We start from the raw sequence: 72,089 nt of genomic DNA, 5'->3' as shown, positions 1-72,089 counted from the left end.
ACTGTTAGTGACAGGAGGTTTCTTCTGGGGTGATGAAGTGTTCAGGCAATAGATGGTGGTGAGGGCTGCACAACTGTGAGTGTGCAGAAGACTGCTGAGCTCTGTCTCTGGGAGTGCCTGTTGTTGGGGCGGCTTTATTTTGTTCTCATCGTGCAATGAGAAGACTCATCTGCTGCTGTGGCCGTTCTACTCCCGTGAGTGGTTAGGGTCAGAGACTTTGTAGAGTCATGTTTCTTTTTTTTTTTTGCCCCTTGCTGAGTGTAGGCAAAAAAGGTTTAAGCCTGAGAAAGTGCTCCATCTGCAGAAATGTCTTTCAGTTTTGCATGGTGTAAAAATCTTGAGAGCTTTTTAATCGTTGAAGACAGCCTGTGGGGGGAAACAGCCCGTGAATCCTGGGTGAGTCCCGGAAGAGCTGCGCTTCCCTCCCTGACACGGGTGGGGATTTCACCCCCGTTCAGGCAGTGAAGGGCCCAGACCCGAGAGCGGAGTTGACAGTCGTGAATATTTACGTGAATCCGCTGCTTCATCTTGGATATTAATTTCAAGCTGAGTCAGTTTGTGGCGGCAGCCTCATCCTACATCAGGAATTTATAGTATCTGCTCTTTGAGGTGAAGACCTGACAGACTTGACTATTTAACAGTCTCCCTTGAATTGATATCTCAGATTACTTTGTCAAAAGCAAAACAGCAGAAATACAGACGTCCTTTAATGCCAATGTGACCTGGAAAGGGTTTAGTCTCTGTGCCTCAGTGGCCTTATCTGCGGGTGGGGATGATGATAACAGTGCTTCCCTCAGAGGGGCTGGTGAGGGGAGAGTTAGAAGCACACATGGAGGACTTACATGAGATGCTCATGAATGACCGAATTTAGTGCTCTCAGCCTGGTCAGGCCTCAGGAGCAGAGATGTCAGAACAGAGCAGTCCTAGCGGGAGCTCGATCCGTGTTGGCAGGTGTTACGATCAGTATCACCTCTCTGGGTTATCAGGTAGTTTTAAGACTTGGTAATATGAATTCATGAATAATGTTAGAAGACTAGACATCTCAGATCCTGTTTACATAGTTCTCAAGATTTCCTCTGAGAAATGGATGTTTTCTCCCCATCTTAAATCTGAGATGAGTCTCTAAAAAATTCTGTATTCCTCCATCTTTTTGCTTTAATTCTCCATTTCTTAAAAAAGAAAGTTTTTAAATGAAGTTTATGGGGACTGAACTGAGGGCCTCATGCATGCTAAGCACATACTCTCCCAAATGAGGTATAATCTCCCAAATGATTTTTTTTTTAATTTACTTTCTTAGTATTCAGAGGTTAGAGGCCTCTAATTATTTTTCTGGAGACTTGTCCATGAACCTGTAAATCTATAATTATTGGACAAAACTTGGTTTATTAAAAACATCAATAGAACATTCTGCAATCCATCCAAAAGGAAATGCTGATTGAATTAAAATGTTTCTCCTTTAAGGTGATTTCTCCTTTTTGGTCTAGCTTAATTTATTAACAGCCATCCTCATCATCATAATGACCAAACTCGCTCTGAGTGGACACCTATCTAACACTAAAATGCTTTCCTCATGTTTTACTTCATAGCAGGTGTTTGAGGGTAGGTATCAGTGTCTCCTTTTTTGCAGCTGAGGGATTGAGAGATGGAGCAGCTTGTCCTAAATCACACCCAGCTGGCGGTGGCTAGCTCGGTGCTGGAACCCAGGCTGCACAGGATGCATTCTTAATTGCTCCTCTAATCAGCCTCCCGTTGAGTGGTTACCCGAACCCCTGTGACTCCATAAATGGCCGATTTTAGTGATCTCAGCCTTATGAGGACTTCAAAGGAGAGACACCAGTGAGAATGTTGTACAGAGTGTCATAAATTAAAATTGTACATTTTCACAAATGTTTAATTCTCTGGTAATTACTTAAAAAGTTAATTTTTTTAATTTAGTGGTCTGTTAGCACAAAAAACAAAACATTAAAAACAATTATAGTGCCAAAGAGAAGTGGGCTTTGAAAGTCCAACCACTGTTAATGATGTTACTTGTTTTTCTCTAGTGGCCCTTATTGACAGAAATACTTACAAAGACTGAATTGGTTTTATGTAGTCTTAATATGGAAGAAAAGATTGTCAGTGAATATTATAAGTAAAATCTTTACTCTTTTCTTTCCTGATGGTGAATATGTAAGTTGTTTTCATGGCTTAAGTACATTTCCTTATTTGTGAAATTTGAGTAATATCGTTTAACTTGTCTGACTGTGAGAGTTAGACGCCTTGTATACAAAGAACCCAAGAGGTGCTTAATAAAAATGTGCTGTCAGAATGACAGATATTTTAGAAGGATCAACTCTGAATACTAAAGAGTGTCGCTTATTTCTGATGCATATTCAATATTTATAATATTTATATATATGATATATTTGAATATGGTTTAAAGTAACAAGGATTCATTTTTTTTTTTTTAGTGTAGTATGAAGTTTTAATGAAATCTGTATCATACTAGTGAGACAGGGACTAGTTAAATTGCCTTAATCAGACGACCTTGAATATTATTTACACAGAATATGTATTGTTACAACTCAGAATTCATGTTGCCGTGTAACCATCCACACAGATATTTAAATTCGTGGGATTCTGACCAGATTCATTAAGTTTAGTAAAATCCACATTGATCATTTTCAGGGAGTAAGCTTCTCTCTTTTGTGATTAAGCAAAATTTTGATTTTTTTTCCTGCACTCTTAACAGGTTTAAAATATCAAAACATTGATTTAACAAGTCACTTTTTTAATAGAATAAAGCTCATGCTGTTTTATTATGTAAATAAATGTTTTTGTACTTCATCAATCTTGTATGATATCCTGGCTCTTTGAGAATTATTTTGCAAGATACTTAGATAACCTTCTGTTGGAAAAATACAAACGTGACTTTTATGAATATAGGCCTAGTACAGATCTGTTGGTTTATGCTACAGTGCAAGACATGAGGCCTGGGAGAGCTTTGCTGCCGATTGCAGGACAGAAATCATGTCTCAGTTTCCCCTCCTGTAAAATGATGTGGCTGGACTGGATTCTTTCCTCTTCTAAGATGAGTTTCCATGAACCTATGACTTTTGTTTATATTCAGGAGTATTAGCAATATCAGATAAAATACTGAATACCCTTCCCTTCCCCCGAAGCAAAGTGCAGTATGTGCTACATAAGCTTTTAGTTATCTGTTTCTCTTTTCTGATCCTACAGTCAATTTTTGTGTTGCATCTTTCCCGGCAACCTGGAAGGTCATTTTAGCCATAGGTGGCGCTGTTGCACCTTCTAACAGTCTTAATATTCCTTTTGCAAAAGAAGGCTTAACAAATGTTATTTTGTTTTGATTCCGTTGCTTAGTGCTTCAGAATAGCACAATGTCCATTATGTCTGTCTACCTGGAAAAATTATTCTGCTTATGTCTTAGACTTATTCTGTCATCTCGCTGTGAACTTTTCAGACTTGCTGTGAAAACAATGGCAAAATCGGTCTTTTCTTCCAGTGTTAGAAGTCAGTGAGCCGGGATTTTATAAAAAAGCTAGAAGCGGCCTCTGGAGCACCTTAAAGCTGAAAAGTGTATTGAGTTCCCTGAGTATTGACTCCGCCGCTGTGTGTTAATTGGTGGTAGGAGGTTTGGTACATATACGAAGGGGTGTAGATTTTTGAGTTGGGTTTGCGTGCACCTGCTGCCACTGAGCCACGTGAGCCTGAGTCAGTTTGCTCTGAGTATTTCCCTCGTCTGTGAGATGGGGACATTCATATCTGCTTTGTAGAATTGTGAGAATTAGAAATTATGTAAAGTGTTTACCACAGTGGGTATGTCAAGAGGGCTCATAAACTTTAGCTGCTTTTTTGTGTGAAGCCATCATTTGAGAGTCTTTGGCAATTACTAAGAAACAGGAAAATAAGAAAAGCTGGTTTTATGCTGAAAGATATTTGAGGAGGTTCCTTAGTTCCTATACCCATAATTAAGCATCAGCAGAGTCAGAACTGTTACACAGTCGCCCTGAACCAACGTTAAGCCACAGAATTCTTTGTTACTTCATATATTTTGGGGCTTAAAGGGATCCAATACTTATACACATGTTGTCTCCAGCAGCCAACTGAGAGATGACACAAAAGAGTAGGCAGGCGATAAATGTCTTACTTGTTACTGATGAAGCCACGTTCTCCATGAACTTCAGGGCTGTGGGAAAATGCGTGTCATGATACTGTGTCCCAGAATTAGAGACTCACCCTGTCCCATGTAGCTCTGTGACATAGCGAGCCTTCCCTTGAGAGGACCTGCCCGTTCATGCACAAGGCTGTCCTGCCATGGAGCCGAGCATCCCAAGTGCTTCCCAATGGTGATCAACACTGGAGGGAAAGGAAGGGTTTCAAATGCCCTGCTTGTCTCCCCGGACTCACACCTCACTCTGTTAGTGTGAGGAGGGCTAGCTGTTGGCCAGGGGCCAGGGGTGTGAATGGAGAAGCACTCTCCATGGCCCAGAGGAGTGGTTAGGAGGCATTCCCTCCCTCGGTTTAAACAGGTGGTGGGATGGAAGAGAAGGGTCCTCCCCAAGAGTTTATAAAAGGAGATATAAGGATTTTCTTTGGGACTTAGACTAGCCAGGAAACACATAAGATGATTAGAAGGGAGACTTGTAAATCACTTTGATATTAAGTTGACATTTGTTGAACACCCAAAATGTGCTACATTCTTTTCTGAGAGTTTTACAGAAATGAATCCTTCAATCTTCTCAACAAGCGAGTAAGGAAGGTTTGATTGTTATCCCAGTTTTACAGTGTGGAAATTGAGGCACACAGAGGGTAAGTTGGCCAAAATCACAGAAATAATAAGTGGCAGAGCTGGTATTTAAACCCTGGCTTACTGGTTTGAGGCTCCCAGAGATGGGCTTTGGGTGTTTAGAGTTATCTGCATCCCTGAATCTTTGTACCTCTGTGCATATGTTAGCCCAGAAAGGACAGGGAAAGGAGAGTTACACAGATGCTCATAGTCATGTCTTGGCCACTGTCCACAGAGAGTGCATCGTGATTAGCGTTATTTGTTTTCCAGGCAGTAGATCAGTTCTTATAACAGAAATTTACTCCATTGAGTTAATCTAGAAACCCTTCCTGCTCTGTTTCTGTCCATGCTTGCCATGTGACTGCCTCCCCGTGATTAGGCCATTGAGAAAATGTACTCATGGTTGAACTCTGATATTTCAGTCTGGTTCATAGTTTCACGTCTTCTGTTACATTAATAAGTTAAGTTTCTGGTTTTCTTTCATCAGTGTGTCATGAGTTTGGTTAATGTGAAACAAGTCCATGGGAGCCCAGGGGTGATGACGGTATAATTTCTGAGCACGTTGTGGCACTTCTACCCTTGCAGACCTGGCGGGAGTATGTCCGCCTTCCTCACTGATTTCCCCCAACAGCAGGGTCCTCTCCCACCCCCGCATGTGAGGCTGGGAGCTCTCTGAGTAGGCCAGTCAGAGGCCAAGTCCACCAATCAGAAAATGATGAAGTACCTGGAAGTGGTTTTAATAGAAGAAAAGGGTTTCCAGATAGTCCAATGGGCTGTTCGAGTCCGTTTGGTGAAAAGCTGTCCAGTGTCTGTGGTTGAGGTGCTTCTTTGCTGTTGAAAAGCCTGGATTAGATGAAGGGATTTTAAAAAGCAGAAAGGAGTGATTTCAGGTGGTACGTCCACACCGGTGAGAAGTGATGGATGACCACCTGTGTGAGGCATAGACAGGGTCTTACAAACTTCTTAAAATAACTTTAAAAGCTCTTCCATCTGAGTGCATTTCATATGGGGTCCAGTTCATCACTGGTCACCCTGAGAGGGCAAATAATTGATGATGGCAGAAAGGACACGGAGGCATCAAAAAGGTCTCAGTCATTTTCCCTTTTTAAAGGATGTGGCAAAGTGTAATATATTTGAGCTGGTTTTTCACTGAACAATTTTTAGTGTTTTCTGGGACTCCCCAATGCCCCAAGGTTCCATGCAGCTGGGTGTCCCCTCAGAGCAGGTCTGTCAGAGCTTGCCCTGGGTTGACGTGGTGTCACGGGGAGCAGGACGGTCAGAGTCCCCGGATTTTCCGAGCTCCGTCTCCTCATCCTCAGTGCCGGGTTTCTCATCCGTGTCTACTTAGGGTTGTTGAGAATCACACGTGATGGTTCAGGTGTGATTTGTGATTGTCTCTGTGATTGGCATATAGTCAATATTTGAAAGAAACACTTTTTTTTAGTATAATTGTAGCACATAGATTGCAGTGCTTTTTAGTCTGCTTTTTTTTATATAACTTTATTCTTATTTTTAAATATGCACTTATATTTATTTATTTTTTTGGAGGTACTGGGGACTGAATCCAGGACATTGTTCATGCTAAGCAGGTGCTCTACAACTGAGTAATACACACCCTCCTTGTCTGCACTTGAAAATAAATATTTCAATACACAAAATAGCTCTTAAACACCATCATGGGACCTAGTCACTGTATAGAGAGTTGAACACGTATGCTTTTTCAATAAGAATAAATGTTGTTGAGACATACATTTCTGAATCTGTTAATGTGCTTAAAAACGATCATAGGTAGTGATAAACACGAATCTTTGATCCAGTACTTCTTAGGGTCTGTTTTGCCATCAAGTGAAATTACATTCTACAGAGAAAGCTAATTGGATCTCTTTGATATTTGGATGGTTTAGCAGATGATCAAGGCTTTCAAAAGCTGACAGATTTGTATTTTAAACTAACTACAAAGTTATCTTCTAGAAGTTGGAATTCCTAAACTTGTGAAGTGCCCAGTAATCCAGGGGGTATGTGTCTGTGTCTGTGTGAACGTTTGTGTGTGTGATTTCAGGAATCTAGAAATAAGTTTCATATGGACTTCTGATACCTTTCTCCTACAGTTCAAGGTATAGGCATATATTTACACAAATAAATTGATATTCTTTTGTCATTTTGCATATTGGTGGGAATAAGAGTTTCTCATACTTGTTTCAGAAGGGTTGGGGAGCATGAGCTCAGAAAACGGGAGGAGAAAGAGGCAGGGAGGCACTTCACACTTTGTGCAGGATATGAGAAACAGTAGCTGTTTTTTTCTCTTTTCTTCTAAAGCAAACTGGCACTGAATTGTAACCTACTATTACCCAGAATTGCTTTTCTGATCAGATACAAGTGCCTCAGATTTTTCAAGGCAACATGAATGATGAAATGTGTTTTAGCAGTTATCATTAAAAGTAGTTTTATTTTTCAAGTAAAAGGCTATAGCCTGTTCTTCCAGCGGTACATGAAGTCCTCATTGTTCTATGTACATGATCAATGTGCTTAGTTTCTTTGTTTTTTTTTTTTTTTTTTTTAAGTGCTTGTTTCATTGTGGTGTGAATGAATGTTTAAAATTTCTGGATTTTGATCTTTAGAACATGCTGATTTATCAGAGCTGTTAAAAACCTGATTGTTCTTTGGTCCTTATTTGTTGGGGCACCCTATTGATTTCTGTTGTCTGTTAAAGCGGGAAATGCTTCCTCTAGCCTGCAGATCATTAAGTGAATGGTTTGCAGTGTGCCTTTAAAGTTATTTGAATGCATTGAGCATGTTTGTCCAGTGAATTCTGTATTAACTCATTCTATTGACTTTGCTTTGGTTCTGTGGCTTTTGCTCCTCTCCACAAGAATTTGAATTCTCTGTTGCATTTTGTATACGTGTTCTTAACAGGGGGAAGAAATTTTGCATTTTTTACAGAGGTGGCTTTTCCTATCCCCTCTGAATGCCTTCTATAATTGATACAATAGTAATCTGTTATTGCAGTGCATAATTCTTTCATAAACTATTTTTTGGCATAATCAGAATCAATGACAAAGTATGATAATAAAAAATATGAAAAACTTCCTTCCTTTGAAGAATAGAAATCAGGTGGTCAGGCTCACGCATGCTTTGTGCCTGACACACTTACTCTCATGTCATTGTGTATCATGATTCGGAGATGGAGTTGCTCCAGGTTTATAGATTTTTGTTTTAACATTTGTGTTGAATTCTTTCTCCAGGCTGATGTTTCCTGTTGGTTTTGTGGAAAGAGTAGAAGGGAAACAAATCCTTTGTTTTGTTTTCAGGAGGCCTGAGTTGATGAGAAAAGGGTTGAGGGTGGGCTGAGGAAAAGAGTGACACTCCCTCTCCTCCCGGCTGAAATTGATAAACAAAGAAATCAATTAAGTGTATCGGTATTTGACCAATAGAAGTTAGAGAGCCCAAAATGGCTAGATATGCCCAATGGAAATTACTGAATTCACCTGCAGAATTATGTGCTTTACCAAGTAGAAGCAACTTAGAGCAATCAGAAAAATCAGTAATATGATGAGATATAAAAGGAATATTATATCTTTTATTTCTGAAACTTTTCTACGGTAAGTTGTGTAGAGCTAAAATTCAGTTTCAAGCACCAGGAGTTAAGAGTGTGGGTAGTTCTGTAGGATCGTTATTCACGGATGTGCCTAGACCCTGCTAGAGTGGCTGAAGATGGCAGGAAACGACCCAGAGGCAGGATTTGTCATCCTAGGGTGTCCTCCATAATGGTTTCATGTGGGACCCCATGATTGGTTTAACAAATTGTAACACACTCCAGCCTCCTGTGAACTTTAAGAAGAAAAATATATGCTTAAAAACTGCTTTGCAAGCAAGTGCCTGTACATCCTCACTCCAGTCTCCTTGCCTTAAAAAGCAGAGACAATGCTTTGCTTGCATAGTTGAGCTTTTAGATAGCACTCTGCTGGTTGCAAAGCAAGGAACGAGGCCCTCAGCTATAAACGCTGAGTTTGTGTGCTGTTAGATAGTCTATGATCCACAGAACAAGGACCTGGCTGGTCTGGTGGTCTGCTTTGTAATTCACATGTCTAAAAATGTATCTTGCTCCCCTCACCCCATGACTTCCCTAAAGATACACTAATCCATTGTACTCATTGTGTATTCTACAATCTCTGCTTCATACTGTCTTTCCCGAAGTTCCTATTACTATCACACAACTGTTAATGAATTTTTCCTTTGATTATACACAATAAATAAGGGTGCAATTGAGAGGCTCGTGGAGTTGGCTCCCTACTCCCTCTCGATTTATTGACTTTTTCCACAGAGACTTGAATAATCATTCCATGTCGGTAAGACTTCTGCCATCCAACCCACAGTTCCAGGTGAGAAGGATGCAGGTTTATCTCTCCTACCCGATGGAGAGAGAGGAGAGAATTGAGATATGCTCCCCCATGGTCCCTTCCTGTCCCACGGCCACTGCAGTTCACCTGCAGCCTTCTGGCCTCTGCTCAGAGGGCCTCTGTCCCAGGACTGACTGCAGCTTTTTCTTCCCTTGTCAACATTTCCTGTGCCTTTCAGAATTTGGTCTCTTCTCTGCAATTCAACCCTGGCAGATGTGATGGTGGTCAGCGTGCTGGTGGGCAGTCCTTTGGGGACTCCCAGGAGACATGCTGATTCTCCTGAGTCTCTCAATCGGGGTTACAGAACAGTCGAGCACCGAAGGAAGCCCATTCACGTGAGGTCAACAGAGCATTTTATCACTTTCATTTTATTTTTAAATTTTCAGTGGAGAAATTATTTGTAGCAAACTGTTCCAGATATTCGGCCGCCTGCTTTCCTCACCACCATTTCCTTGTTGGCTCTGGTGCTTGTTTTAAGAACCAGGTTTCTTCTCTGGTCATTTGTAGCAGCTGGGCTTGCCGAATCCTTGATCTGCATTTGAAGCAGAATGCTTCTTCCTGATGTGAAACAGATTTTCCTATTTCTGAATATTTCGTGTACACTCAGCAACTGTTTCAAGTGAAATGCTCTTGTCCAATTTCGGTTAACTCACATTTGCTGATCTCCTACTTTCATGCTGAGGGCAGTTTCTTCTTCCTCTAATAAAAGTTAGCAATTTGCATTTACTAGGGAAGGTACTGGCCCGAGGTGCTTTTTTTCTTACCAGTTTTAATACAATTCACCCATTTAAATATACAGTCGTTTTTACTCTATGCCCAGAATTGTGCATCCCATTTAATCTTAGAATATTTTCATTCCCCCAACAGGAAGCCCCGTATGCATAAGCAGTCATTCCCATCTTCACCATCCTCCCCCAGCCCCAAGGAGCCACTCTTCTCTCTCTTTGGATTTGCCTGTGCTGGACATTTCATTTAAATCGAGTAACTTCATATAAGTGGAACCGTCTATTGTGACTGACTTATTTCACACTGAGTAACGTTATCAAAGTTTGTCCACGTTGTGGCCTGGGTCAGTACTCTATGCTTTGCTATTGCTGAATAATATTCCACTGTATGGCTGGGCCCCACTGTTTACCCATTCATCAGGTGATAGGCAATTGGGTTGTTTCTGCTTTTTGGCTGTGATGAGTAGTGTCGCCATGAATATTCCTGTAGGAGTTTTTATGTGGATATTTGTTTTCAGTTCTCTTACGTCTGTGCCCAGACAGCAGAGTTGCTGGGTCATTCAGAAACCAAATGTTCAACTCTCTGAGGACCTGCCAGGCTGTTTTCCAAAGTGGCCATGCTGTGTTACGTCCTCACCAGCAAGGGCTGCGCGCTCCGCTTCCTCTGTGTCATTATTAGTGCTTGTTACGCTTTTTTTTTTATTATAACCTATTGTTGTGAGTGTGAAGCGGTTTCTCCTGTTGATTTTGACTTGATTTCCCTTACAGCTAAAGATATTGAACATCGTTTCTTTGTGCTTATTGGCCATTTGTATATTTTCCTTGAAAAATACCATTTCAGATCCTTTATTCACCTTTTAATTGAGTTGCCTTTTTATTGTTGAGTTGTAGGAGGTACTTTTTTTTTTTTATAGATACAAATTCCTTATCAGATAAATGATTTGAAAAAAATTTCTCCTGTGTGTTGTTTTTTCACTTTCTGGATGGTGCCCTTTGAAGCGAAGTTTTAAATTTTGATGAACTCCAATTTATCTCTGTTTTCTTTGTTCCTTGTGCTTTTGGGGTATTATTTAAAATCTGAGGTATTTTATTTAAAATTTTATATATAAAATAACTTAATTAGTAGGACCGTTCTAGGAGATGGGTGCGGTTGTTGTCCCCAGTGTATGGATAGAAGACTGAGATGCAGAAAATTTCTCTGAAATATCAGTTTCACAGCTACCTAGTGCTGTGGGAGTTCAGGCACTCATGTTCGTCCCAAACATCTGTGATCCTCACCACCATGCTCCACTACTGCCTGGAATCGTTAATGAAAACGTCTTTCCTTTTTTGATTCCTTGTTAGTTTGTTTTCTTATTGGGGACCTCATCTCCTCATTTTCCTTTCGGATATCAGTGTAGATTTATTTTAGGTCTCATGTAGGCAGAAGCATTTCTATCAGTTAACTTCTTTATTACTCACTCTCCAGTGATGATTGTTGCTAGTTGACCTAATCAAGTCATGCTTAAGTCTTTCCTTCTCATGACACTAAAAACAGTCATGACTTACAGAATGCTAAAAGCAGAAAGTACTTGATTGATTTTATTTTGCTACCCAATCAAACCAATCAAATAAAAACCCGCTGTTGACACAGATTATAAGCCCTCCAGGATAGGGTCACTGTCTTCCTTGTGTTTCATTTATTTGGTCACAGTGTCTGGATAGTGCCTTGCTGTTCAGCAGTTTTGTTAGGAAACGGTGCTCGTGAATCATTGTAAGGACAGAATTTTGACAACAGACTGAGTTGTTCATTTCACGAGGGAAAAGATAATATAGAAATACTGCTCAGATCTATTTTAAAATTAAGCTTGGAATTTTGAGAACAATTCAAGGAACCATACGAAGATTTTTCACTAATTTTAGATCTATCTTAAACACATTATGGTTACATAGCAGAGTAACTTATCAAGTAGATTTGACAAGAGGAGTGTATTATTGATTTTTTGTTTTAGTTGAAATATTCTATCTGGGATAAAGTAATCAGTGCCTATAAATGAACAAATATGTTTGTATTTCTATGCAACATGGGAGCAGACTTCATATGTTTCTATATAATATATATGACTGTGTGTTTTAATCTGTCTGTCAGTGTTTTTATAGTTTTTCAGCAATGTTGTAACATTAGAATTCTAAGAATTTCACTCCCGATACTACTGCAGTTTGTACTGTGTATCCTGTCTTATGTATGGGATTCCACTGTCCCCTAAGTGAGGAATTTCCTCTCCTATTGAGTTAGAAGCAGATTTAAAGGAACTGTGATTTCTAGGCATTTGCTCTCCATGTGTTTGCACTTGGGTGTCAATCACAATTTTCCCTTTCTTGAGTTTTCATTGTTCAATTAGAATTTTTGAAAATAACTATTAATATGTTTCACTAGTCTCCCTAGAAACTTGATGTTTTTGTGCTTTTCAGTTTTCAATTTATGAAAATTGTAAATGCACACTTGTTTTTAAGTAGTCCTTTTTCACTAGATATTTGTTTACCTCTTTATAGTTAAAATAATTTTTTTCCCAATGAATGAATCACTGTGCATGTTTTACAAGATACCTTACTTTTTATTTTTCTTATTCTAACAGGTATATTCATTGTAGAGAATTTTGAAAATAAGGATAAACCCAGTAATAACTTAAAAATGGCCTCTAATCTCACCTGGAGATACACTTGTAAGGTTTGAAATTGAGAATTACAAGTCCTCCAATTTTTTTCTTTTTTTCAAGTACGTTTTGGTTACTGAGTCCCTCGAATTCCCATATGAATAGTAGCAGCAGCTAGTCGGTTACTGCAGAGGAGCCCGCTGGGATTGTGATCGAGACCACATTGAGTATACAGATCGCTCTGGGGAGCACTGCCATCCCAAGAGCGCTGTCATCTGATCCAGGAATGTGCGTGGTGTGTCTGTCCAGGTATTTAGGTCTTCTTTAATTTTTTTCAACAATGCGTAGAGTTTACATAGTATTATTTTACCTTATTTTTTTGCCTTTATACAGAGTACAAGTGTGCAAGGTACCAGGATCAGAATTGTATTATAGCCCCGCCACTTGCTGCCACCAAGGACGCTGCACTCTTGCTTTGCCCTGTGTAAAATCTTGCACAAAATAGGACCTAAGTAACTCTCTCTTGAATGAATGATTATATGATAGCTGGATGATGCTGGAGAGTCCTTGTGATGATGTCTTTTTCCCAGACTTTCCCCTCTTCTTAACTATGCCTTTTGTCTTCCTTTCCTCCAGCCTGGGTTTCAGCCTGCCTGTGGCATTGATTTTCCCTGAGTGTGGACTCTTCCTTTAACTAGTTCATGATAATGTTTCATGCGGGCTATGAAAGCTTGCTAGATGCCAAGAAATAGCAAATTCACTGCATGCTAGTATTTTTAGTCTGTGGTATTATATTATCCATTGAAATTAAATCAGGCTGACCCCCTGAGCCCTCCCGTGAGCTCTTTTCTCCTTCCTACGGGTGATACTTCTCTGGTTGCTGTCGGTGCCCTTCCCCCAGACTTGGTTTTGTAGATGAGTAAGTCACCATCAGTGGAGCTCTCTCTTTAAAGATGAAGAGAACATTTGCTCCTTCTCCCTGGTTGGGGACTGGATCAGATGAGGTAACAGATAAAGAATGGAGCCCCATCTCATTCTGACCCCCGCTCTTTCCGTTCCTTTCTCAAGGGGAAAAGAGTACAATTCAAAAATATAAAGATTGTGAGCTAATGAGATAGACAAGACAACCGAACATTTGTTAAATATCCTTTCATGCCGGAAACAAATGTATTATACACACAAAAGGCACACAAATCACGGTAGTACTGCGGTTACAAACGTGGGTCCGAGTTCGAGTCCTGCTCTGGAGTGACCAGTCCTGTGAGATGGAGAACTGTTAGGTCGGCTTAGCCTCTCCCAGACTTGTTTTCTGTCCTGCAGAGATGGGGCTCGCTAGGCGTCCCTCTCCCGTAGAGGTGCTGTGGGGTGTAAATGGCGCACGTGGGCAGCCCGAGCACAGCTGCTCATTCCTCGTAAGGGCAGGATAGCATCGCTTTTGCGGTGACAGCTTTATGACCGTCCCGTGTAGACTCTTAGTGCTCCGAAGGGATGCCTTGTGGTTTGGAGATGGGATTCTCACTTCTGTAAATACCCAAGGATTGTGTTATTGGGCCGTGCTGATTTGAATCTATTCTTTAGAAAGTACATATTGTAGATATATTTTTCAAGCATGCATGCTTTTTTCTTTTATTATTTATAGTTCTACCCTCTCATCTCTTGGTGTGACTTTTCATGGAATCCAGGAAACTGTCCTAAGACACCTGCCTCTTCACACTTCTCCGTGGTGGTTTTCTTCCCTGACTAGAAGAGGGTTCTGCATAGGAAATTTTCTTTGTTCCCCTTTTCTTGGAGTCACTCTGTCTCCCCAACACTCACCTGTACATCTGTCCATTTCTCTACCTACTGATTCTTCTGACTTGTTCCAAAAAGCATTTCAGGCAGCTTACAGAAGAACAGATACCAAATAAACAGGTGAGAAAATGGGGCCAAGTTCAGACAGTGAGGCTAGGAGGCGAGCCTGTGTGAGAGTTGCAGGCGTGAGACACACGCCTCAGCCCTGTGACTTATAAGATCGACAGCAACAGTGTGCCTGAGGCTCCCAGCAGACACAGGGAAACAGGGTTTGTGGGAGATGCTCACTGGCTGTGAAATAAATAAGTGGCTTAGGAGAAGCCCAGCCTTTCCAGCTACTAAGGCTTAGGAGAATATTTTGAGTTTCTTCCAAAATCAGAGTATTGCATCTTTTCTTTTTTCAGAGTTCTATGTATAGTTGGTTACATTCTATAGCTGGAAATTTCTCCAAAACTGCTTCCCACGTGAGTCCCATGGCTCGGGAATGGGGTGGCTCTGCTCGTTGAGGGGGGAAGGCCAGAAACAGAAAATGACAGCCTCAAAGGAGCCTGGGATTTGTCAGTTATGTTTTGTCAGTTCTGTAGATTTCAGAAAACGCTTTCACCGTTTCTCTCCATCTGAGGTGGCAGCGTGCTCTCTTAGCAGCATCAGGAGCTCAGGGCCACGGGATGGTGGGGGCTGACTGCACTGCTATCAAACAGCTGTGCCAGTCACTGCAGGCGTGGTGATTTTACATAGTACATTTCATGTTCTTTAATAGGTTTCAACAGGTAGTTAATTAACTGAGTTAATTAACTTTTAAGAAATATGATGCTTTGTTGAAAAGACAGTTATAGGCAGAATATAAGTTGTGAACACTTTAAAAACGGTTTCATTACTGAAATTTTAGTAGGGAAGATTTAGTTTATCTTATTTACACCTCTCTTCAAAAGTAACAAAGAAACAAGACAGAAAAAGCAGAGGATGATTTCTGTTCTTCCTCTCGGCTTGCAGGTGCCCTCACCTCCAGTGGCATCCATCCAGACACCAGCACTGACACTGGCCGTGCTCAGAACTGCCTCAGCCCTGAAGACACAACTGACAAATAGAAGGGGGCTACGCCCTATGACAGCAGGTGCTCTCACTTTGTGGGTCGTTATGTAACTGCGCGGTGTTATTCAGGATCGTCCGTTCTACACTGTGTGACGCTGCTGCCGTGTCTCCTAGTTATTTCTGTAAGTACTAGTGTAATTTTTTCAATGTGTGGTACTAGACATCTAAAAATGCTTTTTTTCAGATGAAAAATAATGTGTATTTAATATAATAAGTCTGAAAAAAGGGACAAAAGTGTCTATCCTGGTCCCACTACTCAGAGATAATAATTAACACTTTAACATCTATTTTCTGTTCTTTTCATCAGTGTGTATTACATCTGTCGTATAAACCAGCGAGCACTCTGTGCCTGTTTACTGTGTGGAGACCTCCATTTTCCATTCGGCTTATTACACGTTTTTCTACAGTATTCTCTCTCCCCTGGCATGATTTTTAATGACCAGTATAGCATTCTGTCTTGTGGAGGCATCGTCCATTTTACTTCGGACTTAAATAAACTTTTAAATTCCAAGTATATTTAACTGAAATACTGAAAAGAGAACTGTGGTGGTACCGAAAGGCCCCTACATCCCTTCCCCTTTTTTTCCTGAGAGTAAAAACTGCTGACAATGTGGTGTATATATTTCATGACCTTTATGCCTGTCATATATATATACACATACATACATACATGTATATGAGAAATCTATGTATATGTGTGTGTATATATGCTTTATTGAAAAATAAGGCCATACTATATGTTTTGTGCAGCTCGGTTTATTCACCGAGGTGTATATCATAGACGTCCTTCCACTCCAGACTCACCCGGTCCTTTCAGATAGAGTAGAGGGGTCTCCTGATGTGCAGTAGATTTGGTCTCTTGTGTAAGGACACCTTTGCTGGGAGAGTACTGTGGACAAGGCCTTGGACCACGCCAAAACGCCTGCCCCTCAGTGCCCACAGCTCGCCTTGATTTACCGCATCATTTTCTTGATGGTGGATACTTAAGTTTTCTCCATTTTCCACTGTCAGAAAGGGTGTTTGACTGGCGTCCTTCTTGTACAAACATTCCTGTGATCTTGTATGAGTATTCCTTTAGTTAAGGTTTCTGGAAATTTAGTCCCTGGATATGACACTTACATACATCACAGGCTCCTTTCAAGTGACTCTAGAAATTCCTTCTCCTGCGGGGAATGAAAAGATGTAGAATAACTTATGTAACCAATTCTCTATCGCTGGATATGATTTCACTTCAGCTTTTCTTCCCACCATTGTAAAAAGTGCTGTGTAAATGCTCTGATGAGTACAACTTTTTGAACTGATTTTTTTTCTAAACGAAACGATTCCTAAAATGGAGTTCAGTCTGTGTGTACACACATTTTTCAGAGTTTACATATCCATTGACACGTCGTCCTCCAAAAAGATCGCTCAGTTTGTTCTCTCAAAGATGGACACTACCTAGAATAATTTTTAAAAACATTTGCCAATATGATGAGCAAAATTGCTTTTTCATTGTTTTAGTTTGCACTTGATGACCAGTGAGGTATTGAGCATTTTTCACTCATTAGCCATCTGACTTTTAAAAGGTGAATGATCCCTTTTGTCCTTTGCACACATTTAAGTGAGGGAGCTTCTTGTTGCTTTGTGACAGCTCTTTGTATGTTATGAACATTAACCCCTTGTCTTCATTAACATGTATCACAGAGCTTTTACTTGTCATTTCTTGCCTTTCATTTTGTTCAGTAGGTTTATTTTTGTTGTGGCCGAAAATAATCTTAAGACAGTAAATGTCTTCTTTTTGGGTTTTATCCTTGATAGTATTCTTAGAAATACTTTCTTATAATGGTATATATCTCCTCTGTAGGATTTTTTAATCTCTATGATGGAGATGATAATACTACTTGTTATAGTGACGAGAAGTTGAATTACTATGAGCAAAGAGTTGTATTTGCTGTTATTAGTACTTTCTAATATTTACATCACTATCTGTAATTTTTCTTGTGGTCATTATGACTGGAATAGAATTTGTTTTTTCCAGGTGATTCTCTGATTGTCCCAAGACAATTATTGAATTCATACTTTGCTCTTTGATTTGAAATCCCACCTGTACAAAATATTTATGTACACTAGAGTCTCTTTTTGAGCTCATGGTTTATTTCTGTCAGTCTTACTTTCTTACTCCAGTGCTATATCTTACATATTGTAAAAATTTATTTAATATATGACAGTGCGATTTTTTTATTCTTTTTTCCATCCCCAATTTTCTTGTCTAGTATTATGACTTTATTATTCCTGAAGAGTTCCAAAATATTTTGCTCAAGTTAAAAAAAAAACAGATAAGAGCTGTCATGGGATTTTTAAGTAAGTTTTGAATTATCTTTAGGAGAACGTTCATCTTTACAAAACTGCTTTCCTCCATACAATATGTTGATGTCTCTGCATTCACACTTCTTACTTTACCCCTCAGTACAGTCCTGTGTTTCTCCATGTACAACATGGGCATTGTTTTTGAGTTTATTCCAGATTATTGTTGATGTTTTTGTTAATTTTGCAAGTGAGAATTTTTGCTATTATATTTTTTAACTGTTAAAACTGACACCTAGGAAGGCAGATTCAATTTGTAAATACTCACTTTGTAACTTGTCATTTAAAATTGTAAGTATTAAGTACTTGTTACAGAATACTTTCTTTTCTGTTTTTAAAAATTTGTTTCCAAGATTCTCAAAATGGTCATAGCTAAGTAGTATAGGTGGGGAGACAGATGGAGAGAGGTAGTGTGGCTCATGTACAAACTGTGAGCACTTTCATGGCTGCCTTTATGCTGGAAAAGCCACTGAAGAGCCCAGGTAAGACCAGGGGTGGCTTTGTACGCACTTGAAAGCCAGCTTTCCTGTCTGTATGGAGAAGCCTGGTGAGTGAGGCAGGTATATGATCAAGGTCGAATGGAGGTTATTGGCTGCACAGAGCACTGTGTCTGTGAGAACAGGAGACCATCGCCATGGGAAATGCTTGGTGCCAGGAACAATGCAGGGAGCTGGGAAGCCTGTCTGTTAAGGATTTTCCAGCCCTGGGAGTGGGAAGATCAGACTCTCCATTCAGATCTGAGTTTGAATTCATCCTCTTTAGTTTACTGGTCCTCTGACTTTTCTCAAGTTATACATCCTCTTTGAACTCCTGTTTTCTTGTCTCTCAAAACAGGAGAATTACGGCCTGCTGCTAGAGTGTTTGATCAGGGTAAATAATTTGTGTCTATAAGATGCCATGTACAGTCACAATCTCAGTGAGAAATGGGCTGTCGCCTCTTCTGCAACTCAGTGCTTGACGAGACATGGGGGAAAGTCAGTCCCTAATTTGTGTGTGATGCAAGTAGGAACAAAATTAAAGTCTTGCCTTTCCCTAGTAGTATTCTTACTCCTTTGCTTCATTTACTTCTTTCCTCCTTTCCTTTCCCCTTTCCCCTCCTCCATCAAAAGATCCTGGGACTCTCTCAGAACACTAGATTCAAGTTACTTTAAAGTTTGGCTCATCCTCATGAAATGAAAGTAACATAAAAAAATCTGTACACATCCCAGAATGCATTGTATTTGATTTACACACACACACACGTGCACACAAACACACACACAATCAGGCTACCTCCCACTTGCAGAGGGAGAAGGAACACTTTTTCTGAGTTTTCATTCACTGAGCGTGAGAACAAAGTCTCTTACGCAGACTTTCACCAGCCTTCGTGCATGGTGTTTTTAATTGGATTTCTGCTTTTTGGCCATAGATATAGTATCCTAATAGAAGAGAGAAAGTGAAGACATAGACATTCAGCTGAGATATTGGTGTCATCATATTTGAGTTGGAAATGGCTTAAGACAGCATAGAGTCATAACTTTTTATGGGTGAGAATCCATGATGGTGTAACTTGGACAAGAACCTGGGTCTTCTGCCATCTTGTCCATGTGGGTGAAGAGGCAACTGGGTGGGGGATGGCAGGGATCTTTCTTGCTTGAGTTCCATGGTCTTGCTAGTTTTCATTGCTCAGCTGCCTTTAGTTTATGTCCATGAGGCCTCTCATGGGAAGGTCACTCTGTCCTGATAGATTGTTTCTTATCAGCAAAAAGCTCTGGACCCACTCATATTTCCCAGAGTTTTCTGCTGACCTGCTGACACTTTATATAAATGAGACCTAAGAAACTACTGAATATAAAATCCTTATTGTTATCGTTTGCCCTCGAGTTCCATAGGAATGGGGTGCTGTCTCAGGCTGTCTAAAGCTAGATCTGAACAAAGATAGGGTGATAGGCTGTGCTGCTGGACCTCCACAGTCGAAGGGGATTTCCACCTTAGTTTTTAGAATCAGGCAGATGAGTTCAAATATTGCCTTTACCAGTAATTATCTTTGTGACTTGGGGGAGAAACTGTGCTTTTTTGTGTCCAATTTTCTTTGTAAATAAGTTCAGTATTTATTTTAAGGTTTCTGTTTTAGAATTGAATGAGCTAATTCCCTCATTTATACCTAAAATAGTGATCGCGTGGTTCTATGCTGGTGCCTTGGAGGTTGATTACTCTGGGACTCGGCAGTGAGAATGGGGGTGGTGGACCCCTGGATAATAGAGCTTATATTCCAGAATATGCTTGTAAAAGACTGGATGTGCAGTGGATTTTTAGTAAATATCCACTCCTTTCCTACTCTGCTTTGATTGTGTATATATCTTTATACTAATATATGAACAATTTTTATTGAAATTTTAATATCTTTGTAGTATTTACAATATGTAGCTATAAAAAATAGGTGAAATAAAATGATTTGACTTTTATTTTCTTTTCAATAAGCAAAACAAAATAAAATAGAAAAGAACAAAGTTTTGAAGGAGTAGAAATAATTTTATTTCCATGGAATCAATTCCGTATAATAGGTTTTTTGGTCGTGTTGTTAAACAGCATATAAAATTGATTGGTTGTGACATACTGGAAATGAGGAAACAGTGGAGACATACTACCTCTAATGCAGTCATTTATTTACCAAGTCCAAACTTGTTCTGCTTGCTGCATGACAGGCCAATAAATCGGGAGATGAGCTTTTGGAGTAAGGAATAGTGACTTTATTTGAAAAGCTGGCAGACTCAAAAGATGGCATACTGATATCCAGGAGAACTCTCTTCCCCAAGTCAGAATTCAGTCTCCTTTTATACTAAAAAGTGGTGGGGGTGTGGTTGGTTGTTGCAAACTTCTTGCTGTACGAATTGATTTCCTTGGAATCCTTTGTTCTTGCAGCTGTCCATGTGGGTCAAATCATGGCACCCCTGTAAAACCTCAAAAAAACAAAGTTTATTCTTTATTTTGCAACTTGCCATCTCTACATAAGTGTAGAAGAGCTAACATCCTTAAAGATCAGAGCCCGCAGAATAGGCCCTCCTGGATATTTCAGGCTAAAGGCAACTTTCTTTTACAAAAGGTGCAGAGATAACAAGTCTTAGCCTAGAAAACAGGGTACAGGTTTAAAGACAAACGAACACATCTAACATGGAGTCAAATTTGTTCTTTTCTATTACAATTTCTTTTTCCACCTCATAGATAATTTTAGTAAGAAACATGAGCAATTTTTTTACTTTTGCTTCTTAATAACGGATAAGTGGCCCAACTACAGTTTTGTGAACAGGGATGCTGTGCGGGCATAGGGGTCACAGCAAATTCTTGTTGGGGGTGGTCGACCCTGCAAAATGTCTGATGCCCTGTGAGTGTTGGTGAGAGTCCCCCTAACCAGGGGCTCTCTTCAGGAACCACCATGTGGGCATTGACCTCTGGAGACTTCTTTTTCAGCTGTAGGAAATTTTTTTAGATGCTGTGATGAAAAAATCACTCCAGCTGGGGATAATCAGGGAATAAAGGAAGGAGAAAAGGGCTTGGAGTAGTGTAGAAGAGAAGGACAGAAGATCAGGGAGCCTGGGGGCTTGGGGGCGGGGCCTCGGGAGAGAGAGTAGCAGAGGTGGGGAGGGGCCCGGTTCCAGAACCAGCTCCTGCACCTTTCCCTGCACCCAAGCCTCACAGCTTTTAATTGGGCCCAAGACTCTTTCCTGTCTGGATGTCACCCTGGGCAGAACGTTGAGAATCGAAGGTAAGTGGTGGGCAGCACTCACCTAGGGGGTCACTGAGGACTTTGGTCAAGTCCACAGTGCCTTTTCTTGTCATGTGTCTTCACCTGTTCTTTATCTCAGGATCTGAGAAGCAGGAGCAAGGAACTCAGGGAGAGATCCAGGAAGACATCTGACTCTGTTAAGAGACGACAGTCACAGCGACACGGGGAGCGAGGACACTTGCAGCAAAGTAAAATGACTTCACAACTATTGCATCAGAGCTGCAGGTGTGAGAGAGCCTAAGCCTGTCTCAGAGTGCAGGGGACAAGAGGAAAGGAATGGTAAAATTAACACTGACAATTGAAATTTTGTTAAATAGCCTGCTAATATTAATTGTATCAAATGAATGTATGCAGGTGTATTTCTATGATCATTTATAGGTACACACAACCCCACCAGCCCCTCTTTCTCCCATCGGGGATGGGCTTTCTCAAGCACAGTGCCCCTCCTGGTTGAGTGGGCCACGCTGCGGGTCCTCGCCTGGGGCCAGGCTGCTGCAGGACACTGAGTCCCCGAGGCACGGCCTGGGAGACATGACAGGAACATCTTTGCTCATAACTGAGAGCCTCCGTTTCCCCCTGCAGTGTAAGAATGCCGGTGACTCAGTTAGAAGCATGCATCCAACCCGTCCTTCCGTGTCATCACCATCTAGAATCGGTGCCTGAATCTTCTGAATTTCTCCAGAATGTGGTTTAAAATCACCTTCGACAATTGAGTGTGTGTCCTCTTACAAGTGGAGGAATTGCTGCCGTTTCCCTGGAACTTACTCACCACTAGTCCATCTGATTTTTCTGTGCTAGGATTCAGTATGGCATGCTAAAAATTCTGCAGTCAGATCTTGAAACACTGATGAAGAGGATTATTTATTTTATTTCTTTATATGATAGTGTTTTACTTTCAAAATTCAGAGTTTTCGGTTCTTTCAAAAAATTTTTGGGGGGTTGGAGAAACAACTTTGCTCTTACCATCTCTATGACCTGTTGCTTTGTGCCTCTCACCTGTCTTCTGTCACTTGTGAGGTGGTTCCATTTGTGACCCTGTCAGGGTTGTTCATGTTATAAAACATATAGTCTGTTAAAGTACAGTCCCTTTTACTCCGAAGACATTCCACAAATACTCCTTAAATCTGGGTGTGGTTTTAAGAAGACAGAATCATTAGAACATGTACTTGCAGGTTGCTAGTGCAAAATCCCCAAATCAATAGTCTAGCTCAACATCTAAAATCTATCTTATCTACCTTGGGTTTGCATGGATAAGTGAAGCAGTTTGCTAAGAACTCAAGACCAGGGTTAGAATACAGGCTGGTGTAGCTCAGCAGGTCCTCCCAAGCTGATGCTGTGCCAGAGGGAGGGGCCGAGGGGAGAGGGCGTGTCCTGCCCTCCCTGAGCTGACAATTTGATGGCAAAGATCTTTACCAGGTGAAGAACTGGGAGTTTCTTCTAAGAAGAGTGGGTTTGAAAAGAGTTCTAAAACCGCGGGAGTGACACAATCTCTTTTGTCTCAAGTACGTGAGAGCGGCTGTGGGGACACTTGGGAGACTCGTGAGTCCAGGTGTGCAGTGTTGGTGGCTTCCACTTGAGCGGTGGGACGGTCAGTGGGTAAAAGCGAACAGATTGAAGGCATGTTTAGATGGTAAAAATGAAAGGATGAATGCTGTCTGTGAAGGTAGGATGGAGGAAGGCCCAGGTTTCTGGGTGGATTAATGAGGTAAGTGGTGGTCCTGCTGTGCTGTGAGGAGGGAAAGCTGCAGAGGGAGCTCTGGGGGAAAACTGATGAGTTCAGCTGTGGGTGAAGTGAAAGGCTGTTAGATGTGTGGACTGGGAGATCTGGTGAGAGCAGGTACTGAGTAGGAGGAGGGGAGAGAGACCTTCAAATCATTTTGTCTTGTGAACATACAAATAAGTATGAGTAATGACACACAACACCTCTATATTCTGGATTAAAACCCAGTAACATTTTTCTATATTGACTGCAGAGGTTCTTAATTATTTTTTAATAGAAATAAAAAAATAGAAACAAAATAGTGAAGTTAATGAACATCTTAGAGTTGATGTGTGTCCTTGTATGTATTTTGATACCTCATCTGTTTATAAACATAATCTACAAAAAGTTAGCTTGTTTAGCATAAGAGTTAAACAGAGGGACGTGAAACACACTGTTGGGGGTTGAGGCTGATCACCTTGGGCAAACTATGTCGCCTCTCTGTCCCTTAGTTGCTTCTTCTGTGACTGCCTCCAGGCCCCTCATCACAGCTGATTTCCTAGACTAGATGTTGGGAGGGAGGCTGCTGAAGGGGCTAAGAAGTGGTAACTGCTTGGGATACTGAAGAGAGAGACAAAAACAGATTAAAGCCGAGAAACTGAGTACAAATACCCTCAAAAAAGGAAAAAAAAATCACACAGTGTTTTGAGCCACTTAGCGTAAGGGAAACAAAATCACGTGGACCCAATTTTCTTGAGCATATGAGTATAGTGTGTGGAAGGGTGTCATCAGAAAAGTGTTGAGAAAAGGCCTTTTGGTTTCCCTTGACATTTGCAGTAAGGATGGGAGCAGAAGCGAAAACCCCCTGTTCACTGTGGAAGGTGCTCTTTTTTGCAAAACTGACCAAAGGTTGGAGACAAGTCATCAGCGGTGCTGGCAAATGAAGAGACTTCTGGATTGGGTGGGGCACTTGCTGTGACTTCCAGGTGGCCTGCTGGCTGGGGGCTGTGAGGTGGGCAGTAGGTTTGCAGGGTGACCCGTGCATAATTCCTGGCTCTGAGGCTGCTGGTCTGACTAGCAGACCTGAGCACCCGCAGACCTAATGGGGCAGCTCGGGATGTGGCCTGGGACACCTGCCATTCTGAGGGCAAGAAGAGGGCTCCCCTGAGGGGGTGTCCCTGCGGAGAGTGGAAAAGTCCTCCTGCAGGGGAAGAAGTGCCTCTGAGCAGGGGGAAGGATGCACAGGCAAGACCAGCCTGAGCATGGAGGTTTTGGGAAGCCGGAAGTCATAAAGTGGCCCAAGCAGCCTTGTTCCTGCGAGATTGGAAGGAAAAGATGCTGAAAAGGCAGGCTAGGGTCAGACCGTGTTGTGGGTTATGAGTGACAGTAAAGGACTGGTCAGGCAGGCACGAGAGAACCCTGTGGGAGTCCCAGCTGGGGCATCACGCCAGAGGGAGGAGCAGAGGTATGGACTTTGCCACTTATTAGCTGTGTGACTTTGAGCAATATCACCCCACCCCTCTCTATATATATCTTCATCTGTAAAGTGACACAGCTCGTGTCATCAGAAGGCTTAGTTTAGCTCTAATCCTTTTGTCCAGTCCTTTCAGTGCTGCCCTGCAAGGTTCTGCAGCAGCTGCTCTTACCCTGAGAAGGGAGGGCGTAGAGGGACTTTGTAGTGCCCGAGGGCAGGAAGGGGTTGCTTTAAAAGCAGACATGTAGCCGCCTGCAGCTGCAGGCCTGCAGGCAGTTTGGTTGATGGTCCTGGAGAGGACTTTGGAGGCCATAGCATCATCTTAAAACTTGTTTTCCCTTGGGGACCGGATTTGCCTTTGCAGATTAATGTTGAAGATTTGGGCTTCTGGCAAAGCTGTTTTCAGAGATGAGTATATACATAACATATAGTATAAAATAAAATGCTTTTATTTAATCTGTGGGACTTTGTAGCTGTTTGGAGCAGTTCTGTTGGCCTGGTCACCCCGGAGGACACTAGGGGTCAGCAGAGCGTGCGGGAGGGCAGGCCGACCGCTGTGCTTCTGCGGGGGGTTCTCCCCAGCATGGAGCTCTGTTAAGTTGAATCTTCTCTGAGTTTGGTTGCCAAGCGTGCAGACAGCAAATTAATGAGTTCTGGTGGGATTGTATAATGACAGGAAGAAAGAGGAAACCGTAGTTTTTCGGGACTAGAACATGCTTTTGTTTCCTGACAGTGTGTTCCATTACAGAATTGATGAGTTGTGTCTATTCTGGGACTTCATTGAAATAATCGTTCAGCCTAAAATTTAAGAGTTATGTTTTATTTGGCGGGAGGGCTCGAGCCTGGATGACAGCCTCTCAGATCTCTGAGGGACTGCTCCCAAGAGGTAGGGGAGGAGCTTGGATAAATAGGAGCTTTACAACAAAGACCAGGTACTTGGAACAATAAAAGATTGCTTGTTATCTAAAGAAAGCCAGATATCTCAAGTTCAAGTATTTAGTGCTTTTCTATGTATGGGATGAAGCAAACATATGGGTTATTGAATTCATTCCTTTGGCAAGCACCTAGCTATCTAGGGAGAGTATCCTGTCCTTTCTTATTCTGAGTCTGCTCAGAGGGCACCACTGTGAGTGGCTGAAAGGCTGGGTTTCAGGCATATCCTCGCTGGGGTGTGGCAGCAGCTGCTGAGGGCTTGGTCTCAGCATTCTTTGTTTACTGACATGGTTGCAGTATTTTCACTCACATTGTAGTATTTTCATTCACAGTGCTCCCCCTTGGTCCTAAATTCGACCTATATTTTGAGAGACATTTCATGACCAATTTTGTCCCACGGTGCTAGGATGGCTCATTCCTATTTCAGGTGAAGAATTTTCTGAGCTGCCATTCAAGGTGTTAGGTTTTTTTTATCAGGGCTTGTTGATACTAAAAGTTTTCTGGATCGCCTGTCTTACTAGTCTATTATGATCCAGGAAATGTTTGCCCTTCGTTGCTCATTCCCATACCTAGAATCACACTATTACATTTATTTTATGCAGGGTTAAAAATTTTATCTATTTCTTCAGGATGTTTAGCCATCATCAATCTTGTAGGCCTAGTTACACGTTGGGAAATGTAACAGACAACAATTTAATAAAATAGAGATCATATAACTAATATAGCTAGTAACGTTTTAAAGTCACGAGTAAGAATTTAATAGTAGAGAAGTTGTATATTTGGGTTAAAATTTTGCTTGTATTTCTGATTGAGTTTGAGTGATCTTATGAGAAAGTTCATATTTATGGTCAGGCTCCGAGCAGGTATTAATTGGCCAGGTGAGTTCTCCCACGTTGTAAGATCAACAGTGGCCTAAACAGAACTATAAATTATTTTTAGAATAACGTTTCTGAGGGCTATCAAGTTAGAGCCTTGGAGTAGGGAAACCCACCAAGGTAACACAGAAGTACTAGACATAGGTAATTTACCATAAACTTAACAATTGGAGTAGTTCATAATCAAAGGTAGGAGAAATTGTCAAAGTAATTGGTATACAAGCCTGGTCCGTTGTCTTGGGTCAGCTGTCGAGCTCAGATGTCGTCTTCTTCTCATCCTGGCCTGGTAGCTTTTTCACCATTTTGGCATTGTTTTCAGGTGAGCAAGTGCTCTATAGGCCAGTGCACGGAAGTGGCTGTTTCTGATAGGAAATGAATCCTAAATTCCGTTTCCTTCAGCTTTTGTGTGTATGGTCTAATTAAGAGTACTTGATAAAAGGTCTTTCCATTCAGGTTGGAGACAGTTCTTTAAGTCATGCATGTTCCAGTATGTATAATCCCCTGGCTTAGGTCATGGAGCATTGGAAATTTACACAAGGATAGATTAATGAGCTTCGGAAACAAACCTAGAGTATCCTTTTCATAATTAAATTAAACTGTACAGCAATATGACATAAAAGCAAGGAATGATCTGGGAAGTGTCTTAGTAAATATAGACCTCAATTAACAAAACTAGAACTTAATATCCAGTAAAATATAATATTTTTTCTCTCTAAAATTACCCTCATTTTTCTCAAATAAAGCCAAATCAAGATTAATTTCTTTACAAGTCAAGTCTGATTATTTGATCATATAGGCTTTTTTAAATTGGCTGTGTTGGAACTTTTAATAAGGAGTCTCAGGGTAGAATGTTAATAAGATTTGCTAAGGCCTGGAAAGCCACGTCAATGGCTTGTCATTGATTTCTGCCTTACAGATTTAGGTAAATTCTTTTCTCTTTAAAATTCTTAAAATAGCTTTAGATTCTTATATCTGTTAGGAGATGATCTTCCTCATTTGTCTGATTGAGCCATTGGGGACCTAAGAGTTTTTAGTCTCTTGAAGGATCAGATAGGGAGAAAAGATAACTGTATCAAGTCTGCTTACATAGGTATAATTTATCAAATTTCTGTGATTTATAACTAGCTTAAAAGGAAGAGTTTATGTCTGGGAAACAGGTTAAAAGCCAGTAGTAGTTCAAACAACATCAAAAATTATAACCATATTCATCAGTTTACTTAGTCCCACATAACTAATTCTTTTAATCAGAGTTTTCATTAGATATTTAAAATTTCTTACCCAGTTTATTTCAGTGCTATAGTTTGAAATTTATTAGAAATCAGTAAATCTCCTTGAAGAGAAAGCATTTTCAAAATCATTAGATGAAAACAATTAAAAGTCTATAAAAGACAAAGATTTAAAAGCATGCTTAAACACAGTTATAGTATAATCGATAAAGAAACCTGGTCACTATACCCAGAATTATCACTGGTTACATTTCAGATATACCAGAATTTTAGGGAGACCATATAATTTCTAGAATATCTATATTAATAATATTTTCTCATACAATATAACCTTAGAAGATTTATTATTCATTTCACAATATCATGTTATTTAACATGCCAATTGAAACTTACTGTTTTAAAATCTCTCTTTGGGATGTTTCAGGGGCCATCTGTAACTTCCCAAACTTAACTGGAGATTAAAAGAACTTTAATTAGAAATTGATATCTGGGGATCTTTTTAAAAGATTTCAGAACACTTGGTCAGATAAACATATAGGTCACTGTAAAGCAGTACTTATTCATTAACAAGGAAATACGTCAAAGGTAAAGGCAGAACAGATCAGTTAAGTGGTATAAGAAGGTTTACAATCTGTTGCTGAAGGTGGATTAACATTTCAAAAAACATGTTTCCTCTTAACAGCGAGAAAACCAAATCTAGTCTTGTACCAACTTACTTCTAAGATTCATTTACTTTGCCCAAGTTGATTCTAAATTTAGCCAATTCCGACAACGTACGAAACTCTTTCCTTAGGGTACCTCTTCCACAAGCCTTCCACAGCTTTCTATTCTCATATTAGTGTGTCCCTTATTTTCTCTTCCATTCAGAAATAACCAGCTTCAGGACAAACTCACTATTTTTCATTAACAAAATATAATTCCATTCTTATATCTTCCTTTACACATTTATCTTACTTTCCTAGGATACTGAGATCATTCCCTTAAAAATAGAGTCTATTTCAGGGTGGCACCAACCATTTATTAATATATCTAAACGCCTTTAGTTTCTCTGTAAGAGTAAGTTAAATGTTAAGTAATTCATATTTCAATCTTATTTTATCTGAAAATGGCATAGCTATTAAATAAAATCCTATCATTTAACTTAATTTAGCACAACTCTAGAATTTAAAGATACCAAACATTTAGAGATTATGTTAAGCATACATTTTAAAAATATATTTTAAAAATTTACCCAAAGCTCTCATCTCATTTGCATTTAATTTACTTAAAATTTTACCACACCACATTACTGTTATTTTTTTCTTGACAAATATTCATCAGATATAACAATATCTTATTTGACTTTCATTAAACCTAGGTACAGTAAAGGTATTATACTTAATATTGATGACTTTAAAGATGTCTATATTAATTAGAACATACTTAAACTAAACAATATCAAATATTATCTTAATATTGAATTTTTCCAGTTCACGTGATGCTGAAAGTCAATTTGTTCAGTTTTTACTTTAAAAATACTTAATTTGTAAGCTCTTATTTTTTACGTCAATTAAGCAGAGCTCTTTGACTTTGATTTTTTTTTTTTAGCTGTATAAATATCTCACATCTGTAATGTGTACGCAGGTTTATAAACAGACAAAAGCTAGAGATCTCATAGCTTCACTTTAAAAGTTACTTATAAGATAGGTATAATAATAGTTCTAGTAGGCTGAATTTGCTTGCTCAAATCACTAAGGCTTACTATTTATGAAACAGATATTTAAGATTTCTTGACAAAGTCTGAAGGACCCGTCAGAGTTCTGAGTTCTAAAATGCCAAAAATTTCTTGGCCCTAAGTTTTATCTCATTGAGCTAATTAGGCTCAGTCCTAGGTCACTGTTTCTGTATATTTACATTTCTGGTCTGCAAGACAAAGACACACGCTTCCAGTTCCCCAGAGAACTGCTCTGTCACCCAGACCCAATTGTATCTCCTTAATTGGCATTTTTTTATCAATCAGGAGAGCTGTAAACAAAGAATTCAATGTTTTAAAACTTTAAGGTTTACTTTATCATGTCTTCCAAAGCTTGCATAAGGTATTTAGTGATGTCTCTTTTCCTTGAGTTATAAGTTAAACCCAGGGTAAACCTCTTATTATATTTTTTTATTAGCCACTGTATATTAGTTTTTAGTTCTACGTTATATTGGATGGCTCATGTAACTCTATTGGTTTCCTTTACTTTGTTCAATTAATATTTTCTGAGGGACAGATATGTGCCCAGCCTTATAATACCAAGAAGGGGAAGCGTTTTTCCATTGAAACAGATCTATCCCACAACATAATTAAACAAAAGGTTTATATAAAGACCATTTAAATATACCAATTTTATAAACATTTATCTCAAATTTTTTAAATCTTATACCTTTAATTTTTATATTTATTAGGTTTAATCAATAATTTTTATTTCTAGAAGGATTGCCAGAATCTTTTTTGTTGTTGTTGTTCATTGTATCTAATTTTATAGAAAAGTCTCTAGGATGCCCAAGTTTCAGCCAAAGTGCTTAGGTCCTACTCAATTTTTAATTTGATTAATTGGTCTGTTGTCCCAATTATTAATCAAGTATATCAGTCTATATATACATATATTTTAAACTGTGGCAAATAAAATGGACTTGTTTGAACTTTAATGTTGGGGGACAGTAGGTGATCTCTTTGGCCCTTTTTTTTTAACTTTACTAGTGTAGTATCAAAACCTTGTATCTATTCCAAAAATGTCCATTTTATTTATCTCATTCAAAATAACCATATAAAAATATTTATCCATTTGGGATAAGCCCTTATCTTTTTTTTTCCGACATTTTTACAATCCTTTTTCCAGTTATTCAACTTAATTACCAATAATTATTCTAAGTTTTTATTAACATCTCTAGAACCATTTATTGGAAAGGAAAAACACAAATGTAGCTTTTCAAAACAGTTTTATTTTTTAACTAAGTTCTTAGGTTAACAATTAGATATATTTTTCTATCTTTAAACTTGATTTTAATAGGTACCAATTAAACAGCTGTTTATAATGAGATCTCTTTCAACTTTCACAAATTTAAAAGTTTTTCCAAATTAAAGGATCCATCATATGGCCATCAATTTATATATATATATATAGTGATTTTAAACCAATAAGATGAAGAGGCTTTTCCACATGAGAGTGGGGGTGTTGCCTAAATAAAATTCAAAGCTTTACTCTCCAAAAGCTAAAGGCCTTTGTGGTCCAGGCTGATGCAACACAGTTTAAGATGGCAAAATATCTGAAAATTGGTACAAACAAAGAATTGCTTAGAATCCAATTTATTTACGTGGCCACCATATGTACGCAATACTTGTACCTTTTGTATGGCAGAGTCCAAGGTTTCCTTTAAAAAGAAAGTAAACATACTTATACATACATAAACACACTTAAAAGACCCAGAGAAAGATAAAACGTTTACATTTCAAGGACACAGGAAGAGAAATCCAAGTTCCCCCTAAAGTGGATTTTGTTTTTATAAGTTCAGAATTCCAAAAAATGTTTCTATCAGGCCTGATTATTTACTTTCAGATTGAGATTTTCTTTTCTAATTCCCAATTAATGTTGTAAGTTTTGTAGGTACATAAACATGGCTGGGGTATTAATTGGAGGCTGGCAATCTGTCATTTCTTTTTCTTTTCTTTTCTTTTCTTTTTTTTTTATTTTTTTTGAAAGTTCTATTCCCCATTGTAAGGTCGGGTTCTCAGAATAAATTTGCTAGTAAGATTTCCCGCAGGGACAACTCTATGGCATGAAGTCTTTGTCTCTACCACTACTGCAAGATTCTCTGTCACCCGAGAAAGCTGTTACCAGCCAGGAGGATGGTCCCATTTTTGGAGTTGAAAGGTTCCTCATAAGAGTTTTACATTTATCCTGAAAAATTCAATGGATGTAACCAAATTGAGGAAAACATTAGACCAGCCTCTTACCTAACCACTCAGTCCTGAACCCAGTGTTTTCAACTTGGACCCACTCAGGACGTCTCCACTGGGTGAGTATTTTCCTAATAGGTTTCCACCAGCCCACTTCTGACGTCTCTTCAATGTGGGTATTTCCCGTTACCTTTCAACGAGGTCCCACCCAGTATGTCTCCACTGGGTGGGTAATTCCCCCCAGTCTCCTTCAACTGGAGGGCCAGGTACCTGGAAACACCGCCAAATAAAACTCAGGATTATCAACCAATATATGAGATCCGAGAACCAGGAGAGACTCACCCAAATTCATCTGGACTCCCCGAGGAGGCGGATGGTCACAAAGGGCCACTGCTGGTACAAAGGCCCCAGTTACTCGGAGAGTTCAGGTGGAGAAAGTCTGCTCTGGGTCCCTTCATGGTGTCCAAAAGAGTTGACTGAAATACATGTGCCACCTAAAATTTAAGAGTTATGTTTTATTTGTGGGAGGACTCGAGCCGGGATGACAGCCTCTCAGATCTCTCTGAGGGACTGCTCCCAAGAGGTTTGGGATGAGCTAGGATATATAGGAGCTTTACAACAAAGACAAGGTTGTTGGAACAATAAAAGATTGCTTGTTATCTAAAGAAAGCCAGGTATCTCAAGTTCAAGAATTTAGTGCTTTTCTATATATGGGAGGAAGAAAATATTTTGGACTCACTGAATTCATTCTTTAGACAAGCACCTAGCTATCTAGGGCCAGTATCCTGTCCTTTCTTATTCTGAGTCTGCTCAGAGGGCACCATTGTGAGTTGCTGCAGCAGCTGGGCTGCAGGCCTTTCCTCGCTGGGGGGTGGCAGCAGCCGCTAATGACTTGGTTTCAGCATTCTTTGTTTACTGACATGGTTGCAGTATTTTCATTCAAATTGTAGTATTTTCGTTCATGGACTGATTATGGATAATCTGCAACCTTGGAAAGCAGCCGAGATGGAATTACTGCAGGTACCTTCTACTTTAATAAGCCGTGTGCAAACATAAACATGGAGGAAGCATACATTTGGATTTGGTGGTGTAGGGAAGGGTTTCTGCACATTACAGGAGAAGGCAATGCAGAATTCCTTAAGTCCACCATTCTTTTCTGTAGTGGTTTCTGAGAACAGTTTATGGTAATTAACCAACATTGACAAACGGTGGCACACATTGCATTTAAGAGCTGGCCGACTGCACACTTAGGTATTGGACAGGTGGAATTCATAGGCAAGTGATCAGGTGGCTGGGAGAGAGTTGGAGACAAGGCCTGGGCCCAGAATCCGGTTTAAATCGCCATTTCCTCACCATAAGGCCTTGGAATAGAATGTAACCTCTCTTAACCTGTTGGTGAATCTGTGAAATGGGCATGATATTATTCGTTTCTTCCTGGGATTGTTGTAAGTTCTGAAGAGTATTGTAGCACACATGAAGCACTTAACACACTGGCATTTAGCAGTGTTCACTGTGTGCGGCCGCCCCGCTTCGCGTGTGTCAGAGCCGTAAAGGCGGCATTTGTCTGTTGAGGATGCACTGGTAGCCCCTTGGCTAGGTTATGAATTTGGTGATTTCCTTTAATCCTTGTAACTCTGTGTGCCATGGGCATTTATTTTCATGGACAGATGAGGAATCTCAGGGTAAAGAAGACTGTAATTTGCCCAAAGTCAGATCATAATTTTGGGTGTAGTGGCCTCGGTTCAGCATGTGCCCCAGGGCCTTCTGCCCTCTCCGTTCAGCACCAGAGCCAGATGTGGGGTCAGCTGTTTCCCAGCCCAGAATATCTGGCAGGCCGCAAGACACACTGGCCCTGCGCTGCTTGAGCAAAAACTCCGGGGGGAGGCAGTTATAAAAGGGATAAACATAAAAACAGATGACAGCAAACTGTGATCAGCTCTGAGAAGGAAAGGAACACACCTCGCAGTGCAGAGCTGCGAGCTTTCCCATCAGTGCTGCTCTGGGGACGTTCATATCGGCTAAACAATCTCTGCTGCTGCACCAAGGCAGGAAGGCAGGGAGCGTGTGGCCAGGTAGACAGGGCCTTGTTATCATACTCATTCCCCATTAAGCTGCAGCTGTCACGGGCACTTACCTAGTAAACAGTTGTCGGCAATAATCATCACGCACTTTTCTTGGTAGTTTTATTGGCCCCACCTTTGAGATGAGGTCATTGAAGCTGGGGAGTTTGCTGCATGCCCGTGATCACCTTGGAAATTCCCCCACTGGTCTATCAACCTAGACTGGTGTGGCTGTCATGTCCCAGCCCTGTGAATGGCATCGTGTTGCTTCTCCCAAGTGGCCCAAATGACTGACATTGATATTCTTAATTCGTAGGAAAAGGTATGTGACAATAGGTGAAAAAGGTAGTAAGAAATTGTTTGGAAAACTAGAACAAAATCCAATTCTTCCCCAGCTGGGGAAGCGCACCCAGTGTCACCCACCCTACTCACTGCCTGTCACCTCCTCCTTGCTGACTCCACGTTCAGAAGCCACTCTGAGCCTTCGAAGAACATTTTGCCTCATGACACAATTGAATAGGACCTGCGAACCCTCTGTCCCTGGTTAACCCTCTCTTCAAAGCCATTTAAATTTTTTGCAGGCTACTCCACTCAGATGTAAGAAAAGACTCTTTAAACTTCTTGATGCAGCTCCTTAATGAAGATCTTGTGAAGGAAACCTAGTCAAAACCTGGGAGGTATGCACACAGTGACTGCAAACTCAGCACTTTGTGATGTTCAGTATCAGATTCGTGGGTGACTCAGGAAAGGCTTTTATAAGGTAACAAGGGGAAAGTGAATGGACGCAGGATGTGTGAGACTGAAACATCTCGGTCCCAGCCAGCAAGGCACCTGCGTTCAGGATGGTGGGTGGGGAGTGCAGAGTTGTCACAAAGAAAGAAGTGGTGGGATGGGAGGGAGGACAGTTAGGTACTTTACTGGGGAGGGAAACAGTGGGTTGAACATTTCCTGGTTGAACAAGAGGACTGTGACATGATGTGCTTGTATTTTGGAGAGAAGGGTTTTGTGGGGACAGGCCTAGGGAGAACGCTGTCTGGCTGGGGAGTCAGCACAACAGGGAAACACAGAGAACTGGGCAGACCCCAGGGCCCCTGCTGGGGAAGAGGCTGCCCGTCAATTCGAGCCCTGGGGGCTGCTTCTGTCCCTTAGCTGGGGCCTCAGAGCTCCCTTCACAACCAAGTCCTGTTGATACAAGAAAAAAAAAAAACGTGACGCATGAGAAGGGCTGTGTCTCAGGCTTTGGATGAGCCCCTGGGATGTGCCCCACCAGATTTTGTTCCTTGGCTTCATGCAGTAAAGAATTCAAGAGCAAGCCAGTGTTGAGTAAAGGTATATTTATTCAGAGAGATACATTGAAAGGCAAGAGAAACTTCACGAGTTGTGGGGGTTTGATGCTCAGATTAAAAGTAGGTACACACTCCACATAGTGTGGGCCTTCTCTGAAGAGGGAGAGAGAGTGGTGACCCCGAGGTGGTGTTGTGTTGCTCTTTTTTCTTGGGCTTGGTGGTTTCATATGCTAATAAGTAGAAGGATCAGCCTTAGGGCAAGGGGTTTGTATTCCCAGAGAGTTGACCATTTCCCACCCTTTGACCTTTTGTGGCTAGCCTTGGGACTGCCATGGTGCCTGGGGCATGTTATTCACCATGTTACTATTACAGTGGGTGCATAATGAAGCTCAAGATCTGCTAGAAGTTAAATCTCTTCATCCTGTGCCTCAAGGCCTATTGGGGGTTGAATCCTTCAGCATTATGATGTTAATTGTTGTGGCCTTCCTTGAATGGATGTGCTCTGCCCCCTTCCATCCTATCTCACTGTGATGACACAGAGAGAACAAAGGCCGGGCCCTGCCTGTGCTCCTGCATTTAACAGCGGGAGGTGAGGTGTGGACTTATGATGACTCTGAGTGGTGAGAAGGATGTTTCAGATTTTCCCACGTGAGACATGGGGACCTGCCAGCAGCCACTGCAGAACTATCTCAAGGGCATCGTCGCTTGTGTTGTTATGGAAACAACAGGCCAGCCAAGAAACAAGCACCACACAGAGGGTTGGAGTACTGAGATTTATTACCCCGGCGGGCTCAGAGGGGCTTCTGTTCCGAAGCTCTGAGCACCTCCAAGACCTGCACGTGAGGTTTTATAGGTTTAATTACAAGTATGGGGCTATTAGCCAATAAGGCTCCAACAACAAAAAGCAAGGAATCAGTACACTGAAGCTTATCAATTTGGAACAGATCACATTACTGATAATTGTTGACATCGGATTTACGAGTTAGCCCAGCAAAACTTAGATCAGTAAACGGACACTTATCACACTTAGATTTGTGACTTAGCTTGTTAGCCCAGCTGGGCTTTTCCTTCACAGTGTCACTCATCTTTTCTGTTTTTCTTTTTTTTTTTTAAGTATTTAATCCAAATTTAATATCAGGATTCTTTGGGAAAGAAATTTCTCTTTTTCTTTTCTTTGGGGCTCTTTGGGGGGGTAGGTAATTAGGTGTATTTATCTGTTAGTGGAGGCCCTGGTGTTCGAACCCAGGACCCTGTGCACGCTAAGCACACGCTGTACCGCCCTCCCCATCATCTTTTTCTTTTTGCTTTATCTGTCAAGAATCTTACACCTGAATTTCTAGTCGGCCTTTAACACTTGCCCTGACTTCATGGAATCCATTTTTATGACTTTACCTCCCACTGGTTTCATTTAAGTATTGAATCTCCATTTTCTCTTCACTCTCAGTTTTGCCTTTTTGTTGTTATGGTTGTTAAGCTGTGTTTAAAAAAATTGTTTAATTTCTCTTTTAGCAGGAGGCTAAAAGTAAATAAATATGTAAACAAACAGCACACTTAAATGCTTTTATACATTCTAAGCTGTTTAGTAGTTACTTAAAAACTGAATTGAATATTAAAGTGATAACATTTTTAAATTATTTTTTAATTTTTTACAAAGATATAGCTGATTTAAAATATGATATATTTCAGGTGTACAATAGATGCTCCATTTATAGTTACTGTAAAACATTGGCTGTATTCCCTGCGTTGTAAGATACATCCCTGTAGCGTGTTTACATTATATGTTGCAGTTTGTATAAGAAAGTTGGGTAACGCAGAGTCTGGGATGTGGCTGTGTCTGACCCAGGTTCACGCTCACCCTGCCTGTCAGAGCTCAGGCCCTCACTCCTGTATGCAGGACAGCGAGTGGAGGTAGCTCTCATCAGCGCTGGTACCAACCTCTGAGTGGCAGTGAAAGCAGTGACTGTGTGTGGACGTGCAAAGTGTTGTTTCAAGAGCTTTCCATGCATTTTTGCATTTAATAATTAAAGCCCTCCTGTGAGGAAGCGTTTTATGATTTTAATGAATAAAACTTTTTTTTGATATTGATAGACTTCAAACCTCCGGAAAATTTACAGGAATAGTACAATAAACACTCAGATACAGTTCACCTTAAAGGGCACTATTTGGCCTTTTGTGTCTGGCATATTTTAGCATAAAGTTTGAAGGTTCATCCATGTTGTAGCCTGAATCAGTACTTTATTCTTTTAGTTTGATAATATCCTTTTTGTTTTTTTTCGTTTTTGGTCTATTTAAAAACATTTTCATTGAAGTCTAGTCAGTTTATAATGTGTCAGTTTCTTTTGTACAGCACAACACTTCAGTTAAAGAAGAACATACCTGTATTCATTTTCATATTCTTTTTAAACATAAGTTACTATAAGATAATAAATATATTCTCCTGTGCTATACAGTATAAACTTGCTGTTTATTCTATACATGCTCTGTATCTGCAAATCTTGAACTCCCAATATATTCCTTCCCACACCCTCTCCTCTCTGGTAACCATAGTTTGGTTTCTATGTCTCTGTGTCTGTTTCTGTTCTGTAGATAAGTTTATCTTTTTGTTTCTTTGCTTTATTTTTTGTTTTTTGCTTTTTTGTTTGTTTGTTTGTTTTAGATTCCACATGTGAGCGATCTCATATGGTATTTTTCTTTCTCTTTCGGGCTTACTTCACTTAGAATGACATTCTCCAGGTCCATTCATGTTGCTGCAAATGGCATTATTTTATTATTTTTTTATGGGTGAATAGTAATCTATTGTACAAATAAACTACAAACTCTTTATCCAGTCATCTGTCAGTGGACATTTAGGTTGTTTCCATGTCTTGCTATTGTAAATAGTGCTGCTCTGAATGTTGGGGTGTAGGTGTCTTTTCGAATTATGGATCCTTCTGGATATACGCCCAGGAGTGGGATTGCTGGGTCATATGAGAGGTCAATTTTTAGTCTTTTGAGGAACCTCTATACTGTTTTCCACAATGGCTCCAACAAACTTCATTACCACCACAGTGTAGGAGGGTTCCAAATTCCCCGCAGCCTCTCCAGCATTTACTGTCTGTGAACTTCTGAATGATGGCTATTCTGACTGGTGAGAGTTGATACTTGATTGCAGTTTTGATTTGCATTTCTCTGATAATGATATTGAGCATTTTTTCATGTGCCTATTGGTCAATTGTATGTCTTCATTGGAGAAAGGTTTCTTTAGGACTTCTGACCATTTTTGGATTGAATTGTTTGTTTTTCTTTCTTATGAAGTGTAAAAGCTGTTTACATATTCTGGGAATTAAGCCCTTGTCAGTCTCATTTATTGCAAAAATTTTCTACCATTCCATAGATTGTCTTTTTGTTTTGCTTATTGTTTCCTTTTCTGTGCTAAAGCTTGCAAGTTTAATTAAATCCCACTTGTATATTTTTGCTTGTATTTCTATTGCTTGAGTAGACTGCTCTAGGAAAACATTGTTGAGATGTATGTCAGATGTTTTGCCTATGTTTTCTTCTAAGAGGTTTATAGTGTCTTGACTACATGTTTAAGTCTTTAAGCCATTTTGAATTCATTTTTGTGTATGCTGTGAGGGAGTAGTCTAACTTCATTCATTTACATGCAGCTGTCCAGTATTCCCTACATCATTTGCTGAAGAGGCTGTCTTTACTCCATTGTATGTTCTCACCTCCTTTGTCAAAGATTCAATGACCAAAAATTTGTAGGCCTATTCTTGGTAATTTTGTTTATCCATTCATTGATGGATGGATATTGTTTGTAACCTTTGGCTACTCTGAATGATACTGCCATGAATATTGATGTGCAAGTTTTTGTGAGAATATGTTTTCATTCTGTTGGCTGTACAGTTGGCCCGCCATATCTGTAGTTTCCACTTCATGGATCCAGATGGCTGGTTGTAAAGGGACTCGAACATCCTTGGATTATGGTATCCAGGGTGGGGGGTTCCTGAAACGAACCCCCTGAGGATACTGAGGGATGACTCTATATGTAGGAGTGGAATTGCTGAGCCATATATTTCTAACCTTTTGAGGAAACACCAGGCTTTTCCAAAGAAGCTGCACCATTGCTCCTTTCCAACGGCTGCATATTGAGGGTTCCCATTTCTCTGCCTCCTGACCGACACTTGTTATTGTCCATGTTTTGATTATAACCATCCTAGTGAGTGTAAAATCAGATATCATTTTGATTTTGATTTCGCAAGTGATGCTGAGCATCTTTTCATATGCTTATTGGCCAATTGTGTATCTATTTAAATACTTGACATATTTAAAAATTGGGTCGATTTTCTTTGTATTGGTCAGTTGTAAGCATTTGTTTTATATCCTGGTTACTAGTCTCTTATTAGATATATGCTTTGCAAAATTTTTCTCCTATTCAGCAGATTGTCGTTTCACTTTACTTTTTTTAAACATTAAAACAATTTCTTTCTAGGGGAGGTAATTAGATTTATTCATTTTATTTTTCTTGCTAAGCACGCACTCTATCACTTGAGCTACCACCTTCCCCTTTCATTTCACTTTCTTGATGATGTCCTTTGTAACAAATGGTTTTAATTTTGATGAAGTCCATTTTATCTTTCTTGTTTTTCACTTGTGCTCTTGGTATTGTATCTAGGAAGCCATAGCCTATCCTAGGACCACAAAGATTTAAACTATGTCTTCTTTTAGAAAATTTATACATTTAGTTTTTACATTTCTGTCTGTGATCCATTTTGAATTAATATTTTATTTGTTATATAAAATACGGGGGTCCAGATTCCAGAATCATTCTTTTGCCTTCAGATACCCAGGTGTGTCTGCACCATTTGTTGAATAGACTATTCTTTCAATGGAGTGTTGTTGGCACATTTCTGGAAAAATGACTGTATATGTAAGTTTCCCCCCTGGATTTTTTATTGTGTCTCATAGATTTTTGCATTCAAACTTATGCCAGTACCTTAATGACTTGAGTACTATAGATTTGTAGTAACCTTTGAGTGAGTCCTCCAAATTTGCTCTTCTTTTTCAAGATTGTTTTGGCTGACCTGGGCCCCTTGCACTTCCATATGAATTTTGGCATCAGTTTTTCAATTTTTGCAAAGAAGTCAGCTGGAATTTTGATAGGGACTCCATTAAATTTGTAGATCACTTTCGGGAGTCTTAACATTTTTAACAATATTGTCTACCATTCCATGAACATGGGATGCCTTCCATATATGTAGATCTTTTAATTTTTTTTGGTGATACTTCAAAATGTTCAATGTGCAAATCTTGTAAAATTTTGTTAAATGTATCTCTCATTTCATTTTTAATGCTGTTGTAATTTGAAAGGCTGAGCTTCCTAAGGGTGGGACTATATATCAATTTATTTATTTCTAGGATTCCTACACAGCAAATACCCTAGATTTATATTTGCTACATAAATCTATCCACAATTCTTCCCACCCCCGTGTCATAAGAAACCAAGACCCAGGTTAAGCTACCTGAACACCTATGTGGAAGTGAGAAGTGAGACCCTTGGGTGGGGCTTTGTGCAGATTATAATGAAAGCTTATTCATTATGGCTTCATCTTAATTTCTTTTAAACAATCCTCTCAGTGTATATAGTCAGATACATTAAGAACATGACCTTTTGATGTGCAGAGGAGCTAAGACTATAATTTTCAAATAATTTCTAGTGAGAGTGTTGTACTTGAAACCTAATTTGAATCAATCTTTGAAGATTTATGTTTCAGGAGCTTTGACTATATAATACCTGTCTTTATTCAATAACTACAACTAAATGCTCAAACAACATGTAAGAGTTTGAGCAAACTGCCCCTGCCCCATAGTGCTGGTTGGCTGCAGCTGTAACTGGAGTCAAGGCTTACCTATCCCAGTACGCTTGGGCGGATCTGCTCAATGGGGTTCGTCCAATAGTTTGTCAGTAGTCTTTTGGACAAAGCCATAAAACATTGATTTAAGGTTGCTGGAATGGAATCTATTTTATTAATATTAACTAAGCACATATTGAGTGCTTACTGTATGTTGGGAATTGTCCCTCAGCTTCATATCAATATTATTTTCCTTAAAACCTCTCATATTTCCTTGTTATTCATACATTGCAGATAAGGAGACTGAGGATTGGGTCTTCTCTCTTTTGGGGGGAGCTCATTATCAATGATGGGAATTTGTAAGGAAAAAGATATTGATTCACCCTGAGAAAATATTTTTCCGAGAGTCAGCAATGAATAGGGTGACCACTGAAGAGGGTGATCATTGTTCGATTGAGACGATCCCCGGGTTGTAGGGAGTCAGCATCCCTGTCCTGGACACGGCACGTGTAGCGCTGTGTGGTGGGTGAGGCGGCGCGGCCACGCAGGGAACGCGGATACCGGGCCATTGGGCTTTGCTCAGGCCCGGTGGGGCTTTCTCCTAAGGGAAGTGGAACGTCATTGTCAGATTTTAAGTAGGGGAGAAGGGTGCTCTCGTAGATCACTTTTGTCTTGTAGAATGCTTAGAAACATTTAGAAGGCTCGGCAGGAGGTGATGTGATAAGTCACAGTAGGGTGTTTTTGAGGTGTAGCAGTGTTCAATTTTCAAGTGATTTTCAGTCCCATGTTTGTGTCTCAGTAGCCGTGTCACTTTGGATGACACACTCAAGGAAGTGAAACAATTTATCTTATTAATTGAAGCAGTGATATACCGACTTCCCAGGACTGCTGTGGAGATCCAGTGAGATAACGTGTTCATAGTGTGCAGTGTGGTCCCCATCACAGAGTCAGTGCTGAGGGAGTGCCAGTGAGAACCTGGTAGGTGAGGTGTGGGTGGTGTGACTCGTTGACTGAGGAAATTGGGCCCTGAAGGAGGGGTCCAGTCACATCTGTGAGTGATGGGACTGAGCTGGGAGAGGCAGACAGACCTTGACCCCAACAAGGGGCCCTGGGCAGGACGGCTATGGGAGGAGCACCATGAAGTCAGCTCTTTGCAGGTGGAGTTGGAGGTGCTCTTGGAACATCTAAGTGCAGTGCCACAATCACAGAGGAGGTCTAGGCCCGGGCTGTGCATTTTCCTATAATCTCAATCCCTGAGGACGCCGAGGTATTGATCATTGAACGTGAAGACATACTTACAGGACAAGTGAATAGTTGTATCATCTCTGTCATCAAAGCTCACGTCTCTTTATTCATCACTCACTTTGCTAATTGGGTACTTACAGAGCTCACTTCACCGTCCTCACCTGGGCTCAGGCTCCACAGAAAAGATCTTATGAGTCTCCCTCTCTTCCAGAAGAAAACACATTTAGCTGGTAGACTTCTCTACTTCGCCAGACTTAGAATTTTAGTTTGTTGATTTAATTCTGCTTTCTGTTGGCCGTCTCCTGACAGGAGAGACATTTTACCTCATAGTCAGGTTTCAATTAGTTGTTACAGAGAATTGCTGATCTGATCCATAGTGTATGTTTTCTATTAACTTTGTAGAGTACTTATCATTTTTCTGTCTTTGCCCTTTAATTTTGTTTCCTCTTCAATGTTCTATCCTATTTGGGGCCTTATTTTATTTTTTAATTCAAAAATGTCTGTTAGCAGTTAAGAAAACAAAAGCAAATAAAAAATGCACATGATAGCTAGATTTAGAATATATCTAGTGTGTTTTCTGTCTCCGCAATGGAGGGTTCTAGAAACTCTTGAAAACCTTCATTATATAAGTTCCTTAAAATGCTGATTAAGAAATAAGACCTTCCTTCCTCATCTTTCAAGCTGCACAGCTAATTGTGAAGAAAGTGAGGGGAAATCCTCAGAAGCCAAGTCAACCAGAAAGCAGGGATTCTGGTAGATACGCGAGCCTTAGAAGCCATGGGGGGCCAGTTGGCTCCTGAACTGAGTTTCAGTTGCCTTGACAGGAGGTCAGGAGATAAGCCCCAGGCCTCTCACACTGGGAGTTGGATGGCTGTTCTTATGTAAGGCCAAGCACATCCTGAGAATCCTTCTTTATAAAAGGGTGAATTAGAATGAAAATTAAAAAAGCATTCCTCAAGGCAAGGAAGTAAGGAAAGTTAATTTTTTTGGAAGCGGGGAAAAATAATATATCCAATGTATGAATTTAGTTTAAATCTGTTCTGGCATGAGAGTGACAACAAGCTCCTGGCAGAAAATCACAGCTCCTCCCGGAAAGAGAAGTTGTGTTTTGAATGAATCAATGGGCAGCCATTCCGAAAAATGTCTCCAGAGTCTACTGGATCAAGATACTGAACCCAAACTCCTCCCTTCCATGGTCTCATTTAAATAACCAGAAAGGTTTTAAAGGAAAGAAGCCATAATCATAGTTCTACTTATTGACATTAACATATGCTAAGAATTCAGAGGTGACTATGGAGTTGTCTCCTCTTTTATGGACCTTACTTTCTATTTGACATAGTTGGGGAACTTGGTGGAGGGTGGTGTTAGTCTGTTGCAATTAGCCAGGAGAGGAGATTAAGAAAACAGTGAAGGGTGGGTGACATTTTTAGCTAAGGACAGTCCTGTTCAGTTGGTTTGTAATTGCAGACTCGTTGAGTTGTCACTGGAGGGAATTGATCTTATGGAATTTGGACTTAACTCAGGCCTCTTCAGAATGGACAAGTGAACCTGGAGAAAGACAGTCAAATCTGTGCAGACATTAAAGTCCACGTGAACGTGCTCCATCCCTGAGCCAAAGATAGGACAAGTAGGCAGCACTTCTTGAGGACAGAGGAGTGGTTTTTAAGGTTCTCCCAGAATGAATCCCAGGGAACCGGATGGCCAGTTGTCAAACTATGACTTTGCTCTTTGGACGGTGTACCCACCTAGGGTATTGGCCGTTTATAGGCTTCCATTTCTCGTTAATACATGTCAGGTGATGAGGACGTGGGCACAAGCGTTTGACACCTTGTCGAGGCGCATTTGAATACCTGCCTAGAAGCGCGGTCGCAGCTGCGGCTGCGTCATACATCTTGCCGCCAATCCCGCTCCCCGGCTCCGTGATCACGGCAGAGTGGTTCCTTGTTGAGCTGTCCGTCTCCTCTGTGACATCGTAACCAAACAAAAGACTGGAGCGTATTAGCTTGGCTTTGTTCTTTTCCATCCTTCCCTTCGAATGATGATGACTGATAGTGGACCTAGTTAGGTTTGCAGATGATTTACAAGTAGTGCTGTCAGTACAAACCTTGTAATCCCCGCTGTGTGATCTAGAGAAGAAAGTGACATTCTTTCCAAATTGTTTTGACGCACTTATGTGGGAAAATGATGTACGTTTGAATATGTATTTCCTCTCTGAATCATCATGGCTAGAGATGAATATTTGTAGACATGGAATGAGTTTTCTGTATTTGAACTGTACGGTCCCCTAAATTCTCCTCAGCTTTTTAAAGTCATCACTGGAGTGCTACCTCCAGAGTGCCCCAAAGCATCCACCACTGCATGTTCTTCGGACGTTGTGAGTTTCAATGTTGGAGAAGGCTGCTGGATGGTGAGGCATTCTCTGGCACATCTCTGGCTGGCTGACGTGAGCTTAGCAACCAAGACTTGGCAGAAAGTATCTAACCATGGTCACGTCCATTTCTGGGACACTCATGGAGGATTTTACACCTATGCTAGTGGCATACGTTATTTCATTTAGTTTTCCCAACAATCATAATTAGATTTTATCACCTGTATTAAAAAGGAAACTGTAAAAGAGAGTGACGTGCAGACTTTCGACTGGAACACGGGTCTTTCTGATCGCTGTCTCGGTTCCCTCCCCGGCCTATCCTTCCAAATGGCCAGGAGACTCTTCCTCAGTCTTGAGTTTCCCGCTGATGTTACCACTCTCTTTGATTCTGGAGAGGAAAACAAGTCTAAACTTACTTTCCATTGGAAATGGAATGGAGAGTTAATGTTGGAAGCCGGGAGAGTCTGTCCTGTGATGAAGCGGTCCCCGAGCCACTTCCACTGGAATGTCACATCACTGTCTGGGCCCCTTGCTCAGCCTGTGCACAGGTGATAAGCCAGATGTGCCGAGCAGTCCTCACGGACAGGGCAGTGGGTTGGAAATGAGTTTGGGGATTTGGTTTCATTATATATGTTCCTGAGGGTCTTGGCCTGGCACTTCGAATCGGAGCATTCCCGGTCACACAGACTCGCTCTGGGTCCGTGCAGACCTGACGTGGCCTCAGCCTGAGGCTCAGGGCCCGTGGTGATGAGGAGCATTTTAGTCCATGGTCTGCCGGATGCTCTGACACTTCTGGGCTGTGGGACTTTGTCCAGGATGATAATAATTCCTCCCCGAGTTTCAGATTTCCTTGCCTGTGAGCCGGGGTAGTAATAGTTTCTGAAATGATTGTAATGATTCAGTAAGGGGCGCAGCGTGTGCTGGCAGGTAGCTGGTGTTTAAGGAGCAGAAGTCGCAGTCACACTGTCAGCCTCTCACTGTGTGCTCTGTGCTTTGAGAGGTTGTGTGTTTGGTGAAAGTCCCGCCCAAATACTAGGGCCTAGATGAACTGTTGTTCCTTTACTTTCCCTTCCTTTTCCTCTTTCCCTTCTCTGTGTCCCATGTTTAGGTAGCAGATTCCTCTATTTCAGGGAATACGGGCCTTTCTAGTAAAAGGACAGGCGGAACGCGGAAAGATGGGGCCCGTCTGAACAGCGCTGTTTCCCTGCATTTCTGCATCCGGTCCCATCAGTGCACGAAGTCAGCCTTCCTCTTCCTTCCTGTGTCATTGGGTCTCTGTTTTAAGGGAAAAGTTTTTAAGGGTCTTTTTCCACTTACATGTTTCGTTCAGATGCTTGTTGCTTTTCTCCCTGTGCTTCAGCGTTCCGAGGAGAGAATTCAGCAGTGCAGCATCCTCTCCGAGCTCTATGAGTTGATCGGCTGCCACCGCAAGTCCGCCTTCTTAAAGCGGGTGGCCCCCGTGCAGCGCGCGGCCCCCGGCATCATGGAGCCTGGCGGGAAGAGTTGCTACCGACTCCTTCTGCAGACGCTTCCTGGCTACAGTCTGTCACTGGATCTACAGGACTTCAGGAAAGGTGTTGGAACTAAAACATCGCTTTAGTCCAATTAACCATGCCTAGTTTGGGCCCTGCTGTCCTGTCTCATCAGTGTGAATTGTGATTCGTTTAGAACAGGGCTCAGCAGACTTTTTTCTGTCAAGAGCTTGGGAGTAAATATTTCAGGGTCTGGAAACCTCCTGATTTCTGGTGCAGCTGCTCAGCTCTGCTGTTCAGACGCCAGAGCAGCCGGACAGTCCACACACCCACAGAGCTTTATTAACAGCGGTGGCTGGGGCTGGATTGGGTGTATGAACAGCAGTTTGTCCCCACAGCCTCCTCACTATTGACACCTGCACCAGAGCGTGCATTTGCGACAATGGGTGAACCTGCACTGACACGTCATCATCACCCAGAGCCCATAATTGGCACTAGGATTTACACTTGGTGGTGTGCACTCTGTGGGTTTGGAAAGATGTAAAATGACATGTATCCACCGTCACAGCATCATACAGAGTAGTCTGTCTTAGTGACCCTAAAAATGCTCCGTGCTGCACCTCATTCATTGCTCCTTCCCCTCTAGCCTCTGACAGCCACTGATCTTTTAGTCTCTGTGGTTTTCCCTTTCCCAGAACACCATACAGTTGGAATCAGACAGTTGCACAACCTTCCCAGATTGGCTTCTTTCCCTTAGTAATATGCATTTAAGGTTCTTCCATGTCTTTCCATGCCTTGATAACTCATTTCATTTTAGCACCAAATAATGGTCCATTCTCTGGCTGGACCACAGTTTATTTATCCATTCACCTACTGAAGAACAGCATAGTTGTTTCTGAGTTCTGGTGATTATGAATAAAGCTGCTATTAACATCTGTATGCAGATTTGTATGTGGACACAAGTTTCCATTTCGTCGAGTAAACACCAAGGAGCACAGTTGCCAGATCATATGGTAGGAGAATATCTAGTTTTGTAAAAATTTGCCAGACGGTCTTCCTAAGTATTTGGGCCATTTTACATTCCCAACAACTATGCATGAGAATACCTGATGCTCCACATCCTCACCAGCATTCGGTGCTGTCAGTGTTCTGCGTTTTGGCAGTTCTGAAAGGTGTGCAGTGGTACCTCGCTGTTTCAGTCTGCATCCCCTTGATGACAGATGCTGTGGAGCATGTTTTCATAGACTTCTTTGGCATCAAGATTTCTTCTTTGATGAGGTCTGTGTTCAGGCATTTTGCTCATATTTTAATCAGGTTATTCATCCTTCTTGTTGAGTTTAAAGAAATTTTGGTATATTCTGGATATCAGCCCTTTATCAGTGTGTCCCTGCCCTTCACCTGCAGTACTGGAGTTGTCCTTTGGTTCTCAGTGGAGTGTCAACTCTTCAAAGAGATTCCCTGTCTTCCTTCAGCCTAAATACTGTCCTGGTATTTTTCACTTTCATTGACTCATTTTGTTCTTTTTAAATAGCATTTCCCATAATTTGTACTTACATTAAAAAAAAAGGCAATGATTGAACACCGCCTCCCCCACCAGGCTGTGTGCCCTGTGAGAGCAGAGGCCCTGACCCCACTCACCGTTTCCTAAGACAGCACATTGCACATGTCCATGTAAAAGTGTGTAACGTGGGGCCAAACCTGATAAGCAGCTATGATGACTTGTGTTGTCTACCATTTATTGAGTAGACTTTGTTTCTGATCTTAATTATTAAATCACATGAATGAAACTTGCTTGTCTTGAAAAATAAAACAACAAAGCACACCTCGATGTGATTGGTACTTTCTACTTAGCCTTCTGACCCAGGAGGGGATGTTCACCATCATTTTGTGGAGGAGGTTGGGGAGGTAAAGTAAGAGAGTGAGATCAAATAAAGTAAAAATGATAACTATCAGTTGGCTTTATTTTCACTAAGACATAAAAGTTACTTTAAACCCTATCTCAGCTGTTGTTCTGTTGTTTTAAACATTTCTCATAGAATTAAATCGAAGCCCACTAAACCCTGAAAGGGAAATTTTGTGCTCAGGTCCTGAAAAGAGTTTATGTCTATTTCTTGAAATGCACAATTTCCCTGCTGGTTACAGAAATTCGAGGCGGGAACACAGCCGTTCGCTGTGTGTTTCTGCCGGCTTCACGGGCTGCTCAATGTCATTTTCATTTTCTTGTGTTGCAGTTTATGAAGGTTTTCCATGAGATATATTGCTCAGCCTTTTCCTGAATGAAGGATTGAATTTTCCACAGGAAATCTTATGAAAGAGAGTGACAAGGCACATGGGTTTCCCAAAAAGGAAGAGTTGATGTAATAAAATTTCACTATGTTGAACTTTTTTAATACAAGCCAGTTGAAAATTTTATCACTAGGTCATAGGCCACAAATCTGTGTTAAGAATAAAAAGATTCAAATTTTATAGAAGAAGCAGTTTGAATCAAGTAATAATAATGATTTGTACGCTATTTGGTGTTAGAACTTATACCCAGTCTTATCATAATTGCCTGTGGTAGGAACTGGATCATTATTTATTTATTAAAAAAAAATCCACTAGTTGCTATTTGTCCCATTCTTGATGCGGCAGTGCTGAGGTTAGTTATGTTGGGCCATTTAGGATTCTTAGCTAGGTTTTCTGGACATTGATTTCAGCCTTTTTATCTTTTTTACAATCTTTTCATATGTGTCGGCCATTGGTCTTTTTACAACGTGGAAAAACTGCACGGATCTGCCTTTCCCTTTTTTCCTGTCTTTGTGGGAAAAGATTTTTAAGAGAAATTACTAGGATATTAAGTATTTTGTGTGGGGTAAGTTTGGTCAGTTCTAAGGATTTAAATTAATACGTATTTAAATTGCTATTCAGCTAATGACAGTAAAATTATAAACTAACTTAAGTATACATCAGTAAGTATAGTACAATAAGCCAATCACCCAGATTAAGGAATTCACAAACTTTTTCATATTTCCTTTATTCAGACCTTTGTTCTTTTATTTGTCCTTTGTTGAAGTATTTGACAGCAAATCCAAGAAGACATGTCATTTTACCCTATGTACTCAAGTAGGCATGTCTGAGAAATGAGGGCCTTTTCTTTGATCAGGTTTTTCCATTTGACTTATGTGCTCGTTAAGTACCAGCTGTATCAGGCATCTCACTAGGAATTAGGGATCCTTGGGGCAATGAGACAGTCCTGGCTCCCAAGGAAGTTAAGGGCTGATGGAAGAAACCAACACAGGAGCTTGGGTGCCTCACTTAAGGTCCCTACTGGATGACACCAATTGGACAAAATTTGTGCACAATACAGTAGGATTCACAGAAGGGACTGGTCAGACTTGTAGGGCAGGCCGTGAGAGAGGCGGTCAGCAGGGCTACAAGAGGAGGAATCATTTGATCAGAATCTGAAATCTTTTCTGCCAACCTTCCTACCAAGCCCCCAGGGCCCATCACACACAACCCTGTGCTGTAACTGTTTTTGATTCCAGTTACCACATCTCTTTCAGGAAGGATTTTAAGCTGGAAAATATTTAAAATCAGTAATTGTTGCCAGAAGGAACATAGAACAAGGAACATGGAAACAACACAAATGTCCATCAGCACATGACTGTATAAAGACGAGGTGATACATTTATACAATGGAATACTACTCAGACATAAAAGATGCCATTTGCAGCAATATGGATGGACCTGAAGACTGTCATTCTAAGTGAAGTGTGGTGGAAAGAGAAAGAAAAATTCCATATGACTTCATTTATGGGGAATCTAAATTAATAGCAATAATAATAAGACCACAAATGAACTAAATATTATTTTGATTTCTTGAATATTTGTAAGTACATCTGACTGTCCTTTGTGATAGGATTACAATATTCTGTTTATTATTCTTTTGTAGATGTCCTTATTCCTCTGGTAACTGTAATTTTAAAAATCTAAAGCTCTAATCTGTTCTTAGAAAGAATAATTAGTACATATATGTAAACTAAAAAATGCAGTATGCTCTATACATGTATTTACATGCAATATGTGTATGTGAAATTGAACTGTAATAATTCTACCCGATAAAACTGAAAAAGGAAAAAAATAAAAAAATTATTTAGCAAAATCACCCCTCTTTAGATATTAAAACGTTCATTTCTGAGATTCTGTGAAAGACGGCATGGAAGTAGGTTTTTAAGATTTTCTCCTTGCTCCTCGGTGAGCAGCCTGGGCTGCAGAGCTTTGCCGCGACAGGCACCCAGGGCTTACCGGCTTGCTTCTCACTTGTTGGGAGGAAGATTAGCTGCTTCAGGAATATTTATGCTCTTAGAAGTTGCTGAAAACCCCACAGAGCTTTTGTTTACATGGGGTGTATCTGTCAATATACCCCATTTTAGAAATTAGAACAGAAAATTTAAACTCAAGAACTGACAAGCACACGCTGTCCCAGCACGTGGTCAAAGCAGTGCTGCCACGGTGGCGTGTGTTGGTTCTAGGAAAAATGCACCGTACACTCAAGAATGAGGATGAACCCACAGATCTCATCTCAGCAATGCTATGAAGAGGTGGGACCCAAAGCCCCCAAAACAGTGCTGAAGTCCCCAGATGTCTCAGAACACACAGAGCCATGGGATCAAGAATCCAGTACCTCATGGATCATCAGCTGTGGAGACTGCGTCCTGGGTCAGGAGGAGCAGAAGTAGGGATAGCAGGCACACATTCCTATTGACAGCAAAGCTTTAAAGGTTTTGAATTGACTGAAAGTTTGGCAAACATTTGCATTTAGACTACTACATTTCCTCTCCTGGAGACGTTAGAAGGAAAACACTGATTAATAGAGGATGATTGTAATGGATTAATTATGATACTGATGACATGGGCTGTGAACACTAACCCTGCACTCAGTGTAGAATAAGCCTTTTATGTACACACTTCATTAGGTCTCCACACCCCTGCAACGTGGCATTAAGCACTCATACAACCATGAAACCAGTGACTATAAAACAGTCACAAGCCTTCCTCTCCAGCATGAGGTAGCAAAACCAGCAAGGATTTTCAATGACAAAAGCCAAAATCATATATTTTTGGGAAAGAAAGCAAATGAAACACTGAAGAATAATTAACCAAAAGAGCAGATGGAATGGAAAATTTTATTGAAGAAAGCAATGATTGATTCAATTAAAACAGCTAATGTCCCTGGTATAATTGAACCATCAATCCAAATTTTTGGAAAAGTGGGTTGTGAAATTACTGTCTCATTTAATGTTGGAATTCCTATTTGGACCAATTTGATATGCATCACTGGTGTGAGGTTAGATATTTAGGTAATTAACAATATTCCTATTTTTTAAGTTAACAGGAAACATAACACAGGACTCCAGATTTAGGGAGAGAATGCAAGCAACTACTATCATAATCCATCCAGTAAGGACACGTGTCCCTGCGTCACCAAAGCAATGAGAATTTGCAGAAAGAAAACACAGTTCTCCAATTGTGACAAATACGAGACAGTGAGCCATAAATTACGAGAACTAGCAACTGTTTAAATGCCATGGGCAAATTTTTTTTATCATCTTGAAAACATCACTGATGTTCTAGGTAAGAAAAAGAATTGTTTTACTAACAAATCCAACTGACACAGGGGTTTTTCCAAGTGAGAAGGTGATTCTAAAAAGTGCAGTAAAATGAGTAAAGATGATCTGCGCAGTGACGGAGATGGTCTAGACTAACCAGCATCAAGATTCCTGGTTTTACACTTGCACTCTGCTCGTCATCTATGACGCAAGAACTCATGAAATGATTTTTTTCTCTTTAGGGAAAAAAAGATTAATAAAATCTAACTATAAGATGTGGTATGTAAAGCGGTAATGAAGTTTTCTAACCTTATGATGCAGCCAGTGTAATGTAGCACTTATTCGGGCACTAGGTTTTTTTAATTCATGATTTCTTTTATACCCTATTTCTATCCTAAAGGAGACACTTAAAGTTTTCTACTTTATTCAACGTATCTTGTGAGGGTTGTGATATACACTGGTATGGCAGTTTTAAGAGATTCAAAATCGCCTCTGTTGTTGTGGTCAGGAAAGGCAAGGCTCCCTCACAGCTGCGACGGAGAAGGAATCCCCGGAGTCAGCCTCCGGGCAGCTTCCGAACCGCATCTGCTTGCACTTGGCACAGGACACCATAAGCAAGTGTAACTCTGACAAGAAGATTTCCCCGGGGACCTGGGAGGTGCTCATTGTGAAGCCACTTGTTTCCCAGTTAGGTAAGGGTTGGAAAAATAGTTTATTAGAAGTGACTCCCTTTGTATGTGCCTTTTGTCCTGAGAGGTCACTAATTAGCATAGAATATAAAATACCCCATAATATAAGAATTTGGGTATCACATCTTTCCATCTACCTGTCTATTTGTTTATCATACTTATAGTTATGTTACATTTTCTATGACGTTCACTTCCGGGCACAAGAAAAGAAAGGTTACAAAATATTTATTATAAATAGGGGGGACTGGGTCTAAGGGTTAAAAACCACTTCTGCTAACAATATAAACCATATAATAATTTTAATCTCAGTTGCATCAGACCTTCCAGAATTAATCCCTCAATTTCACTGTTAAAACAGTAATGGAATCTCGGTTCTTCCAAGACTCGGGCCTGATCACCACCCATCCAGACATCTATCTGTGGGTCCCTACTTGTCCTCGAGGACACCGAACACACCATACGGGGTGAACATTCTTCACTGTCCCTACTGTAGGGGAAACCTGGATGTCACAGGTACTGTCCAGGATCACACCTACCTGCAAAAATCAAAGTCATGTGACTGAAACGGGAAAACACAGGTGGTGTGATAGGGCTGAAAGCTCACCAAAAACAGGTTTGGGGGCCTAATCCAAGCCCTCAGTCTCCTAACATGAAGAAGGACAGGGAGTCCCAATTAGCCACGAGACTGGGGGGCTTCATTACTCCATGAATAAAGGATTTGTGCCAGTGCCACCTTTAGACAGGGAACCCCAGAACCCAGACTTGGAAGCATCCTGTCCCCTCCCCTCTGAACAAATATTCTCTCAAGACACGTAGTGAGAGATGGGAGCCCCGGTGAGATCTGGAATAAGATGCAATCTGAAAGACTGCTGGTAACAAAGGGTGTGGAGCTCGGGCAGCCCCCAGGGCCAACAAACATTCTTGTACCACTGATGCCCACACTTCCATCCACAACAGTTTCTTCAGGACACTTACGCACAATAACCATCACACAAAAATGGTTGCTTAGACATGTTTTAAGAGAAATAACATTATGAGAATGCCAAATTCATGACAAGTCAGAGTAAAGACCCTAGAGTATTTACTGAATGAGATCTCACGTGTGCTCCGCATGATCTTTAAACCCTTAGGACACAGTCATGGAACAGTAGGCATTTTCTTTCTTTCCTCCAAGTTGGCTTTGCTGGAGAACTCCGTAGACACAGGAAGACTCTGTATCCCACCTCTACTACTTACACAAAGGGCTCAACATATAGAGAAGTATCAGAGCTGGTGCGGCCGGCTCCAATGTGCGCACTCCCGTGCCCAGCTCCCCGAGGAGCAGAGCTCCCCCAACGGGCACTGCAGTGCCTGCGAGAATCAGGTATCTGATGAGTGAGCCTGGGGTGGGCAAGACAGGAAGCAAGCACCATTCCCTCACGCTCTGCAGGTGATCTCTGTGTCATCTTGAATAAATACAGTCAGCATTAAAGATGTTTGACCAGAGGGTAAAAGGTAAGGCCTCCCCAAATCTCGCATTCCTTTAGTGGGAGTCCTGTTAGAACACATGGTGACAAGAGACGCTGGCTTTACATGCGCACGTTGCCCTCAGGGCTGCAGGGGAGGCCACGGTGCTGCCTCTGCCCCACCTCCTGCCTTCGTCCCGCAGACCTCACAGGGGCCGCTTACTCGTTCCTCTGACTTTCTCTCCTTGGTTGTGCTGCTCTTCCAGCTTTTAAGAGCTCATAAGAACCTCACCAGAAAATCTTTAACAATGAATGCAAATCAAATGAAATCAACAACAGAAACACTATGCCTTCATCATTACTTTACATTTTAGGATGAAATTCTTGAAGACGACTCCCTGACCTGAAGGGATGGATGGAGTAGGAAAGAAAAGAAGACAAGCATCTTTGGCCCATAAATAATGAGAGGTAACCAGATGGCGGCTAGTTTTCATTGCACCTCTCTGCCAGCCTCAATTTCACATGCCCCTCCCAACTCAACTCATCGGAACTCCACTGAAGGAGACGGCTTTGCAAATTTATTGGTAGCCAAAGAAATCGCTTGAGAAATAGTCTCCCAAACCCAGCGAGAACACTGAAAGCTGACAAGTGCCAGAATCAGAATACTAAAACACACAGATTCAAACTCCGACACCCTCCCTGGTGGGTGTACTTACAGTGGGGGTGTGGCCGTGCAATTTGTCAGCATCCAACATATAAAAATGAAAGGGACACCAGTTTTCAACATCACAGTCCCTCTGAAACAACTGGTAGTCAATTAGCGTTTGTCGGCAGCAAAAGTCGATTTTCTCCCCTGCACGTGGAGGTGAACACACAGAAGAGACTGATGATCCCCGCTGCGAGTGTAGCTAAGTGTGTCTAAGCAAACTGGCTCCATCAGCCTTCTGATGAACAGGGGAGTGTGTGAGACGTGGGGCTCTGCAGACTGATGGCCAGGCAAAGAGGGCACTTCCTTATTTTGGGGAGAAACACGCGGAAGCAGCACTCGCTGGAAATAAATTCTAATTAAAATTTCAGTTGCGCTTCCTGCAGCGTAACCCACGCCAATAGATGAGGCTCCCTCCGTGCTGTCCAGTCATGTGAGCCAGGCTCATTACTGTACCTGTGTGTTTGGTTTAGCAAGTGAATCATTTCTGTTTTCTGGAAATTACATGAGGGTGGAAAACCTTCCAAACATGTTCATTTATTTGCTGTGGAATTTGTTTAATCCTCTTGAGAGCATTTACAATGACAACCTTCTTAAATAAGCATCTTTGCCCGAGAGGCCTTCCCAGGCACATGCGCCGAAATCTAGGACAACCCAGAAGCAAAATCAAAACCGTTAATAAATAATAATATGTCATAGCACTAACCACCAAAATTATATATATTTAAAAAAAAAGCAAGGGCTTTATGCTGTCCAGGGTTTGAAACATTTATTTAACGTGTCAATTGTTACAAGTATAAACTTTGCTAAATATAAAACCTCCTCAGAAAGCTTAAACTACTATTCAAGAAAAATATCACAGATAATTTCTGAAAAGTATTTAAAGGAAAATCATTTTTAACTGAATGATATTCTAGGCACACAGAATAAATTCTCTTTAGAGAACTCCTAATTTTTTTTTAATAAATGACCTATAAAAATACAACCAGCATTAATCAGTAAATCTTCATTCCTTATTTTTAAAATTTTTAGGGCATGCTATTTTTTTTAAATCAAATGAGGAGGTATTTGCAAGCCAATGGACAACGGAATTACCTAAGAAGACATTATAAAGCAGCAAGAGCAACTAGCACTTTTACAAGCATTCTGCCTGAGAGTCACTCGTACCATCTCATTTTGACCTAGCCACTTGGAGGTGAGCTCCATCAGCCCATTTAACACATGAAGAAACTGAGGCTCTGGGTGGTCATGTTTCCAGTACTTAGGGGAGCCAGTATCCAAACCCGGATCACTGTCTATAGAGCCTGTGCCTTTACCAGATCACACTTACATTTCTCACAATTCAAATGCACTCAGTCCCCGAGGTAACACACCTTCCTTGCGTTTCTAAGAGTTTTAAGAAGTACTGAAATACAAAGACTTATCAGGCATTTGTGTGGGCTAATTTTTTATTTTCTGATTTTCCTGAATCAGTTCAGGCTGAATTCATACTACTTATGAGGAGAAGTCCTGAGGCAGAGGAGAGAGGGGAAGATAATCCAGACATAAACAATTTCAAGAGATCCACTTCATCAAGGAAGCAAAGTATTAAATAAACCACTTCAACAACACGCTTGTCAATAAACTTTGGTGTCTCTGTCTCAGCCTGGAGGGTAAGCCATCCAGCCCATCTGCCTTCCAGCCACATACCCTGGACGATCTTGGTTCCCTCACCTGTGACACTTGTGTTCTCCAGGGAATCTTTGTAGAGATTAAACGATAAAACTATATGCATAGGGGATACTTATTTGTTAGGCAGTAGGCACTAAACAAATAATAAAATTATTTTATTTCATGAAAATGGGAGGTAGGTCTCCCAATTAAACATTCCTGACAGAATCCCAAAAAACACTTTAATTTATCTGCCAGAAATTGTAAAATAACATTTCTTTTTAAAGGCTGTATCCATTCTCCCTACTTTTTACCAATCCTGGCTGTTATCCTGAAAATCTATTCCCAGAACTTGGCATCCATCTCCCATATTTAACTCATTTAAGTTTGAAATTTTGATGAAGCTTGGGCACATAAAGATTCACACCATAATTCACAGAATAAACAAAGACCACAGGAACAAGGCCACTTCCAGAACCCATGTGCTCAGGACAGGCTCCAAACTTCATAAAATCAGATGCATGCTGTTTGAACAGAAAGAAAATTGAATGTGATCAAGGAGGCTGACATAGAGCACTGGCTGGCTCAAGAGACGACTCCTTCAACCCCTCGTCTGACTTAAGTCTTCTAACAGTTATCAGGTGATCTCTAACTAAAAGTAAAACAGGGTAGGGTTGAAAAGTAAATTTTTTCCTACAATATATACATATTGTCAAATAAAAATTGGCACGTGTCATCTGCCTCTGATTTGATTAAGTCATGAGCCACTGCAGCTGCTGACCTTCAACACCCTCTGAAAGTAGTTCTGTGTGGAGATCAGTAATGGGGCGCTCTGTGCTCTGGGAAAATGGGCAGAAAACTTTCAGATAGACATTTTCAGGAAACTTTAAGAGCCCAAATTCTTGCATTTCCTCCTATCTAGAAAAGCACTAAAGTCATTAACAGAGACACCTGTTCCTCGACTAGCAGCAGCCTCTGACTTAATGTATAGTTGACGGCACGTCCCCCTTCAATGAAATCTCATATTATGCTTAGCTCCCCCTCATCTTCAGAGCAGCTCCTCCGAGCTATCTGAGATGCTGTCACCTGGGTTCTGGTCCTCATTTTGCCCCAGATAAAACTTAACCCAGAACTCTCACGTTGTGTGGTTTATTGACAGTACCACAAAAATTAAGCTTACATACTTGAACTCAGTAAACATTCAGTATCAAACATTTCTTGACTTAAATTACTTTTTAAATGTAAATAATTATTCCATTTCTTAAATATAGCATCTTTAAATATAAATTAACAGATATTTGTGAATCTTCGAAAAATATATTCTGGAAAAATTTTTAGCTAATTAATAAAAAAGCTATTGTGTGGAGTTTTAGAAATTCAGAAGTGGAAAAGAATAGTATTGTAACTCAAGTTCTTGTTTTAATTGCAGAGATCCTGAGGCCTCAAAAGACATATAAAGTTTCCTGATTTTATACACTGTCCTTTAACAGAAAGCCTAGAACTAAGACCCTGGTCTTTGAAAATCCAAGACTTGCTCGGCTGGTGCAGGGCTGAACTTTATGAAAATTGGTCATGAGAAAGAACCAGAATGCTGGGGCCTGGGCGAGGCAGCGGAAGGAAGGAGGGTCTCACCTGGTCGTGGGTGAGAAATAGGCTCCCGCAGTGCTGGTGTGATGGGCATCCCTCAAGGGCCTGAAAACTACTATTTAGCACACCTGCCACCGAAAAGCACACTTGCTGTTTAACTAGAAGGCTGACCAGGAGGCTTTCTCAGTGACACAAGGAGCTATTTTCATGTGAACTCTACAACTACAGGAAGAGAAAGAATAGAAAGCTGATATTAATTACTAATAATTTACACCAAGTACCAAGGAATTTCCAGGAGAAATATAAAGACTTGTTGGAAGTTTCATTATGTGAACTTACTGCCAATTCAGTTGTCTTAAAAATTGTTCTATAAAATATATTGTCTTTTGCTGTTCCAAATCACATTTGAAAGAATAATGTTTCTTAAGGGTGTTTCTGGAAATTTCTTCTATTTCCTAACACCAAATCTCAGAGCTTTAAAGAAATGGAGGGTTGGAATTTCGTCCACTCTTTTCTAGGCAAATTATTGTTCCTGCAAAGAACAAGGGGGGAATCACACAGAAAAGCATTTGAGCATCAGGCTGCTTACATTTCCTCCGGAAGTCTTGGAAAATAACGTGGAAATGAACAGCAGGACAGAAACCTGGCGGGAGGGTCACTGGCTAGAAGGTGAGAACAAATGTGTTCTCCAACGTGCTCTGGTCGCCACTAGTTTAAATGAACCGAGCAATTGTTCCAGCATACACGCACTTCTACGTGAAAATCTCAACCGTTACCAACTGCTCAGTGCAGCCCGAAGCAATGGACGGACTGCAGAGGCCCCCGGCGGCTCATCGTGGTGTCTTACACCATGTGCAGGATGATCGGTTCCTTCCCGCCCACTCCCTCCCCTCCCCTCCAGGGAGATGGCTGGTCCTGAATTGAGCTTACCTCATAGAAAGCTGTCTCTCAGCCCTCTGTCTAAAGCAAAACAAAAGCAGGAAAGCTACAAGGGACTTTACAGAACCATCCCAAAAGGGAACTGAAGCACATTTCTTCCCTCCTTTCTGCTCCTGGAATGTGGACCTGATGGTTGACCCTCAGGCAGCCAATTTGAGCCATCAGGTTGATGGGCTGAAGATAACAGGCATCTTGTTCTCTGACCCAGGGGCCATCATGCAAACCAGCCCTGGGCTACCGATTGCTTGACTTCTTTATGTAAGAGGGAAATACAATTTTAGCATGTTTAAGCCACTGCTGTTATCTGGGGAACTAGGTGTTGTACATTGCCATGGTAAGACCTAATAATAAAGTTCAATATTCACCAAAAACTATTTACCAAATAGTTAATAAATTATAAAGAGATCTTGATTTTTGTTTTAATGCTATGAAATGTAAATCAAGTTTCAGCATATGCCAATAAAACAAGACAATGTGGAGATGAAGCAAAACAGAGTTTGTAGAACAGAGACCCAAAGCATCCTCCTCTCCAAGGCACAAGAGTACAGCCGTGACTATACATGCAAAGGCTGGAGTCACATGGGCTCCCTGTTATCCATGTCTTGGGTTGTGTTCTGTTTCCAGCCTTGGGAAAAATGGATAAGACTGCTGGTCAAATCATTTCAGGAGCAGCTTCCATCGTGTACAACCCATGTCTCTTCCTTTCCTCTGCCTCCTGGAATGTTCTGACACAATTAATCAGTCCAGCCTTCTAAATTGAGCAAATGGGGCTCAATCAATCTGCTTTTAGACAGAGCTAAAAATAGACATTAAAAAGCATAACTAGGAAATCTTACCTTCCAGAGGTCATTGCACAGATGAAATAGGAGAATATCTGTGAATCACTCTGTAAACACTAAGTACAATACAAACAATATTAGTACTGATTCTATGTTACACTCATCAATAAAGGAATACAGAACCCTTTCTTACCAGAAGGAAAAGTGCTTTGTAATTTTCTGTCACTTTAATTCTTCAAAAGTTTCTATAAAATTGATGTCCTTAAAAAAATCAGAATTTGGAACTAATTTTAATTCCTTCATCTCCCCCGGTTTAACACATATCAAGAATGTTACCATTTCTAGATTTTTATTTAGGAAAGCCTTTGTTATTCATGAGGCACAGAGCACGGCAAATTGTCAGTATCACTCAGGATAGGAAAAGCATTTTTGATACCCGAACTTGAAGACATGAAGAAGATGCCTGACATGTCCCACTGACCTTTCAAGCTATTCTTTATCAAACACTTGCTTCTTCTTGGTCCAGAACAGACACGCATTTGTTGATGTGAGTCTCTTTAAGTGAAAATGTCAACCCATCATTACCACTTTAGAGACTGAAATCTTACCCTCCTCATCCATGTGGACATAGCATCCTTACTGATTCCTAACATGAAAAATGACCATCGATGACATCTCAGGAAGCTCCAATGCAGTGGTTCTCTGCTGCAGTGAGGAGGAAAGAGCCGTGTGCTTCAAGACTCACTTCCTGTCTGTAGCTCACTTGGCAAGACGCTACAACTTGTCTAAGCTAAAGCTTAAAAGTGGAGAATACAGACAACATCCATGGCAAAGTGCAATCGGAGGCTAATTCCTTGGCCTCAATTCATCGCTTCTCAAGAGCCTTGGGCAATACCTTGAGAAAGGCAGCAACATTGTACCCAATTCATCAAAACCTGCACCTCCTACTAGTTGACAGTAAAGCAAGTGTCATCTGGCTCAACAGATCTCCCTGTGTCTCTACAGTGTACGGCTACATTTTCTTTATTTTCTCGGTTGGGGGACATTCCATTTCTGAAAATACCCCTCCCTGCAGTAGAAGTTCTTAGTTTCCCAATCACAATGCAGTCTTGAAGGGGGGATAAAAGATCTGACAAAACATACATCACTATTTATTCCTTGATATATTTTTGGCACATGGACTAAAATCCTTTGGGTCAGTTGGACATCAAGATCATATCTAATTTACACAATTGTCAACTGTCATTTTACAACCAGCTCCTGAAACAGTCACGTGGTCACTAGTTTTTTTTTTTTTTCTTTTCTTACCTTGACCCATGGATTTGATGATTTCTAAACAGAAACAATAGATTTTTGAAAAGAAATCTGGTTCATCTTTTGCTTTTAAACCTAATTTGTGTACCTGACCCTGACTTCACTCTAACATTCACAAAAAGCTATCCAAAGACACCCCCTTTTGACATCATATCTAGATGTCTTGAATACACTGCTGAGCTGATACTTCCAGATCATTAAAATATATATGCACATTATGCTGTGGTCCTCTTCAATTTGTGGTGTTTTCAGTAATCATTTCCTCTTTGGATACTTTATTACACATTTAGCATTTCTTTATCCAATTCAGTTACATTAGTATATAAGATTTCATAAGAACTGGTTTCTCAAAATGATGATATTTAACATCTATGGCCTTTTCTTAATCAAGTAAATCTATAAGGCTGTCAAGGGCAGCAGTGAACTTTGTGTGTGGTGATTGCTGCTTGAGAGTCTCCGGTGCCGCCACAAGAGCTTGCAGGTGTTTACGCATCCTTGTGAATGTCAACACATCAATCTATTAGGAGCTGAAATTAAACTACCTGGATGCTAATTTTTCTTTTTAAAAACAATAAACTCAATTTCCCTTACTAATTCTTTATTGTTTCTTATACTGAGTCTCACCACTTTTCTAATATATATGTTTGGTGGGGAGGGGGGTACAGCCCTGAATGCCTGCAGACAGCACCAACTCTATAAGATTAACCAGAGGTGGCCGTGGATGTTGTGTGACTTCAGCCACTGAGCACGAGCACCTGCTGTCCCTCCAACTGTTCTGCCTCCATTGCTGACAGCCGTGAAGGTCACTGCCTCTTGTAAAATTCTACAACATTACAGTTCATATATTTTTAAAAGGTATCAAATTGTGAAAGTCGTCTGTGTAAAATGGGGGGGTACTTGCCTTTGCTCATTTCAGGCTAAACTAAGTCCAGAAGGACACACACACACACACACACACACTCAGTTCTGGGTGCCCCCAAAGAAAATTATAAAAGGCTTCGGGACAGTGGTGGCACTCAAACCTTTGGAATTTTGAGCTCTATGAAAGTACCACTTATTCAGAAATTAAGCATTATAATTCTAGGCCAAGAGAATCAGAATCCCCCAGAAGTTACTTACCAGAATTTTTTAAAGAAACTATCTTCCCTAAAATCCAATGATAAATCAAATATCCATGGAAAGAATATAGATCAGTAATATCAAGCAACAATTTCTACACTAATGCTGATTAGCCATCAGCCCAAACCTAAGGACATAGAAATAAGACACCTGGAGATAAAGAGATGGAAGAGAGGTATTAAAAAGCAAGAATATAAAAGAAGTAATGGCCCTATGGAAACCTACTCATTTTTTTGAAATAATTACTTGGTTAAAGGAACTCAATCTTGAGAATTTGAAATGCACCAAAAGGAAATCTAGCAGGGAAAAGAAGCAGAAGCAGGTCTCAGTTTTCTCCGAGGATGATCCTAAATGAAAAAAAAATCCTTGGCTTCCACAATACACAACCTGCTTTGATGTCTAAGCAGAAGAGTGAGGAGGAGAGAAAACCGAAAGTGTGTGGAAGCCATCCTTCACCAACACTGCTGGAAACACAGAATTGTGGTGTTGGGGCACTGCCCGACCGATATATATAACAGCAGGAATAAGCTCTAACTAGGTTTCTGAGCGAAAAATGCTTTTAGCTTTAAATCTACTCAAGTAAACATGCAGAGAAATCATGGTAAGTGCTTGAGATTTAGCCTTGCTGTTTAGTTGAGATAAAGGAATTCTTCTACACTTGTTCCATTTTTGAAACATATGTGAGTGGAAGCCTACCTTCACCTAGGTTTTTGAGAACCCAGAGTTTCTGGCCTCGGGGGATTACGGTACTTACATATATAAGGGGAGGCACAATCTCCAGGAGGCTTTTCCATTCCAAAGAGCTTTCACTTGAAACCGGCTTTCAGAATCATGCTGAGAAATCAGAGTTAGTGTTTCTAAATGTCACTCCACCTTTTATGCTGTATGAAAGAACTCCATACCACATGCTCTATTTTTAGATATGTATGAGTTTCGAAGCCATTCTTCAACTAGCTAATTGAGACCCCACAGTTTCTGGGATAGGGAAACTACGCTACATACATATCTATAGTACCAAAACGGTTTTACACTGCAAACCGCGTTTACTTCCAACCGGCTCTGAAAAACATACTGAGAAATCAGAGTAAGTGTTTCTGTATGTCACTTAACCTTCAATGCTGGATGAAAGAACGCCTCTCCACAAGATCACTTCTGACATTTGAATTTGTGTTGGAGACGTCCTTCTCCTAACATGTTGGAAACCCAGAGTTTCTGGTCTAGGGGTACTACGCTACTTACATATCTAACCGGAGGCACTCGCTCCAACGCGGTTTTCCTAAGCAAACCACTTTTACTTTGAAACCAGCGTTAGTAAACAAGCTGAGAAATCAGAGAATGTGTTTCTACATGTCACTCTGCCTTTTATGATGGATGAAAGAACGCCACTCCACATGCTCTATTTTCAAATCTGTATATGTATGGAAGCCGTCTTTCACCTAACTTGTTGGGAACCATAGTTTCAGGACTAGGGGAACTACGCTGCTTTCTTATATTTGGGGACATCCTAGCACCAACTCACATTTCCACTGCAAAACGTTTTTACTTGAAACGGATTTCAGAAACATGCTAAGAAATCAGAGTGAGTGTTTCAGTATGTCACTTAACTCTCAATGGTGGAAGAAGGAAAGCCTCCCAACATGCTCACTTCTGACATCTAAATGTGAGTTGGAGCCATTCTTCACATTACTTCTTCGAGAACAAGGGTTTCTGGTCTAGGGGAACTACGCTGCTTACATATCTAAGCAGAGGCTCTCGCTCCAAAGCGGTTTTCCACAGCAAACCACTCTTCCTTAGAAACTGGCATTAGGAAACATGCTGAGAATTCAGAATAAGTATTTCTGTATGTCACTTAACCTTCAATGCTGGATGAAAGAACGCCTCTCCACAAGATCACTTCTGATATTTGAATTTGTGTTGGAGACGTCCTTCTCCTAACATGTTGGAAAACCAGAGTTTCTGGAATACGGGAACTACCCAATTTACATATCAAAGCAGAGGAACACGATTCAAAACAGTTTAACAAAGCAAAGTAATTTTTTTGAAACCAGCATTTCACAGTAAACATAAAAGTCAGAGTGAGATGTACAAACACGTTCTCTGATTTCTCAGTATGTTTCTTAAACCCGGTTTCAAGTAAAAGCGGTTTGCAGTGAAAAGCTGAGTTCGTGCTAGTACATCCCCATATATATGAAAGCAGCGAAGTTTACATTGGGCTGAAAATCTGGGTTTCCAACAAGCTAGGTGAAATGCGGCTTCCACACTCCTACATTCCTGAAAATTGAGCATGTGGAGAGGCGTTCCTTCAGCATAAAAGGCAGAGGGACTTCTAGACACACATTCTCTGATTTCTGACCGTGTTTTTACGCCGGTTTCAATGTAAAAGTGGTTTGATCTGGAAAACGAAGTTGGAGCGAGAGCCCCCCCTTACATATGTAAGTAGCATAGTTCCTCTATACAAGAAACTCAGGGGTTCCAACAAGTTAGGTGAAGGACGGCTCCACTAGGAATTCAGATGTCAAAAGTGAGCTTGTGGAGAGGCTTCTTTCATCCAGCCTTGAAGGTTAAGTTACATACAGAAGCAAGTACTCTGATTTCTCAGCATGTTTCTCAAAGCCGTTTTCAAGTAAAAGCGGTTTGCAGTGAAAAAATCGAGTTCGTGCTAGTACATCCCCATATATTGGAAAGCAGCGTAGTTTACATTGGACTGAAACACTGGGTTTCCAAAAAGCTAGGTGAAGAACGACTTTCACACTCATACAGATCTGATAATTCTTTATGTTGAGAGGCGTACCTTCATGCAGCATTAAAGGCAGAGGTATTCTAGACACAAATTCTCTGTATTTCTAAACATGTTTCCTAACGCCTTTTTCAATGTAAATCCAGTTTGCTGTGGAAAACCGCGTTGGAGCGAGTGCCTCCCCTTAGTTATGTAAGTAGCGTAGTTCCCCTATAACAGAAACTCTGGGTTTCCAACAAGTTAGCTGAAGGACGGCTCCAACACAAACTCAGATGTCAGAAGTGAGCTTGTGGGGAGGCGTTCTTTCATCCAGCATTGAAGGTTAAGTGACAGAAATAATTACTCTGATTTCTCAGCATATTTCTCAAAGTCGGTTTGAAATAAAAGTGGTTTACAGTGAAAAACCTTGTTGGTGCCAGTACGTCCTCATATATATGAAAGCAGCGTAGTTTACCTTGGACTGAAACTCTGGGTTTCCAACAAGCTAATTGAAGTACGGCTTCCATACTCATACATTTCTGAAAACTGAGAATGTTGAGAGGCGTTACTTCATGCAGCATAAAAGGCAGAGATAGTCTACACACACAATCTGTGATGTCTCACCATGTTTCCTAACACCGTTTTCAATGTAAAAGCGGTTTCCTGTGGAAAACCGCTTTAGAGCGAGTGCCTCCCCTTCCATATGTAAGAAGCGTAGTTCCCCTATACAAGAAACTTTGGGTTTCCAACTAGTTAGGTGAAGGAATGCTCCAACACAAATACAAATGTCAGAAGTGAGCTTGTGAAGAGGCGTTCTTTTATCCAGCATTAAAAGTTACGTGACATACATAAACATTTACTCTGATTTCTCAGCATGCTTCTCAAGGCCGGTTTCAACTAAAAGCCGTTTGCTGTGTAAAACCGAGTTCGTGCTTGTTCGTCCCTATATATATGAAAGCAGCTTAGTTTACCTTAACTGTAACTCAGGATTTCCAACAACCTAGGTGAAGTACGGCTTCCAAAATCATACAGCTCTGAAAATTGAGCATGAGAAGAGACGTTCTTTCATGCAGCATAAAATGCAGAGGTATTCTTCACACACACTCTCTGATATCTCAGCAGGTTTCCTACCGCCGTTTTCAATGTAAAACCGGTTTGCTGTGGAAAACCAAGTTGCAGCAAGTGCCTCCCCTTAGATATGTAAGTAGCTTAATTCCTCTATACCACAAACTCTGCGTTTCCAACAAGTTAGTTGAAGAATGGCTCCAAGACACATTCAGATATCCGAAGTGAGCTTGTGGAGTGGCGTTCCTTCATCCAGCATTGAAGGTTAAGGGACATACAGAAAGAAATACTCTGATTTCTATGCATGTTTCTCATAGCCGGTTTCAAGTAAAGGCGGTTTGCTGTGTAAAATCGAGTTCGTACTAGCACATCCCGATATATATGGAAGAAGCGTAGTTTACCTTGGACTGGAACTCTGGGTTTCCAACAAGCTGGGTGAAATACGGCTTCCACACTCATACAGTTATGAAAATTGAGCATGTTGAGAGGAGTTCCTTCATGCAGCATAAAATGCAGAGGTATTATAGACACACATTCTCTAAAATTTCAGCAAGTTTCCTAATGCCGTTTTCAATGTAAAAGCGATTTAGTGTGGAAAACCACGTTGGAGCGAGTGCCTCCCCTTAGATATGTAAGTAGCGTAGTTCCCCTATACCAGAAACTTTGGTTTTCTAACAAGATAGTTGAAGGACGTCTCCAAAACAAATTCAGATGTCAGAAGTAAGCCTGTGGAGAGGCGTTTTTTCATCTAGCATTGAAGGTTAAATGATATACAGAAACACATTTTCTGACCTGTCAGCATGTTTCTCAAAGCCGGTTTCAAATAAAAGCGGTTTGCAGTGTAAAACCGAGTCCGTGCTAGAAAGTCCCCATATATATGAAAGAAGCGTAGTTTCCACTGGACTGAAACTCTGGGTTTTCCACAAGGTAGGTGAAGTATGGCTTCAACACTCATTCAGTTCTGAATATTGAGAATGTGGAGAGACATTCGTTTGTCTATAATAAAGGGAATGGTTTGCAGTAGAAACACCTACACTGGATTCTCAGTAAGCTTCCTAGTGCTGGTTTGAATTTCATGCAGTTTTCATTGTAAATCCCATTTGGAACTAGTACCTTCGCATTTACACAAGTGTAGTGAATTTACCCACTCATAAGAATCTGTGTGTTCCCAACAAGCTAGCTGATTGAAGACTTTCACACAAATTAACTCTCAGAATTATGCAAGTGGAGAGACGTTCATTCATCTAGCATGAAGGGAATGGGTTGCAGTAGAAACACTTGCTCTGGTTTCTCAGTAAGTTTTCCTAGTGCCGGTTGGAGATTCATGCAGTTATCACTGAAAAACCGAGTTGGAGCTTGTACCTCCCAAAATATATTTATTTAGCTTAGTTTTCCACACAAAAGAAACTGTGTGTTCCCAACAAGCTACGTGATTGACGGCATTCATACTCATTTAAGTGTCAGAATTGAAAATGTGAAGAGACGTTCGATAAACTAGCATAAAGGGAATGGGTGTGTAGAAACACGTACTCGGGTTTCTCAGTATGTTTTCTACTGCCAGTTTGAAGTTCATGCAGTTTTCACGGTAAAACCGAGTTTGAGCTACTACATCCATATACATATATAAGTAGTGTAGTCCCAACATAAAAGAAACTGTGTGTTTCCAACAAGCAAGGAGATTGATGACTTCACAATTAAATCTCATAAATGAGAATGTGGAGAGACGTTCGTTCATCTAGCTTAAATTGAATGGTTTCTACTAGAAAGACTTCTACTGGGTTTTCAGTATGTTTTCCTCGTGCCAGATTGAAGTTCATGAAGTTTTCACTGTAACACCGAATTGGAGATAGTACCTCCCATTATATATGTAAGCAGTGAATTTCCCGGCTCTAACGAAACTGTGTGATCCCAACAAGCAAGGTGATTGAAGGTTTCCCACACACTTAACTCTCAGAATTGAGCAAGTGGAGAGACATTCGTTCATCTACACAAAGGTAAAGGGTTGAAATAGAAACACTTACCCTGGACTCACATTATGTTTCCTAGTGCCGCTTGGAAATTAATGTAGTTTCCCTGTAAAACCGAGTTGGAGCTATACCTCCCCACATGTATGCATGTAGTGTAGATACCCAATGAAAACAAAATGTGTTCCAAACAAGTAAGGTTTTTGATGGCTTGCAAAATCATTTATGTCTCAGAATAGAGCATGTGGTGAGACGATGTTTCATCTAGCAATAATGGAATGGATTGTAGCAGAAAAAATTACACTGGTTTCCCAGAATCTTTCCCTAATGCCCTTTAGAAATTCATGAAGTTTACTCTGTAAAGCCGAGTTGGAGATAGTAATTCCACTTATATATTTATGCAGTGCATTTACCCACTGAAAAGAAAATGTGTTCCAAAAAAGCTAGAAGATAGAAGACTTCCCACACACTTAACACTCAGGATTAAACATATAGACAGACGTTCGTTCATTTAGCTTAAAGGGAGTGGTTTCTAAAAGAAAGAAATATTCTGGTTTCTCAGTCTGTCTCCTAGTGCCTGTTTGAAGTTCATGCGGTTTTCAATGTAAAACCGAGTTGGAGCTAGTACCTCCCCATATATATGTATGGAGAATAGATTGCAACTGTAAAGAATCTCTGTGTTTCCAACAAGCTAGGGGAAGGACGGCTTTCACACACCATTATCTGAGAAATGAGCATGTGGAGAGAAGTTCTTTCATCTAGAACAAAGGGGACGGATTGCAGGACAAACAACTACTCTGGTTTCTCAGACTGTTTTGTAGTGCCGGAATGAAATTCCTGCAGATTTCACTGTAAATCTGAGTTTGAGCTATTAACTCCCCATATATATGTATGTAGTGTAGTTTCCAACTAAAAAGAACCTTTGTGTTACCGACAAGCTAGGTGAAGGACGGCTTTCCCATACACTTATCTCTCAGAAATGAGCATTTGGAGAGACGTTCGTTCATCTAGCACAGAGGGAAGTGGATGCAGGAGGAACACTTTCTCTGCTTTCTCAGTCTGTTTCCTAGTTCCGGTTTGATGTTCCTGCAGTTTTCACTGTAAATCCGAGTTTGAGCTATTACATCCCCATATACATGTATGTAGTGTATTCTCCAACTGAAAAGAATATTAGTCTTCTCAACAAGCTAGGTGAAGCATGGATTACACACACAAATATCTCTCAGAAATGAGCATGTCGAGACCTTATTTCATATAGTACAAACAGGACAGGTGCACAAGAAACACCAACTGTGGATTGTCAGTCAGTTTCCTAGTGCCGGTTTGAGGTTCCTGCAGTATTCACTGTAAAACCGAGTTGGAGCTAGTGCCTCAACATATATATGTATATAGTGTAGATTCCGAATGAAAGGAAACTTTAAGTTCCCAACAAGTTATGTGAAGGACGGCTTCCACAACACAATTATCTCTCACAACTGAGCATGTGGAGAGATGTTCTTTCACCGAGAACAAAGGGAAAGATTTGCAGGTGAAACACTTTCTCTGGTTTCTCAGTTTCCTAGTGTCTGTTTCAAGTTCCTGCAGTTTTCACTGAAAACAGAGTTGAAGCTAGTACTTCCACAAATATAAATATATGTAGTGTAATTTCTAACTGTAAAGAACATTTGTCTTCCCAAAAAATTAGGTAAAGTGCGCATTTCACACATACTTATCTCACAGAACTGAGCATTTTGAGAGACTTTCGTTCATCTAGCACGAAGGGAACGTGTTATAGGAGAAACACTTTGCTTTCTAAGTTTTTTCATTCTGTCAGTTTGAAATTCCTGCAGTTTTCACTGTAAAACCGAGTTGGAACTACTACCTCCCCATATATGTGTAAGTAGTGTAGTTTTCAAATGAAAAGAAACATTGTGTTGCCAACATGTTATGTGAAGGGCGGCTTTCACATGCACTTATCTCTACGAAAAGACCATGTGGAGAGACGTTCGTTCATCTAGCACAAAGGGAACCTTTTACAGAAGAAATAATTACTCTGGTATCTCAGTCTGTTTCATATTGCCGGTTTAAAATCCCTGCAGTTTTCACTTTAAAACTGAGTTGGGGGTAGTACTTCCTCATATATATGTGTATAGTGTATTTAGCAACTGAAAAGAAACTTTGTGTTCCCAACAAGATAGATGAAGGACGGCTTTCACACACAGTTATCTTTCAGAACTGAGCATGTGGAGAGACGTTCGCTCATGTAGTAGAAAGAGAACTGTTTTCAGGATAAACACTTACTCTGTTTTCTCAGTCTGTTTCCTACTGCCGGTTTGATGTTCCTGCAGTTTTCACTGTAAACCCGTGTTGGAGCTAATACAACATATTTATGTATATAATGTAGTTTCTTACTGAAATAAACTTTATGTTCCCAACAAGATAGTTGAAGGACGGCTTTCACCCACAATTATCTCTCAGAACTGAGTATGTTGAGAGACTTTCTTTCATGTATCACAATGCGAACGGTTTGCAGGAGAAGGAAATACTCTGGTTTCTCAGGCTGTTTCCTAGTGCCGGTTTGAATTTCCTGCAGTTTTCACTGTAAAACAGAGATCTAGCTAGTACCTCCCCATATATATGTATGGATTGGAATTTGCAACTGAAAAGAAACTGTGTGTTCCCACCAAGCTAGGTGAAGTTCGGCTTTCACACACACTTTACTCTTACAAGTGAGCATGTGTAGAAACGTTCGTCCATCTAGCACAGAGGGAATGGTTTGATTGAGAAACACTTACCCTGGTTACTCAGTCTGTTTCCTATTTCCGGTTTGAACTTTAAATTTTTCACTGTAATACCGTGTTGGAGGTAGAAACACCCCATATATAGGTATGGAGTGTAATTTCCAACTGAAATGGAGCTGTATGTTCCCTATAGTCTAGGTGAAGGACGGCTTTCACACAAATTTACCTTTCGAAACTGAGCTTGTGGAGTGACGTTCGATAATTTAGCTGAAATGGAAGAGGTTGCCATAGAAACACTTACTCTGCTTTCTCAGTATGTTTCCTAGTGCTGGTTTGAAATTAATGCAGTTTTCACCTTAAAACCCTGTTGGATCTTGTACCTCCCCACCTATATATATTTTCTGTTTTTTCCAACTGAAAAACTTTTTTTTTCCATCCAACTATGTGAATGTCGTCTTTCACACATACTTATCTCTTAGAACTGATCATGTGGCGAGACGTTCGTTCATCTAGCTCAAAGGAAATGGGTTGCTGTAAAATCCCTTACTGTGGTTTCTCAGTATTTTTCCTAGTGCCGTTTTGAAGTTCATGCAGTTTTCAGTGTAAAACCGAGTTGGAGCTTGCACCTTCTCACATATATCTCTGTCGTGTAGCTTCCAAATTAAAGAAAATTTATGTTCCCAACAAGCTAGATGATGGACGGCGACACACACAATTATACCTGAGAACTGAGCATTTGTAGATATGTTCTTTCATGTAGCACAAACGGAATTGGATGCTGTAGGATCACTTACTCTGTTTTCTCATTCTGTTTCCAAATTCCGTTTTTTAATTCATGCAATTTTCACTGTAAACCCGAGTTCGAGGTAGTAACGATAAATATATGTTTATGTAGTGTAGAATCCAACTGAAAAGAAATTTGTGTTCCTAACGAGCTAAGTGAATATCGGCTTTCACACACACTTATATCTCAGACCATAGCATGTGGAGAGACATTCGTTCATCTAGCTGAAATGAAGTGAGTTTCAGTAGAATCACTTACACTGGTTTCAGTATGTTTCCTAGTGCCTGTTGGAAGTTCATGCAGTTTTTACTTTAAAACAGATTTCCAGCTAGAACTTCCTCATATATATGTATGTAGTGTATTTTCCCACTGAAAAGAAGCTGTGTTCCCAACAAGCTACGTGATTGACTTTTTTCACACACACTTAAATCTCAGAATTGATCATGTGGAAAGACGTTCGTTCATCTAGCTTAAGGGAAGTGGGTTGCAGTTAAAACACTTACTCTGGATTCTCAGTATGTTTCCTCTGCCGATTTTAAGTTCCTGCAGTTTTCACTGTAATTCCCAGTTGGAACTTGTTCCTCCCCATATGTATGTATGTAGTGTTGTTTCCCACTTAAATGAAACTGTGTTTTCCCAATAAGGTAGGTGACTGACGGCTTTCACACACACTTAACTCTCAGAATTGAGCATGTGGGGAGACGTTCGTTCATCTAGCATAAATGGAATTTGAAAGTGATGATCATGACCTATGCTTGTAAAAATAAAATTAAGGGAGCATTAATTTAGAGCCTTTATACTTATGGCCATGAGACATTAAAGAATTTCGTTTTCAGCAGTTGATTTCTTTTTTTTTAAACTTCAGAAAACTTAAGTCTTTCCTGTAACTGGATATAGATATTGAATATCTTAAAATCTTTAGTGACCGCTTCAAAGTAGACTGGTTACTTTGCTTTTGGTCTTTAACCTAAAGGAATATCCAGAAGTCCAGTGGCAGTTCGTAAGCAAGGGCATTATCCTTGCCTTTTCATTTTTTATGTGCAATAGGTATAACTGTATACTAGGGTACAGTGTTTATCTCAAGAGCTGCTTGGATATGTATA

The sequence above is a fragment of the Camelus dromedarius genome, unplaced genomic scaffold (genome assembly GCF_036321535.1).
Source record: "Camelus dromedarius isolate mCamDro1 unplaced genomic scaffold, mCamDro1.pat HAP1_SCAFFOLD_200, whole genome shotgun sequence".
Lineage (NCBI taxonomy): Eukaryota > Metazoa > Chordata > Mammalia > Artiodactyla > Camelidae > Camelus > Camelus dromedarius.
This window is presented reverse-complemented; position numbering follows the sequence as displayed.